The sequence below is a fragment of the Trachypithecus francoisi genome, unplaced genomic scaffold, assembly GCF_009764315.1.
Source record: "Trachypithecus francoisi isolate TF-2019V2 unplaced genomic scaffold, Tfra_2.0 Lachesis_group0, whole genome shotgun sequence".
Lineage (NCBI taxonomy): Eukaryota > Metazoa > Chordata > Mammalia > Primates > Cercopithecidae > Trachypithecus > Trachypithecus francoisi.
The window spans coordinates 133,906,140-133,967,087 of NW_022681453.1; the positions used below are offsets into that span (position 1 = coordinate 133,906,140).

The following is a 60,948-nucleotide window of genomic DNA, read 5'->3' on the forward strand; positions in this document are numbered from 1 at the left end:
TACTAAAAATACAAAAAAAAAAAAAAAAAATTAGCTGGGTGTGGTGGCACATGCTTGTAATCCCAGCTATTGGGGGATGCTGAGGCAGGATCACTTGAACCTGGGAGGTGGAGGTTGCAGTGAGTTGAGATTGCACCACTGCACTCCAGCCTGGGCAACAGAGTAAGACTCCATCTCAAAATATATATATATAAATAAATAAATAACATCCTAGTTTCCTTTTAGGAAATCCTCTCCCCCGTTGTTTGCAGACTGGTGTATGACAGATTGGTGTGTCTTGTCCCCAAATAACAGAAACAGAAGGGTTACTGTGGGCTCCTTTCACCAGATTCTTTCTCTCTCATCCCAGTACAGCCATGTGGTCATGTGACCTAAGCCCAGCTAATAATATTCTCCCCTGGGACTTTGAATGTTGAGCAGAGTAACACAAAGATGCTAAAAGGGGAGAAGCAACACCCTGTCAAGTACATCCTGTCCTGATTTCTTCCTGTTTCCAAGCCGTCTTCCAGACTTCCCAGCACTTCCATGAACTCTCTGATAACTTTCTAATAAATTTCCTTTTCTTCATAGATCATATTTTAGGACTTGGCCAAAACCAAGGACGACTTCTTTCCCTGGCATTCTTTGGATTATTTAGAAATAAGCAACTAGATAGAAGTGTCAAGCCACCAAGAGATCAAAACGTCAAAGGACTTTTCTGCTATCTTCCTTTATTCTCCCTCAAGACATTGCTGCTTAATGATGGGCTAAGAGAAGAATTTCCTCTATCCTCTATGTACAACATTCAAGTAAGTGCTGAGGAATCAGATCAGACAGCTTACAATCCATCCTCATTATTCCCATGAGTGGTACCTTCATATTGCTTGCAATAGCCCTCAGTATGCCTCCTGTGCAGCCTTGAGATGAGACAGAGTTTCACTCCACATGCCCATGATCCACAAGCCTGGGTCATGCTGTGAATCAGTGCTCTGCTCTGCTCTCACTCGGCCTCATCTATGAGGATACACTTATGGGGCTGTCAGAACAACAGGAAGACCAGAAAGAGCATGCACCCCAAGGGGTAGTGTAGAAGCTCTTGTGCTCAGGTTCAGTTGCTGAACTGAACCCTCTGGAGAGGCAAGAGCTGAGCTGGTGGGACCGTGGAGTCCCCTGACTCATAGCTAAGTGCATAAGCATGGGTTGAGGGTCACATGACTCACCATGTTTAACAGAAAATGAGGTTTTAGACAACTCAAGACCCATGGGGTGATGTGACTCCCAATAAGCTCAGTCAATCTGGAGAGTCATTTCAATGATGTTTGGAATATTGGGAACAGCTCTGTGCCCCCACCAACGCACTTCAACACCAGGAGATAGAAATCAGAAACAGAGAAAGAGAAGATTCAGGTGGAGAGGAAGAGTCAAGCAGGCAGCTAGCTGAAGCACTAACACAGCTAAGAGGGACTAGAATCTTTCTGCATCATAGGGCAAAACTGAAACCGATGGGTAGAAGTTCTAAGGCAGCAGATTTGTATCAGAATAAGGAAAATCTTTTAAACCAAGCAGCATAGCAGCAACGTGGGCTACTTCTCGGGGGCCGACAGAATAGTGGACAAGTCTGGTGTTAGGAGGCAGCAACCATGGTCAAGTCCCAGCCCTATTGCTTAACAGTCATATGACCTTCCTAAGTTACTGAGTCTTTCTGTTCTCATTTGGAAAGGGAAGGAAATAATAGTGCCCACCTCTGTGGGTATTTGTGAGGGTTAATAGTGCTGCACTATGGCACTGACCAATTGCCATAGAAGTATGGAGAAAAAAGATTTTCCAACTGGAGGGGATCCTAGAAAGGCTCAATATAGCTTCCTTGAATAGTGCCTGATATATACATATACTGATTATCAAAGTGCTAGATATTAAGGAGGATTATGCTTGTGAAGTGATCAGCACCTCATTGCTGGAAAAGGTTAAACCATGGCTGCAAGACAAATGTCAGAGATGTTAGAGGCCATTCCCATACTGAGTGGGAGATGGGACCACACCATGGCTCAGAGAACAGGGCATAAGCTTTGGTGGTAGACAGCTCTGGTCACATCATGCAGCTACCACTGGCACACTAAGCAAACCACAAGATCTCTAGGCTTCAGTTTTCATATCCATAAATGAGACTGATATGTCTCACTCCACAGCACGGCCACAAGGATGAAATAATTATGTATACAGATGTGTTATATTATTTGCACTTGTTTTGTATTTTTAAAACCTCAAAATATAATGATAAAAGACACTTACAGAATGATCACCTGTTTCGTCCCTGGCACCTAAAGGGGTAGTGTGTGTATGACGATCATTCTCTGTCCTTCGCCCTGAATGCCCTGCAGGTCCCCAGACACCAGAGCTGACCCTGGGCTGCCTTCTGGTGCGTCTTTTTGTCCTTTCACAGTGACTGCCCTCTCCTTCCAGGCTGCTTTGTGTGACTCATCGTTCTTTGCAATTAACTGTGATATTCTGCTGGAGGCTTCCATTAGAAATGATGAGAACAGCTACTTTGGCCTAAACAGAGTGTGGTGGGCTTGTTTCACCTCACGATTTGTTGCTAAAGAGACAGAAGATGGGCCCCTGGGCAGGTCATGGCTGGCCTTAGTCCTTCCCTCTGCACAATTTTGTCCTGTGATCTGGGTCCCCATGGCATATTCAGTCTTGAGGGCCAGGCCTACACACTCACACAAGCTCAGTGGCACCTGGCTAGACAGCAGGAGCCAGGAAGCAAGGCTGGTGAGGAGGTTGGCAAGGAGAAAAATACGGTTTCTTCTCTGGGAGTCTGAATCCCATTTAATTCAAGACGCTTTAATTGAACACCTACTGTGTGCCAGGCACACTGGGGGATCAGATGTGAATTAAAGCAATCCTCACTCCCTAGAAGCTTAGAATTTAACAGAGATAAAGGCAAATCTATGACTCATCCTGAGCCTGTAGTATGGCACTGAGCAATTTTCACAGAAATACAGAGAAGGCTGAGACTTTGCAACAAGAGGGGGCGCTAGAAAGGCTTCATACAGCTGCCATTTGTTGAGTACCTACTATGTGCAGTATACTCCCCTTGTTTAATCTACGCAACTCTGTGAGGAATGGGATTATTGTCACCCCTATGTTGCAAACGAAGAAACTGAGGTTCTGAAAGGTTAAATAACTTGCTCAGAAGTTACATAGCCAGTTAAGAGGTACAACCAGGACAAGATTCTGAGTCTGAAACATGTGCTTTTTCAAGAAGGCCAGGCTACCTACTTCTTAGAGGAGGCTGAATTCGTCCCAGGCCTGAAATAAGGCTGATATTTTGTCACACGGCTCTGGGTGGGGAGGGCCTTCCTTTTGGTTCTGCTTCTAGGCAGGTACAATCCGCCTGTTCTGAGACAGGCTAATGTCCTTTCATCTTCTTCCCACAGGGGACCAATAAAGCCTGATAGTAGCTTGGGAGGGGCCACATTCCTCCCAGGAGGGGCTAGTTCCTCTCTCCAGCCCCCGTCTGTGATTTAGCCCTAAATATATAACCTAAATACGTAACTGTCAATTCAAATAGTACCTGCCCACTGGAACCAACAACCTGGATTCATTTCACACCTGCTGGGAGCCATTACTGGTACAAACACATTCTTCACATCACCCAAGGCAAGTTTGTTCTCAGTCATAGCAGTTTAGACTACAGTGCTGGAAGGCAATGGAGTGCTTAGAGACAACCAGGTTCAAGTACCTCTTCTCACAGATCCACACTGAGGTTCAGAGAAGGGAAGGGGCTGGCCTGAGGGCTTTAAGGAGAGACATGAAAAAGGACACCGTCTTCTCTGTGCTCCACACCTGCTGGGAGGAGCAGGATGAAGATTCACTGAGCACATCCACAGGTATTTGTCCTTAGTGTTGTGCTATCTCATTCATCCTCATCACAGCTCTGATTCAAGGTCCCTGCACCCCCTTTCCAGATGGGAAGCCTGATAAGGTGAGGGTTCCTGGGAGGTGCCCCAGGTCATATGAGAAGAAACACAGCCAAAGTGGGAGCACACACCTGCTGGCTCCAAAATCCCACCATGGAATGAAAGGAGGCAGTTGTTCCCCGCTTTTTTTGAGCTTGCAAAATGGGGTTGGGTTGGGTTTGGACCCAGGGGGTCTACAACACAGTTTCTCCAGCTCGGAGGGACCCAACCCTGGACTTTCCCATGGTGGGCGTTCTGAGCTGCATGAAATAATGCCCAGCCCTGGGCAGGCATGGAGTGACATGCAGAGGCTGTGGAAAGTGTACCTACATTTCTTGCTTTGTTCCTAGATGACTCATGCAGCCCACAGAACAAAATTAATGTCTTGTCCAGCACCAGCAAATTGCATTTCTTTCTTTGAAAAATTACAGTCAGGCTGCAAAGGGCCCTGGTTTATTCTGGGGACGTGGAGCCATCCTGTGGCTGCTTCCACTGGACAGGCTGGAAACAGCAGGCAGGTCCCTCGGAAGGGAGGCCTCCCTGAGCTGTGTAAGCCTTGTGCTCTGCTCTGGCCAGGCCCTCTGCTCCTGCCAGTGACATGTCCTTACACCCTTGTCTCCTATGAACTGATGTTCCACATAAGATCAAGTGCTCTCCAAGCCCCCGTACCACTCCCCTCACACGGCCCCTCTCCCTACAGGTGGCAGACTTACTCATTCTCACGCTTCAGCTTCAGGCGTTCCCCTGTGTGAGTCTTCTCTGCCCGCTCCCACACCCCAGGTAGCATTGCCCCTGCTTGCTTCGTGCACTCACTGTCTCCACATATATACACATCTCTCACAATAATATTAAATACTAGCCAACATTTATGTAGTACTTCTTATGTACCAAGTACTGTTGTCTATCTATCTATCTATCTATCCACACACTCATTTTATCCTCACAATGCTATGAGATAGGTATTATTACTGCCCATTTTACAGATGAGGAAACCAGTCTATAATTGGTTTACTGAGATTTACTGAGCATATCTACAGGTATTTGTCCTTGTTTATAGGAAACCAATCTGTCACTGGTTTCCCTTTCTGTAAAAGAAGTTAAGTAATTTGCTTAAGCTTACTCAGCTAGTGTGTGGTCAAGCCAGAATCTGAGCTTCTCTCTGGCCCAAATTGCTTATTGTAACCACCACATTATATGGCCACTTCAGCACCACTTCACACCTCATTTTACTTGTTGATGTCTCAGCTTTCCTCTCTATTCTGCGGGCTACTTGAGGAGAAGGCTTCTGTCTTATTCCTCTAGGTATCTCTGCACTTGATTCAGCATGTAGACCGTAGGTAGGTGGGTGGGGTTAATCCATACTTGCTGAACACATGTGTCCATGCCCAATGTCCCTGTGCATAGTGGCCACTTCTCATTGTTCACACGCATCTTCACGACTCTTGTTTCTTCCATTCACCCATGCCATGTCCCTGGCCCTGTTCTCAGTGCTGAGGATGGAACCCCATTGCTGCTGCTTCCAGCCCTGGCCCTGCCCCTGTTTGGGGCTCAGTGCTTCATCCCATGGAGCTCAGGGGGTGCTGTGGGTACTGACAAACTTATACCCCATTCCTAGTTCAAATTTTTCTTTGCCTTTCAAAGGCACTGGGTGTGTGTTCATACATTCAACTAATCATGTCTGGACACCCACCACACATCAGGCCTGTTCTAGGTGCTGAAAACACAGTGTGGGGACAAGAACAAGGTCCCACCATCGTTGTGTCACATTCTGCTTGGGGAGACAGACAGTAAATCATCACCAGCTGAGTAGTAATACGGGGCCAAGTGGTGGCCAGCACCATGAAAAAGAAAGCCAGGTAATGGCAGAGAGTGAGGGGGTGGTCAGGGAGGGTTGTCTCTGAGGATGTGATATTTCCACAGAGACCTGATGAAGAGAGTGGGAGAGAGAGGCTGAAATCTGGGGGAAGAGTGTTCCCCGGCAGAGGGAACAGCAAGAGCCAAGGCTCTGCAGTGGCTCATGTGGGGAGAGATTGAGAAACAGTGAAGCCCACTAATGCAGGAGCAGAGTGAGACAGCACAATATGGTAGCAGAGCCTGGAGGTCCTCAGAGGGCATGGAGAGCCTTTGCAATTTTATTCCCAATGTGTTAGAAACACCTCAGAGGGGCTTGTGCAAGGGGCCGGCACAATCTGCACCATGTTTTTAAAAACTTGAAAACATAAGTGTATGTATGTGCTGTCCCCCTCAGTTATGAGATCAATACTGGTGTTTTATGTGATGTTTTCTTAGGAGTCCTTTCTGTTGCCATCACTATTTCTCAACACCCACCTCTCTCCAAAGCCCACATGGTTTCTCTCATGGACTCAACTGGCTTCAACTAGAATTTACAGTTTAATAAGAGACACGACCAAGTAAACATTGGAGTGCCAGTGATATGAACTGTGATCAGGGCAGCTTTGGGGACTGTGGAAGCACAGAAAAGGAGCTGCTCAGACACAGAAAGCAAGAGATGGCTTCTGGAGGTCATGACATCTGACATGAGACCTGAAAGGTGAGGTCAGCCAGATGAGAATGTTCTGGGCAGGGGAAGCCAGGCATGTGAACCGAGAAACCGTGACGCTGCTGTCGCGGTGGCCTTGACTGTGTCCTTGGTTCCCTCACCCCCATGTCCTTAGGTCCCCACCTAGGCAACTCCAGTGCTAGGCAGGCTGAGTAAATCCTCTTCCACTGCTGAACATTGCCATAGAAATTTGCCACCCCTTGTTCCAACATAAACTCACACTCTAATCCCAGTTGGATCTTTGGCCATTCAGTACTCCTTCTTTCCTTGATAATTAACTGCCTGCCACATTCCCAGCAGCACATAGTCCAGGCTTCTATTTTCCTCCTGCCTACCCCACTCGCTGAGGGTGACCTGACCTCCTATTATGATGTGCCTCCCACTCCTCCCACTCTGATCTCCACCTCAAAGAATGTTTGTCTTCAACCCCATCTCCTTCAAACGATCTCAGAAAGAGATAACGATTATGCTTTTTGAGATTAACCCCTTGGAAAAAAAATCAAGCATTTATTTTGCCTTGTCTGGATTGCATTGCAGCGTAAGCAAATAGCCCAGGTTGATAAGGGAAAGTTCATTTTCATAGAAGCTTTAAAAATTTGAAAAGAGTGCAGAAGTAGAAAGCCATTTTTTGCAATCCCATTTGGTTTAGGCAAAAATCATACGCAGATGAAACAATCAGATGGTGTATTAATGGAGAACTTTCCATGGAGAGATAAAGCTTCCACCAGCTGATCCTGCTTCTCAGTTTTATCACAGTCACTAACAATGGCATAAACAATGCTATGAATTTGCCGATGAGATGAACTATACAATGGGTGGCACTTTGCCTGCACATTGGAATTGCCTGGGGAGCTTTAACTATTGATGTCTGGGATCCATTTCTACTGATTATAATTTTAAATGCCTGGGATGTAGCCTGAGCATCGAGATGGTTAAAAACTGCCTTCAGCTGATTCCAATGAGAGGCCAAGGTTGAGACCACGGCCAAATGAAGCACAAGTGTGAACTGTGCTAGCTCCCACAAGAGTTGATTTTCATCAAGCCTTTCAAGTTCATCTGTAGCTGAAATATTTTGGGGCATAGGGAAACAAGTGAAGGGACAATGTGAGGAAGACAAATCCAGAGTGTAGCTCGTTCTGTCTAGCAATGGACTCACTGTATTTTTTCAATAATCCAATGCCTTTAAAAAGGGGAGGAGGGACTGTTACAAATTAAGAGATTCAAAGATATACGAATGAAATGCAGGATATTGGATTTCAAATGGAACCAATCATTTATATACAACTGGGGAACCTTGCTTATGAACTGGATATTAGATGCTTCCAAAGAGTTAGGGCTGATTTATTAGGTAGGTAATGACATCGTGGTTATGTAAGAAGTGTTTTTGAAATCCATGGTTTTTTAGGTGTAAAGGGGCAAAATAATAGGAGGGCTAGGATTTGCTTTAAAAAATTTCAACAGCAACAAAATGAAGCAAGTGTGACAAAATTTTAGGAATTACTAAATCTGAAAGATGGGCATATGCGTATTCTTATTCGAGTTTTTCCTTTTTATAATAAAGTAAAACAAGTGAACCCCTCTGTTTTTACAGTATGAGATATCATTAGTAGTAGTATTATTGCCCTATTCCCTCACTTCATGATCGCCGCCGTAATCAGCAGCAGCAATAGCACCAGTCAGGTGAGATCAGAACTGTGCTGCTGCTGTAATTCCCCTGCAATCCCGTAGGGTGGGTGTTGTTATCCTTGTTGTACAGACGAGAAAACTGAAGCTCAGAGGGAATAGGTCACTTGCTCAACATTGCCTGGCTAGCAAGGGGCAATCAGGATTAGAAGCCAGATGTAAGAGCCTCTGATCTTCGTCGCTATGCTCTGTTATTGTCTTCCCTCTTTCTCCCTTGCTCATCTCCTGTCTCTCCCTCGCTCATCTCCTGTCTCTCCCTCTCCACCATCTCCTTCCTCCAGGCTCTTTCCTCCTACAAGGACACTCCCCTCCACCCACCCCTTCGGTGGCACAGTCATTTCTTTCTTCTCTTCCCTCCCCCACACTGCTGGGAACAATCATCTACACTTACCTGCCTTCTCATCCTCAAACCCATTCATTTCTTAGTCTCTCGTAGTCTGACTGCAACTACCCTAAGATCATAAAGACCTCATAAACACAACCTGGAGAATGCCCTCAGCCTCATCTCACCTCCCTACAGCACACGACTCACTTGTCTGCTCCTTCCTTCTTAGCGTCCTCTCTCTGGTTGACCTGTCAAAGATGGGATTCTCCTGTTAACGACCCTGACTCCTTCTTTGTCTCCTATAAAGATAATGAACTGACTTTCCAAATGTACTAACTAGTGTGATCACCACCTACTGTTGCATTGAACCACTACTAACCTCGATAGGGAAGGCACCAGGTTCAAGAGGCCAAAGAAGAGACCCAGAGCCAGCAAATGAGACATGGGGTTTTATGAGGGGAGAGAGTCCAGTGGCAGTGGGCTGGGCAGGAGAATCACATTACACATGGCCCAGTGGCGGCAGGCTGGACAAGAGATCTGCCTTGCCTGCAGTTCAGTGGTGGCGGGCTGGGCAGGAAAACCACGACTGCTTGCAAACATCATGCAGTTTACATGACAATGTCACTTGGCAGCCTCCCCTAACGACCTCCACCTGGCAATCTTCATTTAACCCAAAACTCAGGGCCTCAATCCCCTGTATGGACCATGTTTCATGGGACAGGCCAGGGGTTCAAATGTTTATCATAGGTAAGGAATGAATCTCCAGGTTGGCCACTCCTGGATTCCCTAGCTAGGAACACACATTCAGCTGTATCTGCCATTCTGAGGGTATTCTTCAATTATTGCTGTCAGGTGTGTTGACCTTCTATCTACATAAGTATTTCTCAAACCAAGGCCCGAAGATCAGCTGGGGTATATGTGAAAATTGTCATCACCTGGGGTCATCACCTGGGGTATATGTGAAAAATGCAGCTCCTGGACCCACTCCTAACCTTGTAAATCACTCTCAAAGTCAGGTATGCATTTTTAATAAATTCTCCAGGAGATTCTTCTGTCCCTAGAGTAACAGTGCTTTCCTGGTAGCCCAGCCTTTCCGAGGCCTCCACCTGCCACCGGCAGGCTGATGACTCTGAATGCTGCAGATTCATTACAGCCTTCAGGCTTCTCTCTTGAAACCCAGTCTCCTGTTCTACTCCATCCTCCTCATTCCCCACACATGATCCATTGCTCCACCCTGCTAACTTTGTTTCTGAGCCATTCATTGCATCCACTATCTCTCATTGTCCCACTGGGCCCAGCTGCCCTGGCCTTGGTGAAATTCTCACCCTCCCTCACCTGGTCTGTTGTCTAAGTTTTCTGTCCCCAGACTCCCCCATCTACCAGTTGTCCTCCATATCCCTGTAAGCATACCCTAAAGCACTGGTCTAATTATATGGATTTCCCAACCCTGCAACATGCAGTAGTCCCCTATGGCCTTGTCAAGGAAAATCCACATTCCTCACGGCCCAACCCTCACCTACCTGCACAATCTTATCTTCCCTTTAGATTTAAAATGATCAAGACTAATACTGTTTTTTATTCTCCACACACACCAGCGCTTTGCTCATGAGGTCTCTCTCTCTCTTTTTTTTTTTTTTTTTTTTGAGATAGAGTCTTGTTCTATTGCCCAAGCTGGAGTGCAGTGGCACGATCTTGGCTCACTGCAACCTCTGCCTCCTAGGTTCAAGCGATTCTCCTGCCTTAGTCTCCTGAGTAGCTGGGATTACAGGCGCCTGCAGCCATGCCTGGCTTTTTTTTTTTTTTTTTTTTTTTTTTAGTAGAGACAGGGTTTCGTGATTTTGGCCAGGCTGGTATCAAACTCCTGACCTCAAATGATTCACCCTCCTTGGCCTCCCAAAGTGCTGGGATTACAGGTGTGAGCCACTGTGTCCAGCCGAGTTCTCTTCTGCTAAGTATGTTTTCTCCTCCTATCTTGGATGTGAAAATCTTTTCCATCAGTGGCAGCTAGGCTCCAACGAGCCTCCCCAGAAAACCCTGCTTCCTGGTCATGATGCTATCATAGAATCCCCTCCCATTTGAATCTGGCCCCACCAATATCCAGTAGTGGAAGTGATATTGCATAACTCCCCACGGTAGATCATAAAAAGACTCACAGCTTCTCCCTTGGCCTCTCAGAGTGCATGCTCCGAGAGAAGTTAACTACTATGCAAGAAGCTTAACTACCCTGAATTTGTCATGCTGTGAGAAAGCCCAGTTAGCCAAGTGGAGGGGGGCTATGTAGAGAGAGATACTCTGCCAGCCAACGCTGCTCCAGCCATCCCAGAGGAAGTGCCAGACATGGCAGTGACAAAGCCATTTTGGATGCCCAGCCCAGCTGAGCCTTTGGATGACTCCAGTCCCAGCTGCAACCTGACTGCAACTCTGTGGGAGACCTCAAATGAGAATCACCAGTTATTCCACAGAACTATGGGAGAGTATAATAAATCACTGTTTTAAGCCACCACATTTGGGAGTGGTTTGTGACACAAGAGTAGATTTCTGGAACAGCTTGTTTCTAAGTACAGGCCAAATACTCCCTCCACAGTGAAGAGATCCCTGAGCCCTTGGGTGGAATGAATTGCTGTCTTCCCTGTGCCTTCATGGCTCTTGATGCCTGGCAGAGACTCACTGGGCTGACTCACAACAGTTGGGAAGGGCGACGATTTTTGTCTTGCTCATCTATGTGACTCTGGTGCCAATCACGGTTCGTGGCATGGAGTAGATGCTCAGACAATGTGTGCTAAATTTAATTCATTTTCTTTCCTTTCTCTAGTCTCTCAAGGCAGATAGGCAGCCTCAAGACCCGACAGAGATAATCAAGAAAACCTCAGAGTGCCTAGAATTGACTAGTGAGGTTGAATGTACCAAATCAGTGCTGGCAAAGCTTTCCATAAGAGAGGAAAGAAAAACCTTTGAGCCAATGTTTAAAAAGCTGAACCAAAGAGGAATGGAGGAGGTTGGAAGTGACCATCACTCTTTGCTCATCAATAGCAGTTCAGTATTTGTGGACCTGGTGCCTCCTGGCCAGAAGCATACTTCCCAACTCCCTGGACAGCTCCCATAGGTTCTGGGCTGGAGGATTCTAGTCCATCACGGTGGCCCAGAGACGTCCGCCACAGGCTGAATGAGATGGATGCTACAAACATTTAGTTTACCAGACAGTGCCAACCCAAGTCTTTTAATTATTGTTGAGCCTCAGCATCAGAAAGCCACCACAAGTGCCTCTCGTGGACCAGAAATAAATCTTCCATGTCATTATCCCCTCTTTTGAAACACACTCCAGGCCTCCCTCTAATCACCTCCATTCCCTTCTTATTAAACAACCCTCGCATCATTCTCAGTCATATTCTGACAAATAATTTTAAGTGTATTTTACACAATTGCAGCTGTCACACTATACAGATGACAGAAGTCTCTACTTTGTTATAGGACAAGAGTCTAATTAATGTGCCTCTATCCTAAGTGTGACTGTGGCTTGGCTCTTCCTAAGGAGTTGGCCTGTGAGACAAGTCATTCTCCATCCTGGATGCATAATAGGACCCGGCAGAGCTTTGAAAATAATACCTATGCCTGTTCTTAGCTCAGCATGATTAAATCAGAATCCCTGGGCACAGGGTCTAGACATCAATATTTTTTTAAAAGCTCCCCAGGTGATTGAAATGTGCACCAGAGATGAGAACCATTGTTCTGCAGAACATGAATGCTAGTGATGTCTGTGGTTCCAGGCAAACCCAAACAGTTTCCTGCCCTGTCCTGTTTCTCATCTGGGCTACAAATTAGCTTTTTGTAAAACATGTCTGGCCTTCTAGGACAGGAGGGACACGAGACAGACATGAAGCTGTTGCCAGCCAAGTCTTAACTAAATTCAGGTTCAGTCTTATTACACGGGTTCAATTCTGTTTCTTTAAACATTGATTTGCGGTCCAACAATGGGATATAGTGTTTTGTGACAACTCTGAAAACTGTAGCGTGACAAAATATCAAACTATTAAATGAAATAGCAGAATTTTCTCTCCTCTGTGATTGCAGCCACATAAAAATACACATTTAAAAAGCCTGAAAATGAAAGCACAAAATGATCCTCATTAGGGTATTGGATGATTTTTTTTCTTCTTTCAAAATGTCTTTGTGTTGATCGTTATACTTTTAAAACAAAACAACAACAACAAAAAAAGCAAAATAATGTCTGAATACTTGAATTTATACAGACAGTGACTTTCACACAGACCAAGAGGAAAACAGGTTAGTGTGCAACCTATACAAGCCCCTTCCCCTCTCTGGGCCTCAGTTTCCTGGCCTGCAGGTTGCACCAGAAGAGCTGCAAGGCCTCTTGCAGCCCCACACTCTGATTCCTGGCTCACATGATGCTGCTTTTATGAGACAAGCTATGCAAATATTATCCAATATGTTTCTCTTGGTGAGGAGTCAGGGCCAAGCAAGCTCTGAGACAAGCTGTCTCACCTCCTCACCTCCCGAGCACAACTCGCCCACAGCTCTGCCCTCGCCTCCACCTACATCATGCCTTCCTGCATGCCAACTTCCCTCTGAGGTTCCCTTCGCCCACTTACAACCGCAGCTTCTTCCGGACCTCCCCTACACAATGAGCAGTTTGCCAGTTAATATACATCAAGCTGCCACCGTCAAACAGCTCGGAAAGCCCCATCTGTTCTCAGTAGCATTCCAGCTAGAAAGACCATTCACCACCCGTGGCCACTGAAGAAGGTCCTCCCCTGAGTGTCAGGCCGGGGGGCTCCTGACTCTGAGCCCCAAGTAGCTTAGCTTGGGGGAGCAAAGGGCAGGAGCACTGTTCACCCAGTTGGACTAAGGGCTCCACACTGTGCCTAATAGGAACCTCCTTCTCACAGGTGGCACCTTTATGAATCAGGGTCTGTCCTGAGCCACCCTCCCCTGGAGAGATCTGAGCACTGAGAACCACACAGCCTGGGACACCAGCACAGGGTTTGAAAAACTCCACTCTCAGCCAGACGCGGTGGCTCATGCCTGTAATCCTAGCACCTTGGGAGACTGAGGTGGGTGGATCACAAGGTCAGGAGTTCGAGGCAGGCTGGCCAGCATGGTGAAACCCTGTCTCTACTAAAAATACAAAAAATAGCTGGGCATGGTGGTGGGCACCTATAATCCCAGCTACTCGGGAGGCTGAGGCAGGAGAATTGTTTGAACCTGGGAGGCGGAGGTTGCAGTGAGCCAAGATCGCGCCATTGCACTCCAGCCTGTGTGGCCGAGCGAGACTCTGTCTCAAAAAAATAAGAAAAACGTCATTCCCATGTGTGTCCTGGTTGCTTGTCTCTTTCAAAGTACTGCATACTAATTGCTACTACCCGTTGCCCCTTGTGTGCTGGGAGCTGCTTCAGACTTACTATCCCATTGAATGTTTTCAACAACCTAAATGGTAGGTACTATTATTTATAAACATGTTTTCCGATAAGGAAATTGAAGCTTAGACAAGTCAAATAATTTCCCCCAAACACACAGCTAAGTGGTAGGACAGTGTGAAGTATTGGTTCTGAATTCAACCTGTTTGGATTTGAAGTCTGACTCTGTCACTTACAAAGTGTGTGATTTTGAGTGAATTATTAATCTCTCTGAACATTAGCTTGCTCTTCTATTAAATGAAGGTATTTATTTCTATTTATCAGGATGGAGGTGTAAGGATTAAATGACATAATCCACGTGAAAATGCTTGGTGCAATGTTTGGCACAGAATGTGAGTTCAATAAATACAAACTATGGTTTTAGCCGGATGCAGATCCCTCTTCCAGGCACTCAAACATGACTTTGTATAAGTGTTGACTTCATCTGGATGTGCCCCTTCACATGGGCCTCTGGCATGCTGGGTTCCAGATTTCCCCATTTGTCTTCAAAAGTCCAGGCTTGAAGAAAGGGAATGACCAAACGCATGTACCAAATGCCTCTCATTTTCAAGTCCACCAGCCCTGTGGACTTTGACTTCCAGATATATTACCTCCTTTCATATTATCAGAAACTCGGTTGCCCCATACCAGCAGGTGAGGTGGAATGTGGGGAGCAAACAGAATATTTGTAAGAGATGAAATGAGATCACCTACCTAGAGACACACCCCAGAGGAGAGTAGGATAGTTCTAGAGTTTTGTGGATCATACAGGCACTCTTTAATCCCTTCTGACACCTCCTTCTACCCCATGCTACCCAGTCCCTTGCTCCAGTCAAAGAGAGATGGGAAACATTTTTTGCACAGCCAAAACAAAGTCACTCAGGATGTAAATAAAATAGTCTGAACACCCAGCTGATCCCTCTGCTTTTGAGACTGGAATCATCTAGAGGGTGGATAAACACTTTCCCTGCTCCAGCACTCAGGGAGAAATAAGGGAGCAAGGAGGGAGCAATGGCTGCTGGGAGCATTCTGAACTCTGTGAACGATATGAAGACTGCTCAGTAGATTATGGAGGGGTAAGGGCTGAAGTGTGTGTGTGTATGTATGTGTGTGTGTGAGAGAGAGAGAGAGAGAGTGTTTGTGTGTGTGACGTTAGTGATGTTAATGATTTCAGAATCCAGGCCACTGATAAACCAATTGAGGTATGGGTGACATACAGAAGGGCTCCAGAGGTGAACTGCCCATCACATCCTTCTCCAGGGCACTGCTTGCTGAGTTCATGTCTTTGTCACTCAACACTGCTGTGCCCACAGTCTGTGGCTTCTTGGAGATTGGTCCTTGTCTGTGTGGGCAGCCCTGGGGGACAGCTGAGGTAACTCTTACCGGTAACTTTGACTCCAGAGTCCCCGGGGCCTGGGCTTCTGGGAAAACAAGGCTGTGTGAGTATGAAACTCAAACTGAAAGGACTTTCTTCTTTTTTGGTTGCATTGCACTCTGAGCAAAACTCACTGGCTTGTGACGAGCAGGTGCTGTGCAAAGGGAGGAATATCTCCTGCTCCTATTCCCTCTTCTGGTGAAAGGCCATGCCCCCTCACTTGGCTCTCTGGGACAGTTCCTCTGTCAGGAGGCCTCTGCAGCTGGAATGTTCCTCACTCTTTGAGGTCAGGCATCTTTTCTCTTTCTTTTCCTTTGGAAATCTGTAGTCCTCCCTTTGCTGTGACAAATTGCACTGTGTGGCCAGCCAACTCCATTCTGCCTCCTGGAAAGGCTCAATGACTCGGCCTCCATGAGGGCCCGGGGCCGGTGCAGGAGTCCTCGACTTGCAACTCTGCCCTTTTCCATCCAGCCTTTGTCCAGTTCTCCGTTCTGTTCTCCCATTAGGTGTCCCCTCCAGCCCCTTATTCTGTTTCCAGCACACCATGCTCCTGCTTGAGGACTGAAGAGGAAAGAAAGCCCATCTGGGGAGGCAATTAGGGAAAGAGAGAAACAGAGGCACAGTAGAGACAAAAGACGAAGAGAAGGCTGCTGCCTGGGTACTTTTGCTCCTCCAGGGACTGATTCTGGAATTTCCCAAATCCAGCTGTAATCTCATTAGTTAAAGTTAACTTTTTTTTTTTCAGACTGAGCCTCGCTCTGTCGCCAGACTGGAGTGCAATGGCGCCATCTCGTCTCACTGCAACCTCCACCTCCTAGGTTCAAGTGATTCTCCTGCCTCAGCCTCCTGAGTAGCTGGAACGACAGGTGTGCACCACCATGCCCAGCTAATTTTTTGTATTTTTAGTAGAGATGAGGTTTCACCATGTTGGCCAGGATGGTCTCAATCTCTTGACCTCGTGATCCGCCATCCTCGGCCTCCCAAAGTGTTGGGATTACAAGCGTGAGCTACCATGCTCGGCGAGTTAACTAACTTTTAACTTAAGTTAGTTGAATTTGCTTTCTATTTGTCATCCTCCAAAGAGTCCTAATAAATATCTCAGACTCCTTCACCCACCTTTCTAAGATTCTGTTGTGCGCACCTCCCCATTCTGAATGAAGTCTTCTCCAGGCAGAGTGAGCTGCTCGTGCCTTTCTTCCCACTGTGTTTTGTGCACAGTTCTGCTGTACATTATCCCATGTGTGGCTATGATCTAAGGAGCCATTTGCCCATTTATTTTCCCCATGCCTTTGTGGCAAGGACTGAGTTTCTTTCCTGATTAGGAGCCAGGTATCTTCAGCAGCCTAGCATAGTGCTTGGCATGTCATACAGTGCTTGGCATATTGTAGGTGCTTTATTAGTGTTGGATGAATCCATGAGCCAATGAACCAACAAAAGAATAACATGTCTGTGCAGCAAAATGCAGAAAAGTTGTATAAAACTGTCAAAAGTGCTTCTGGAAGTTTTAATTGTAATTTAAGTTTTAAGCATGCTATTTTGTGCAAGATACATTAGACTAATAGGAATATAGTCCAGAAATGCATTAAACAGGGATTTAATCATTGTTGCTGTCTATTGAGAGGATTTTCCCATCTTCTTTCTCCTAGTAACAGACTCCATCCCACTGGACAAAAAGGTGAGCACATTACCCTGTCCTGGCCAATAGGAGTGGTTGCCTGATGTGAAGGGCCAATTCCCCACAAAACGAAAAGATCAGCTTGCTGGGGGACAGAGCAGCACCCTACCCACTGAAGCAGAGACAAGCAGAGACGTGAGACAGATGGAGAGTCGGGGGAACCTTGTGCCCTCAAGCCAGTTCCTTTGGCTCCTCTGTCTACCCTAGGGCTGCCCTTGTGTCCACATTGGCTTGGAGAGCCCATGTATTCTCTTTCTTGCTTAAGCCACTTTAAGCTGGGTTTCATAAAGAATCCTAACTAATTCAGCACTAAATCTCCTGTTGGAATCTGGACCTGATTACCAAAGCTGCCCCAAAAAGAGACGGCTTTGTAATGCTAGCTCTTTGTTCCCACCTCTGTCTGATCAAGAGTTATTTGTGGACTTTGCCTTCCTTCTGGCTGCCGCTGATGTCTGTGAGTCCAGTGACCCGAACAAAAAACCTCCAGGCTAGGTTTAAACATGGCCTTTATTAATCTCCTAGATGTGTGAGAAAATGAAAAAAGCAAGGTACAGTGTATAATCAGTAATGACTGATGTGCTGAAATAGGGTAGACATGGCCATAAAACGCATATACAAGCATGTAAGAATGGCAGCGCCACTTGAGTGCTTAAATGTAACTCCTGGAGGGCAGACATTCTCAACTTTTCCACTTACTGCTCTATCCCCAATGCCTTGAACAAGCACTCAATAAGTATTTATTGAATGAGTCCATGGAACCGCATGAAAGGAATGTCCTTGAAGAAACACATGAGCAAATGGCATTCCTGGGCATCTGTCAGGGGGAGGCGGGATGAGGGGCAGAAGAGGGATGAGAAGGAGACTGAGTACCATTCTATGTTGTGTGCATTTTTTAGTTTATTTTATTTTTTGAGACGGACTCTCGCTCTGTCACCCAGGCTGGCACGCAGTGGCACTATTTCTGCTCACTGCAACCTCTGCCTCCTGGGTTCCAGCGATTCTCGTGCCTTAGCCTCCCAAGTAGCTGGGATTATAGGCGTACGCCACCACACCCAGCTAATTTTTGTATCTTTGGTAGAGACGGGGTTTCACCATGTTGCCCAGGCTGATCTTGAACTCCTGACCCCAGGTGATCCACCCGCCTTGGCCTTCTAAAATGCCGGGATTACAGGCCACTGTGCCTGGCCTTGTGTGCATTTTTTATACAGGTATCCTACCTTTAAAAAAGAAAATAAAGCCAGGCGCAGTGGCTCCTGACTGTAATCCCAGCACCTTGGGAGGCTGAGGCAGGTGGATCACAAAGTCAGGAGTTCGAGACCAGCCTGACCAACATGGTGAAACCCCGTCTCTACCAAAAATACCAAAATTAGCCAAGCGTGGTGGTGCATGCCTGTAATCCCAGTGACTCAGGAGGCTGAGGGAGGAGAATCACTTGAACCCGGGAGGTGGAGGTTGCAGTGAGCTGAGATCATACCCCTGCACTCCAGCTTGGGTGACAGAGAAAGACTCCGTCTCAAAAAAAAAAAAAAAAAAGAAGAAAGGAAAAGCAGAACCCCTTGAGTCTAAAAATGAGTTGGGAAGAATCTGAAATCTGGTCAAGAGTATCTTCCTGGTACCGCACTCTTACAACAGAAGGGGAAGGGCTGGACACAGGACTAGTGGTACCTGCTCCCTCACCTTCGAAGGAATGAAGTGAAGCCTTCCTTTTACACAGCATCCCTGCCAAGCTAATCTGCTTCTGGTTGTAAATATGGCAAACCTGGAGTATTTTCTTTACATAAGTAAATAAGGCTCCCGCAAACAGCTCAGCTCATTTGCTTTAAACACTGGAGCAACAGGTTTTCCTTTCTGACCATCTCTTGATACCCTGTCAACCTCATGGGATGTCATTTCTGCTTTTTCTGTTTGCTGATTTCACTGACACCTTTGGAAAAAGATAGGCAGGCTTAGAAAAGAAAAGACCCTATGTGTTTCATTTGGGCCAATTCTTTTACAATAAGCATTCTTCCATTTCCAGAAATACTACCAAATGTCCAATTTCAAAATAATGCCTTCAAAATAATGGGTAGCATATGAAAAAGAGAGAATTTGTACTTTTTGCCAGGAATTTTACATAAAATATCTCATTTGTATCCCATAATAACTTCAGGCAGGAGATGGGACCACCCCATTTTATAGAAACTGGGGCTCAGATAAGCAGGTGGGCAGCAGGGATTCCCAGCAGATCTGTCTCTAAAAAGCACAGTCCTTCTGCTCTGCCCCGCCACCTCCCTCCATTCGCATGGCACTTGCAGTTTACAAGGCAACTCATCTAAACTATCTGATTTAATCCTCACAACTCTAAAATCTAGGAATTATTTTAATTCTCATTTTACAGAAGGGGAAAATTGAGGCTCCGAGATAGGAGCACAGAGTCAGCATGACATAAGAGACAGAGAACTGGTCTGGGTGGGGAAAGACCTGTGTCCTACTCCTGGCTTTGCACTTTGAACTTTGTGGCCAGTCACACATTCTCTCTAGCCGTTTCCTATCTCCAAGGCAGGTCGATGGACCAGATGGTCTCCTGTACCCAGCAGCTCAAACAGTCAATGACCCTCGCAAACCTTTTGGTGTTCCTTGTAACCAGATTAGAACTTTAGTTACAAGGGGGAGCCGATGGAAACTTATATATATAAACGGCTCCTGTGGGATATTTGCTGAAGTTCACATTGCTAAGTTTCTACAGTTACAATGTCTTAATCATAATGACACTGCTTCTACAGTGCTAGTAAGATTCCTGTCAGAGCCAAATTGCTAATAGCACCCTGGGGATTTTGCAACTCTTGCTATCATCCGCCTTTGGTGATTTTTAAAAATCACATTTAAGTGTATTAAAATATCAGCTTTTTATTTAAAAAGAGGGAGCTCGATGCCAGCATCTGTACAAATGCAGAAAAAGAAACTCTGTCCACCAGAAATAAGCCAGCCACACGGGTACCAACTCTACTGAGCTGATGGAAACATCTGAAGAACCCAGCTCTGCCTGGCTGCCCATGATGTGGGGGGGTTCCCTTTGCTAGTGGGAGTTGCCAGCAGCATTGGCAGGCAAGTACTGAATTAAAGCAGCAGCTGGAACCAGACGTAGGTGGAAGTGCATGACCCCCGTCTATGGCACAAAACTGGAGAGAAAAGCAAAAGAGTCACACATGGTAAGGCAGTGGGGGCAAAACGGGCAGAGCTTGTTTCAATCTGGCTCTGTCACTTGTGGCTTGTGATCCTGGGCCATTACTTCATCTCTCTGAGCTTACCGGATGTGTTAGGCTGTGTTCCACTAAAACCAAAAATAAGGATTTGAGTAGAGGTAAGGTATTTGGGAGGTGACCCCAGGAAGCCCTGGTCAGAGAGTGGGAGAGTGAGGCAGGAATGAGAAGAAAACCAATGAAAGTTTGTCATGGAGCAGGTGACCACTCTGTGGAGCTCAGCTCTACTGTGGATCTCTGTGAGACAGTGTGGAACATGCCTGAGGGTTGCCCCACCTGAGGGGTGAAGAAATAGGCATATTGTCTTCCTACTTCCACCCATCATTGGTCAGGAATGATCCCAGGAGCATTAACTTCCCAGCATTTCTGGCCATCCCCATGCACTGGCTGAGAATTGCTGCAAAAATTGAACGGGCTTACGAGTCTTGACAAAAGGAAACAATCAAGAAAATAAAGAGACAATCCACAGAATGGGAGAATATATTTGCAAACTACCCATCTGACAAGGGATTAATAACCAGAATATATAAGGAACTCAAACAACTCAATAAGAAAAAAATCTAATAATCTGAATTTAAAGTGGGCAAAAGATCTGAGTTCACATTTCACAAGACTCACCTAGCCTTGAGTCCAGAAACCAGCTTCTGTCAGCACAGTGAAGATGGGTGGGTGCATCCAGCTTGGTAATTTACAATGAGTAATAACTATCATAGGAACCAAGCCCTTATGACTAATAGCAGTCACATTACTTGAAAGCCAAGTCAGAATCAGAGGTTTGCCTGAGAAACATGGAGCAGGATGAGGGATGTTAGAGGATTCAAGTGTCTGACAGCTAGAAGCTTGAGTCCACCAGCAGTAGGTGAGGGTCCTGCTTGCTCCTGCCCAAGGGACAGCAACATCTAAAGGCACTAGCCAAGGCTTCCTCTTTTGGGAACAACACCTGGACATACTCACCTACTCATCTAACCTTAGTCCCCGGGACTCAACTTTTCTTATATTCTGTGGCTGGCCATGGACCTCCTGTTTTTTGACTTGTTTCTGCATATAAGACATTTTTTGCTTCCAATCAGGATACAGTTAAACTGGAAGGATGGGGAGCCTATCGGTCTCGTTAAGATGACTTTGAGGATCTCTGCTGTATCCTTAATAAGTATACTTGATACATTTACGTCTTCAAGAGGACTCTTATTTCTTTTAATTCTTGATGTATCAGTACTGGTAACAGTACACAGATAGCCTGACACATAGTAAGTGCATGATAAATGCCCATTTAACAACAAACATCTACCCTGGTGATATGTGGGCAAAAGACACAGTCTTCGACCTCAAGGAGCTCACAATCTAAAGGAGATGAGAAACCACTATCTGGATACTAAGGACTGAGATGTGGTGAAGCTGGAGTGTCACAGGAGCACCAAAGAGAGGTATGTTGTCAGAGAAGCCCCTGAGAGGACATCTAAGCTGTTAAGAGTGACAGGGAGAAGACTCACAGAAAAAAAAAAAAATGTAGGGAGGGTTATTCCCAGTGGAAAACAGCATGACACCCTTGAAAAATTACCAGTGATTCACTGCAAGTGTATTAGATTGGAGGTGGGAGTCAGGGTCCTGGGGGAGTGGAGAGCTATGAACCCTTGTGCCAGGTGGAATTAAGGGCCCCTCTGCAGGCCTTAGGCTTTCCCAAGCCCCTTCCTCCAGCGGCATTGCAGCCCCTTGCATTCGTCCGTTTTCATGCTACTGATAATGACATACCCGAGACTGGGCAATTTACAAAAGAAAGAGGTTTAATTGGACTTACAGTTCCATGTGGCTGGGGAAGCCTCACAATCATGGCAGAAGGCAAGGAGGAGCAAGTCAAGTCTTACATGGATGGTATCAAGCAAAGAAAGAGAGCTTGTGCGGGAAAACTCTCCCTTATAATAACCATCAGATCTCACGAGACTTACTCACTATCAGGAGAACAGCATGGGAAAGACCCACCCCCATGATTCAATTACCTCCCACTGGGTCCCTCCCACAACACATGGGAATTCAAGATGAGATTTGGGTGAGGACACAGCCAAACCTTATCACCCTTCATGTCTGCTGGATGCCTCTGTGTACTGTATCATGAAGGACACACATCACGGTCCAGGAAGTTGGGATTTTATTGGGCAAACACTTGGAACCCAGAGGATTAGAGGGTTTAAATTAAAGATTTGATACACTCATCACTGCATTGTAGAAAGAATGCTCTGAAGGCAGTGAGGTTCTTGATTTTTGAGGAGTGACAGAGAAGGCTGTGAGACCTGTGGGAGGACGCGCCAAGGACGTGTGCAGAGGCACAAGGCAGAGAAGCAGAGGATGGAGGATGGCTTTGAGAAATCCGCAGAGGGTGGATTGGACAGGATTTTCTAACCAGCTGGATATGAGAGAAAAGAGGATAGGATGATGGCTGGAGTTTGAAGCTAAGAGAGAATGAGTCAGGAGAGGTAGATTTGGAAGTCATATGTAGGAAGAGAGGAAAGCTAAATCCATCAGAGAGTCAAGCGTGAAGAAGACCAAGAACAAAATGTCAGGGAACCCTGATATATTCAAGACAGGAAGAAATGTGCTGGAGTGGGAGGAAGTTGAACAAACGTCTTTCTTTTCTCTACTAAGTAGAAGGTGGAGGTATCTGTGGAGGCCAGGCTGTGTGATGGGGCGAGTTGGGGAGAGTGAGGAGGAAGCAGCTGCTGCTGAGAGTGGGTGAGGAAGCTGACTGGGGACATAGAGGAGAACTGCCAAGCACGGGTTGTTTTCTCCCGTCCTGACAACTGCTGTCAGTCAGGGGACCAGATGGAATAATGAGGTAAGATTCTCCCAGCACAGAAGCTACACCCTGGGAGCAAAGCAGGTACTTCTAGTAAAGAATTTATTCCTCTGAACCACCAGAGGGCCGCTGGTGCCTGATGGAGTAATTTGGTTACAGGAGTGTAGGAAGAAACTGTGAGATGTCCTCCCTAGTTACAACCAGGAATAGGTCCTCCCTAACATTTGCAGACCTGGAGCAAATGCCAGCCTGCATTCCTAGCTTGCAACCCAGAGGCTAAAGGAGCCTAGGCCACCCCTGCCACCTGTGAACCTGGGAGTAGCTCAGATCTGCTGGGACAAGATGGGGCTAAAGCTGGACATGGGTCCAGGACTCCCAGCTGATGACCTTCTGAACCCAGGATAGAAACTAACACAAGATCCCCAGGAAGCCAAGCAGATGGATTTCACTTGTCATTTTCTCAACTCAGGATTTCCAGGTATTTCTAAGCACCTGCCAAAACTCCATCACTGGAGTAGAGAGAGGGGAAAGAGCACAGTTATCTTGGGGAAACTAGCCTGGCTATACACCCACTTTGGGTGGTTTGAAGCAACTATAAACAATAGTAGCCTTTCTGGAAACAATTCAATGTCCTTTAACCAGTGAATGGTAAAACATAATGGGACCAACCTGATCAACATGGAGAAACCCTGTCTCTACTAAAAATACAAAATTAGCCTGGCATGGTGATGCAGGCCTGTAGTCTCAGCTACTCGGGAGGCTGAAGCAGGAGAATTGCTTGAACCCAGGAGGCGGAGGTTGCAGTGAGCCAAGATCGTGCCATCACACTCCAGCCTGGGCAACAAGAGTGAAACTCTGTCTCAAAAAAAAAAAAAAGAAAGAAAGAAAAAACAATGGGATACATCCATACATACAGCAGAATAATACTCTAAAAAGAACAAACCACTATGCATGCAACAACATAGATGTATCTAAAGAGCATTATTCTAAATGAAAGAAGTTAGACACAGAAGTCTACATACTGCATGATTCCATTTACATGATATTAAAGGCAAGCTATGAGGAGAAGAAACAGATCAGTGATTCCACAGCAGGAAGTGAGGGGGCAGGGACAGAGATTAACTGCAAAGGGACATAGGGAGTTTAATTGGGTGATGAAAATGTCCTATATTTTGATTGTTTTGGTAGTTAGCCAATTGTATGCATTTGTCAAAAGTCAGCAAACCAAACACTTAAAAAGGGTGAATTTTATAGTTTGCAAATGATACCTTAATAAAGCAAACCCTTCAAATAAGTAATTAGTAAGCAATTGATCAGTCAATCAGACCCTCTTTCTCTGGTTTCCCAGAGAAGAGACTGTGATTTTCTCCTTTCATCCACCTCCCTACTTGAGAATTCAGATCCGTATCCCCTAGTCTACAGGGTCTATTCCAGCCTATTGCCCTCTTTCATAATTTCCCTTCGCCCAACTGGTTACCAAACCAGACAGAGATAGACAGAGAGATTTAGACAGGAAAGACAGAAAATGTTTTTTATTGTAGAACAGAATAAAAGACAGAAATGTTTTTTATTGAGATATGTAGGAACCTCCCCAAGGCAGGGAAGACCTCCTCTTCCCAAGGCCTAATGACAGTGTGGGAATGTCACTGACTGAGAGAATCTGCTTTGGTAAGTCTGGGCATAGGTCAACTTTTAACATCCTATGGATTTTTCTATCATTTAACACACAACTATCTGATAACATTCTATGAACACTGAATTTTTGTTGAAATTTTGAGTGTACATTTTTAAAAGAGTCCCATGGTCATTTTAAAGTGAATATTTCCCCAATCTACTGGTTGTACAAATCTGAAATTTTTCATGATTAGATTTGCTTAAAAGGAAAGGCACATGAAGAGTATGACCTGAGCCTCCATTGTGCTCTGCAGATCTGCCAAATTCATCCTTCCATTATGACAGGACCCAGACAGAAACCAGAGAAATGGTGGGCAGAAGGGCAAAAGATCAGCGAAACCATGGATAAATACATTTATTTTTTTTTTTAAATCTAACTTTAAGTTCTGGGATACATATGCAGAATGTGCAGGTTTGTTACATAGGTATACAGGTGCCATGGTGGTTTGCTGCACCCATCAACCCGTCATCTAGGTTTTAAGCCTCATGTGTATTAGTTATTTGTCCTAATGCTCTCCCTCTGCTTGCCCCCCCACCCCACGACAGGCCCCAGTGTGTGATGTTCCCCTCCCTGTGTTCATGTGTCTTCATTGTTCAATTCTCACTTATGAGTGAGAACATGTTGTGGTTGGTTTTCCGTTTCTGTATTAGTTTGCTGAGAATGATGGCTTCTAGCTGCATCTGTGTCCCTGCAAAGGACATGAACTCATTCTTTTCTATGACTGCATAGTATTCCATGGTGTATATGTGCCACATTTTCTGGATAAATACATTTCTATTTGTCTTTTGGGTACATACTCACAGACATTTACACTTACCCCCAACTCTAGCACTCTTCTTCCCACTTGTATTTCACTAACGTTACTTGAAACCATAGGGTCCACTTACACTGAAAGCATGCCTTAGACTTGTGACAAAATGAGGAAAATTGCTTTCTTGAAATTGTCACATCACGGAGAAGACTTTTGGCATGAACCCCCCCATCACACCAACAGGCTGGTCTTAAATATGGCAGCATAGAAAGTCTGTAATCCACATGAAAGTCACAGAGCCTCTTCTCATTCAATTTATTCATAAGTAAGATGGGAATAATGATAACTATCTCCTGTTTCTCACATAACCTGGTGAGGGTCAAATGAGGTATCGTATGTGAAAGAGCCTTACAAACTCTTAAATACTATGTGCAAATATGAGCTGCTGCTTAAGTGGTTGCAAGATACAGTGAATGTGGCAGGTAAAAGTGACTCCCTCACAACTGCTAGGACCTCTGGCCTTTAGGGAGGCCCCAAAAGCTTGTGAGTGGTTCTAATTTATAACTAACTCACAGGCAACCCTCTTCCCCCTTCTTTCATCCCTTCCTCTCCCCCTGCTCACAGAAACACAGTCTAAAGGTTCATCTTTCTGTCCTGAGTGCTGGATCCTGGAGTACTAGCCTAGCTAGGGTCACCAGGTTCACTGTGAGCTCAAGCAAACCATTCATTGTGTACCCAGAAATTGTGGAGGTCAGCATACAGCCAGGCCACACCATTGTTCTGGCCCCATGGTTCAATGGAGAGGCTAATGTGGCCTGTTCAGCGGGGTGGGGCATGAACAATAGGAATAAATCTCTGTCTGCTGTATCCCAGAAGGCAAAGTGCTGGCAGGATTTCCTCTGAAAGCTAATCAATTCCAGAACCACTCAACCAGGGTGCTGAGACTTGCAAAGGGGCACACTGGTGCTGGGGAAACAGGACTAAAGTAAAAGGAAATGAGATCATTTAGCTGAGATAAGAGAAGACCAAGTGGGCAGCTCAGGCCTGGCAGAAATAGAGTGAGATTAACTTCCCCTTTCTGTGCAATCAGCTACCCCCTCAGCTGTAAAGAGCTCTCTGGCTCTCCTGTACTCCCTACTACTACCTCCCCTCCCTTCCCCAACTCCCTCCCCAACCCCCTCCCCTGCACTTACTCCCAGAAATGATCTTATAAAATCATTGATTATTAAAACAGAGTGGGGTTGGAGAGACAAACATCCCTCTGGTTCCCAATCTGTTTACCACAAGGGACTCCTCTTAAGTCTCCTCCTTCCAGAGGTTCCATCTTTTAGAACAGTTGCCTTTATTCAGTACCTGCTCCTTTGGGTCATTCACTGGGCTAAGAATTTTTCTCTTATTATCTCATCTAACGCTGCGAAGTAGTTATAACTACCTCTACTTTACATATGAAAAATCTAAGACTAAGAGAAGTGTGTTTGCCCAAATCCTGCAACTAGAAAGTGGGAGAGGTAGAATTCGACCTAGGTCTATATTGGCTTCAAGGCCCTGCATGTTTCCAGCATTTAAGAAACAGCTCAGATGCCCAGCAATTACACTCCTAGGTTATACCCAAGAGAAATGAAAATACATGTTCACATAAAAACTTATACACAGTCCGAGCACAGTGGCTCATGCCTGTAATCCCAGCACTTTGGGAGGCCAACACAGGAGGATTGCTTGAGTCCAGGATTTCAAGGCTGCAGTGTGCCATGATCATGCCACTGCACTCCAGTCTGGGCAAAAGAGTGGGCCCTGTCTCTGTTTAAAGAAAAAAAAAATCAAAATAGCCAAAAGGTGAAAACAGCTCAAATGTCTATCTACTGATAAATGGATAAACAAAATGTGTAATTTCCATACAATGGAATATTATTTAGTCACAAAAAGGAAGGAAGCAACAACATAGGCCACAATATCTGTGAACCTTGGAAACATTTTGCTAAGTGAAAGCAGCCAATCACAAAAGACCATGTGTTTTATCATTTCATTTACATAAAAGGTCCAGAATAGGCAAATACAAACACACAGAAAATAGATTCAGAAATCTACAGAAAGTAGTTCTTCAGGACTGAGGGGTTGGAGAGATAGATAAGACAGTGATCCCTAAAGGGTACTGGGTTTCTTTTTGAGGTGAAGAATATGTTCTAAAATTGCCTGTGGTCATGATTGCACACACACTCTGTGGTAAGGATACTAAAAAACACAGTATTGTATGCTTTAAACAGGTGGATTTATGACATGTGAATTATATCTCAATAAAGTTATTTAAAAAGAAATAGCTCATTCTATGATAGACAAGTTACCATGGTTCTGTCTTGAAAGTTGAGAAGCAGAAGTTGCATGGTACAGTGGAAAGAATGAGAGCTTTGGAACCAATGACCTCAGACAAGTTGTTTAGCCTCTTTGAGCCCCAGTTCCTCAACTGTAAACTAGGGTTTTACTAGCCCCATCTCACTGTTTTTATAGTATATGGGGAAGCCCCAGCCTCTCCTGTTCTAAAATTGCCTGACTTTGAAGTTTGAGGCTTGAAGGAAGAGGTAAAGGTGTGAGGTGTCTGTGGACAGAAAGGTTTCCCTTGCACTGAAGTCACACCCATGAGGGACTCCTGTGTGTGTCAGAAGCTGGTCACCCAAAGCTCAGTGATTAGCTACCCTCTGTCTCCTGAGGAACCTCAGAAAAGAGAGACAAAAATCAAGGGGACTTGTGTGAACTCTAGGGACAATTCTGCTGGCTGTGGAAATTGCTGGGAGCTAGAACTAAGGGAGAAGCTTATGGGAGAGCTAAGAAAAGGCTGAACTCCTATGATAACAAAAATAAGGCTCTTTTTCAAGGTAGTAGGATGGGTTGGACCATTCTGATATATTTCTTCCCAATTATGGGGTATCTGCCAAAAATGCAGAGATGCTTTTCTGAAAACAACTAGGGGATAGAAACAGGCATTTAAAAAGCTAGACAAGTTAAAACACACACACACACACAAAATCTGATAATAGAAGTACTTTAGTGCTCAGAAACAATACTAATGTGGCAACCATGGTGGTAAAGAACCGGTGACCCTCATTATAACATAGATTCCATACTTGCAAATTCACCCACTCCCTCCAATTTCATTGTAATCACAAAAATCACTAATTGTGCTACTGTTGTGATCATTTATGGATATGAGCAGAGCAGTGAAAAACCTGAGTCATCCAATAAGCATATTCCCAGTTAAGGTTGAACAAATGCTTCCCCTTTTCGTTTCAGCTCTCATAGTGTAAACAAGTCTCCTTTCAGCCTATTTAGTGCCATGCTTTCCACATTGCATTGTTCTTTATTGGTAATGTCACTGTTGAAAACATCCCCAAATGTAGTGCTGAAGGGCTGTCTAGTGTTCCTAAGCCTGAGAAGGCTGCGATGTGCCTTACTGAGATACATGTTAGATCCTCTTTCTTCAGGCAGCACTTACAGTGCTGCTGGCCCTGAGTTCCATGTTAATAAATCAACAACATGTATCCCAGAGTCTTTAAACAGAAACACATATGAAAAAAGTTTATATATTGATCAGTTGACAAAAATGTGACCAGAGGCTTACAGGAACTTAACCTAGTATTTTATCTAAGAGCAATAGTTCAGTATTTGCAATTCAGTGTTTGGGGTATTTTTATGGAGTAAAACTACAGCAAATAATGAGAATTAACTCTATATGCTACGTATTTTTCACATACCATCTCATTTTAATGCCCACAAATTAGGTGTTATGTTAGTTTCACAAAAAATTGAGGATATACATACATGTTAGATTATGTGACTTAGAGCTAACATATGGAAGTGGCGGAATTTGAATCCATTTGTCTAACTACCAAAAGAGGAAGAGAACTCTTTAGCCCTTTGACTGGAGAGTTGGTTCTTAGGGAAAGGTAGCCAGTCATCCATATCAGGGCTGGGCCACAGGGAGAGCTGAGCTTAGTTAACAACAGTATAAATCAGAGAAAAAAGATGAAAGAACTGAACATAATCCTCCAGCTGTAGTCTGCACTGGTCAGACTACATACAGCTATGACAGTGGGGAGAGAGAAATGACCATTAGCACGAGGAGAGGCACCAGGATGGTGAGGAGTCTGGGAGCCCACACATCAAGAAAGAAAGGATGAAAGAAATAGACATGGCCGGGCGCGGTGGCTCAAGCCTGTAATCCCAGCACTTTGGGAGGCCGAGACGGGCGGATCACGAGGTCAGGAGATCGAGACCATCCTGGCTAACCCGGTGAAACCCCGTCTCTACTAAAAAATACGAAAAACTAGCCGGGCGAGGTGGCGGGCGCCTGTAGTCCCAGCAACTCCGGAGGCTGAGGCAGGAGAATAGCGTGAACCCGGGAGGCGGAGCTTGCAGTGAGCTGAGATCTGGCCACTGCACTCCAGCCTGGGTGACACAGAGACTCCGTCTCAAAAAAAAAAAAAAAAAAAAAAGAAAGAAATAGACATTGCTCAGTGTAGAAATGCCACCATGGAAGCAAACTGGAGGCATCTTTATATACCTAAAGAGCTATCCTGTGGATGAAAACTAGGATTGCAGGTTGAAAGCTTCAGGGATCAGATTTTGGCTCAATCCAAGAAACAATTTCTGATATTCAGAGCTGTCCTACAAGCCAAGATTGGAAACTGGTGGTCCACAAGCCACATTCAGATACAGATGTATTTTGTTGGTGTGCAGTGATTTTTTTTTTTTAAAAAAATGTATTTAAATGTCCTTCTACTGGGGAATGTGCTCATTTTCACAGCTTGCACCACTCTCTGCTCTTAGCCCCATGTCACTCCTGTGTAACTTGCCTTGTCCTTGAAGTAGGGTTGCTGGATTTAGCAAATAAAAATATAGAATAGTTAAATTTGAATTTCAGACAAATTTTACAAATATTACATGGCACATATCTATACTATATTTATTTTTCTATCCCAATACTTGGAAGTTCTAGATGGAAGCCTTTGATATTTTGTTCTGAGACAGTGAGCTCCATATATGGGAATATTCAGAGACTTGTCTTAGAGAAATTCTTATGATGGAAATAGGGCCAAAATGGTTTAAGGTTGTCCTTGCTTTATTTTATTGAGATCCCCCATTTCAGAGCGATAAAACAACAAAAGGTAGGGGGAGATAACTGAATTATCAGGTGCTGTTCTGGGTGTGGGTGGCAGGTAAGACACCGACTTCTTGTCCTAACAGCCGAATGTTCTACCAAAAGAGCTGGGACTGACTGATAAGGATATAAAGTGTTTTTGACCTCTAATATCAATTGTTAGTCAAGTTCTTTTTAAGCCTAAAGTTAATTGGTGTGTCTGCTGCTGGAGAAAATGATAGCAACCTCTTTCTAGACCAAGGCATGAACCAGGAGGTATGCAACACTCCAAAATAATAATCCTGCTTTTATCTGTCAAAAGTCATCTTCTACTTCTCTGTAACTGTGGTTAGTCATTCTGACACTTCTTGTTCTCCTATCCTGCTGCCAGAGCTGCTTTTCTAGTTGTTTTGAACAGACCGTGACCAACTCACCAAAGAACATGGCAAGCAGTTGATATAAGAGACTGATACTAACTCAGTTATCACAGCCTATTTCTTTGGCAAAAAATCAGTGGATCTCTGAGTTCATTTCTGGAAATTGTGCCTCTAAAACTAAGTGTCAGTAGTCCCTGGTCATCAGCTAGTTTTTTAGTGTCCTCCTGCTGGTCTCTGGGGAATAAGAATGTTTGTGTTAGATGACTCTAGAGAGCATTTGGCTCAACTCCCTTGTTTTGGAGATAAGGAAAGGTAGCTTCATAGTATGGTGACAAGATTCAGAGCTCATGGCTGCAGTCAGCTCACAGGCCAGAGCTCTCTGCAGCTCAGCAAATGGTTTCCCATTCCTTCTCCATTTGTCATGTTTCCCTCCCTTACTTACACCCACTTTTTTTCAGTCTCTCACTTGAAACAGACAAAATGACAAAAGGGAGGGGAAGATAACAACATGAATAAACATATTTTGGGGCAACTGTGTGCTATACACTACAGAGTATACCCAAAGGGAATTTAGCAATTCTAATTTGTCCTTTTGGGGAAGGCTCCTAGACAACAGGGGCTTTACTATCTTGTTTACAGATGGGTGCATTCCGCGTATCCCCAGGTTCACCTGAATGCTCACTAAATACTCCTGGTCACACTGTTTCCTTCATCATTCTCCTCTTCAAGATTAAATAAAATCTCAGGGGTTACTCAAAGCAAGTAACACTTGATAAAACTCCATTTCAACTATTATAACGTAGGGACATTTTTAATGTGTCCTTTCTTTTTTTTTTTTTGAGACGGAGTCTCGCTCTGTTGCCCAAGGACTACAGTGGCCGGATCTCAGCTCACTGCAAGCTCCGCCTTTCAGGTTCACGCCATTCTCCTGCCTCAGCCTCCCGAGTAGCTGGGACTACAGGCGCCCGCCACCTCGCCCGGCTAGTTTTTTGTATTTTTTTAGTAGAGACGGGGTTTCACCGGGTTAGCCAGGATGGTCTCGATCTCCTGACCTTGTGATCTGCCTGTCTCAGCCTCCCAAAGTGCTGGGATTACAGGCTTGAGCCACCGCGCCCGGCCAATGTGTCCTTTCTTTACACAAAAAGTCTAAACTTAGGGTTGAGAAGTAACTAACACAGCAGTCTTTGGATCTTAAACAAGGACTTCAGATGGCTTATGGCTCCATCATTTTCAAATAATATCCCTGTTTTCACTGGTTGTTCTTGATAGATACGCTGTTCCCTCAATTGGAACATCAGTGGACCCTCTCTTTCCTACCTTTAAAATTTTTCAGGGGCTTCTACAGACACTGCATGCACAGATCTCCAGCCAATGTGTTGAATGCATGTGTTAGAAAGAAGAACAATGATTTTGGGAGCAGAAGTAGTCCGGACTGAATCCTGGCTCCTCCATTCACCAACTGGTGAATTTGGGCAAATTTTAAATTTCTCTGTTTCCTTATTTATAAAATACAGACAAACTACCTCTCACAGGGTTGTAAAGAGAAAATGAAATAATGTAGGCACTCAATAAATGGTAGCAATTATTACTGTGCCTGTTGAATTAATGCAAAACATAAGCAAAAGGAACCACCACATGGCAGTATGACTTTCTAACCTTTTAATGAGATCTCATTTTGTTTGGCACAAAGATCTAGATCAGTGATCTGGTGGATGTGTTGCTTAGTGTAACTGTCCACTGTGGCGAGCATTATATTGCTGGTCCCTAGAAGCATTTAAGGAGAGGCATTATAGTCAGCAGTGGGATGCATGCCAACTGTTTTATTGATGATGCCTATTTGGACCACAAGGCCAGCCAGCATTTGGGCCTTAGGAAGAATATGGCCCCATTCATGTCATTACTCCACAATGCGGCGGAAAGACTGGACAGCTGGGGACACTGCACCCCAATCGATGGGCTTCCGGTACTCCTTCTTGTCCAGGAGGTACTGCCTGCCACGGTAGTTGGGTAGCTCATAGAAAATCCAGACACCCTCCAGCACCTTACAGGAGTGGATCTCTCGCATATGAAATTGCTCCATGATGGAAGGGCAATCTTCAGTGGTTTCATACATCTGACCATTAAAATCCCCTTTCTCAAAGATCTGAATCTTATACTGGCCTCCACTAGGCTGAAAAGACACAGGAGAAAATGAACAGAAACCATTATGGAAATCACCAGCAGGTCAAGAACTTAAGAGAGCAGTATTGCTCAGAACTTATCACCTTGAAAGCTAGATAATCTGAACTCCCATCTCACCACGTACTGACTAAAATAGCTAACTTTCAATAAGAAAAAATTAATTCTTCAAAACACTCAAGAGGCAGAGATAGCACCCTGGAAATTAGTGTAGTCATTCTTGTGATGAACTGCTCTAAGATGTTATTCAAGCCCCAGCAGCCAACAAGCAGCTACTCATTTAGAGGTAGAAAAGACTCAAGAAAATTTTTACCTAAAAGCAAGAGAAAGCAGACAGAGGGTATGGGAAAGAGAGGGACTGCACAGTCCCCAGACTCACCAGATGAACGGCTCTGCAGGAGCTGAGGCGGTCATTGAGGCCCATCCAACGCTGGTATTCAGGGTACTCTCCCTGGGGTAAGATGTACATGTACCCAGCAAAGTTGGGCCTTTCATAAACAGCCCAGGTGCCTCCTTCCACTTTAATGGAGTTGCAGCGACTTAGGTATGTGTGGAAATCTGCACAGTCGCAGTCACAGTCATAGCGACGGCCTTGAAAATTTTTGTCTTCATAGAAGGTAATCTGAAGTAGAGGCCAGCAGAGAAAGAGCTGAGGAGTTGGAGGGCTTAATTCACAGATAAAAATTAGGAATATAATGCCTACTTTAGAAATTTCTTTCTCCTCAATTTTGAGGAAAAATATGTAGTTGTACGTCACGTTACAACATTGCTTTCTGACAACTTCAGTTGTCAGCAACAGAAATGAGTACTTCCTGAAAGCTGAACATGAAGCAAAACAGAAGAGGGCCCTAAGAGAAGCGAACAGTCTCAGACTCAAGTTCATTTTCCTTCCTTTATGTTCCCACAGTTCTCTGTACTTACATTATATTATAAATTATCCATTTATATGTCTACGCCTCCCACCAGAATCCTAGTACACTTTTTCCAAGGCAAGTACACTTTTTCCAAGCCTTATTTGAGCTATCAATCCTCTATGCCCATCACTTGACTTCAATAATTGTTTCATGAAGATGAATGACTCCTAGGTGATATGGAAGATACAAAGAGAAAAATAAAACATAAACCTTAGCTTTAGAGAGCTTATTTTAGATGGATGTAGAGATTTCATATATGAATATATATTATGTTCTTTATTATTAGTTTATTGCCAACAGAGTAGTTGCAAAGTAACAAAATGATAAGGTGCCTCCAATGATCAAGTTTCTACCACAATGCCTGGGGTAAGTCTCTGATGGCACTGAAAAATATGCAGCCCTGTGAAACCAGAAACAGTAAGTTTGGACTACAGAGTTCCCTCTCCACGATTAGCCTTACGATCTTCATCCAGCCACCTCTCTGAGCTTCAGCTTCCTATTTGAAGACTACAGCAGACTGGAAGTCCAGGCTTTAAAACAATTCTCAGAGCTTTTCTGGCTAAAACAGGAGACAGAGTTCCTGGGAACTCCCAAGGATTCAGCAAGCGGTTCCTGAAAACCACGATGAAAACTACAAATGGGCTACAGAGCTTGTCCCTTGTTATTCAATAATTCCACAATATTTTCATCTTTTTTTTTTTAAGATGGAATTTCAGATCAATGCTAGGTTATAAACTAAAATCACAGGTGTCATGCTTTGAACAGTTAATTACCTGGCATTATGCTGCCACCTTGTGGCTGATTTACTTTATGGACTTCAGGGGAGAAAATTATGTGAGTCATTTCAGATGAAAGGAGCAGAGCCCAGGTATTGTCTTGAGAGGATCTTTGAGCTGAGGATTGAAGGATAAGTAGGTATTTTCCAGAGGCAAATGAAAAGGAACAAACATGTTCAAAAGAATATAGAAGTGAAAGAACATGGCCCATTATAGGGACAATAAGTAGTTCATTAAACCCAGTACATATTGAACATGTGGTGAAGTATTAGAAAATAAAGCCAGAAAAATGACACAAGAACCACGCTGGAATCCCTTTGGTGATTATGAGTGAGTTGGACTTAGTAGTGTGTGTCTAGAAACAGATGGCTGCTGTGGGCCAGGTGAGATCTGATGACGGCCAACCAAAACGCAACTCCAATGTGAATGATGATGAGAAAACAGTCAAGAACTTCCGGATTTGGTGACTAATTAGATGGAGGGAATGAGGAGAGGAAGAAACCAAGAATGACTCACAAAAAGGCATAAAACGTCATTCTCCTCTACCCTGGGTATTTCTTTCTATCTAGATACTAATATACTAATAATTATTTCCCTCCACCTTAATCTTTCCCTTCCCTTCCCATTTATTTCAACTATTCTCTTTCCTGTTCCCTAAAAGGGTCCTTTTTCCTTCCCACCCCTAAATCATCTACTTCATCTCCTTTACCCCCTGCCCAAATTTCTTTATGTGTGTCAGTTCCCTTCCCATCTTAGCACAGTATATAGATTTAGATACATGGATGAAGAAAAAAAAAAAAAACCCAGTGCTACTGCTTTCTTGCTATGTGACCTTGGACAGGGCAATTAACCTTTCTCTACAGCTCTTCATTTGCAAAACAGCATGACAGTGTCTCTTGCAGATGGTATGTTCTGAGGGTCCAAGGGGATGTTGATAAAGTACTTGGTTTAATAGCTGACTCACAATTGGCAATAAGCTTTTGCTACAGTTTTTACAGATGAAGAAGTTAAGTGATTGGCCTAATGTCACTATCTAGTTACAAGTTAGTTGCAGACAAGCTGGTGGGCTGCAGTGCAAAACTCCTGGTGAGTAATCTGTTGTTCACTTTATTTTCCTTTGCTGTCTTTCTGCCTGCACAGTTAGCTTCATTTAACATGGCAGCACTTACTCTCTTGGACAAGAAACAAGGCTGGGCCTAAGTCTGAGGGGCCCTTCCTCGTGACCTGTGGAGAGATCTTTAGGAAGGTCAAATAACTTATCTGAGAATGGATAGATTCTAAACTCCTTAATTCATATGTTCTATTTGCCTTTGGTTTTTGACCAAATAGTCACCAAGAAGAGCCTTTGCAAAAGATATCCTATGGGAAATGAAGTTAATAATACCATCGATTTCACTTCATAGTTTCTCACATTTACTGCCTTCTGCACATTTGCTTGACTAATTATCAATATCTGCTAAGTAAAAATATACATGACACCTGATAAGGTCACCTGATGTCCACCCTCCCAGGAGACCAGCCAACCATCCAACAGTTGAAACAAAGCCCTCATCCTGTTGCTATGGAATCATTACTGAGCTCCAAGACTAAGCTCTCCTTTCAGTGGGAGACCTTCTATATCTCAGAGCCAGAGAATGTTGCACCGAGCTGTGCTCAATTTCTATTTGTAGAATAACCATGAAATCCATGCTATTGTCAGTTTAGAGGTTTTGACCCTTGGGCAAAACGTTTTGTAGAGAAGGCTAAGAAATGTGCAGAAAGTTTTCTCAGAAATTATTACAAAATTCCTATCATTATCAGGTTTATTTGTGGAAAAATGGCCTATTAATCCAATGCAGCAGAGAGAAAAATGTCTTGAGTATCCCAGAGGTAATGAAAACATACTTAGTTAAATCTATTCCTTTTGCCAAGCCCATAACTCGTCTGATTAAACTGCTAGCAGGATAGTGGGAAAGGAAGAAGCATTGAGAAAGAGTAAGAAATAATCTACTATCTCCTTTACCCTAGCAAGCAAAAGTTATTTAACTAAATGAACAACTCAGCTATAAATAAAAAAGAGTACACTATTACTACTCCGCAAATCTTTAAAAGCAGATGTTTTCATCTAAGATGGTTGTATAACAGCTTTACCTCAAGACACATGGATATCCCTCCTCTAAGGACTTAAAATTCTTTTTTAGTGGATTTGCATGGTATATTTTCAAGAACCTCAGAGCACTAAAGACACTAAATTATAGAACAAGTTAACAGGTACCTTCTGACATGATGCAACAGGAAGTACACAACATTGCCTATGTAGCTTTCTTGGCAAAGATATTTATTTTGAATGTAAACATGAGGAAACAATTAGACAAATCTAGATTGCAAGACTTCCTAAAAGACATCTAACCTAGGCTCTGAAAAATGTCAATGTCTCAAGAACAACAACAAAAGGGTAGGGGGACTTTTTTAGAGAGGCTAAAAAAATAGAAGAGAATAAAGAGACATGACAACCAAGTGCAATACACGTTTTTGATCCTGTATTAGGGGAAAAGGCCACCATGAAGCACGTTTCTGGGGACAATCAGGGGAGATTTGAATATGGTCTCAATATTAGCTATTATATTTATGGTAAATCTTGGGGACACACTAATGATACAGTGTTTATACAGGGAAATGCCCTAGTTTTTAGGAGATACATGCCTAAATACTCAAGGCAAAAGTATAATAAAGTTTGCTACTAATTTTCAAATGGTTTAGTAAAGAGAAAGAGATGGAGATAGGAGAGACCAAATATGGCAAAATGTCAACAACTGGAGAATATAAGTGAAAGATAAACAAATATTCATTCAACATTTCTTTCCCATTCTTTGGAGATTCAATGGGTTTGAAAATTTTCGAATAGCTGGGGGTAAAAATCACACAGTGGTTTTGTCTCATCAGTGGAAGAGCTAAAAAGAAAATGAAGGCATATTCCCTCATTCCCAAAGCCCTACCTGAGAGAATAATTTCCAATCCAGCAATTGTGAGTCAAATACTTTAGAGGCAATTTTCTGACTGTAAGGGAGCACTTCATTTGGGGAATAAGTAAAAATAATTGCTTGAATGAAGGAGAGATGTAGGAGTTTATTCACCTGATTAGCCCATCCACTTTGGCCTTTTAGAACACTAATGGTTGAGGCTACATTTTAGAAAACAAAATTTTAATTGATTATTAAAAGTTTTCTTCTCCATATAATCCCCATTAGCATGTCTTATTCCTATGGAGAATATCAGTTGCATAGAATATTAGTTGCTAGAAGGCAGAAATAATAGTGATATTTATAAATTATTTACCTGTATAATATTCAACATAGCACCATACATAAAGATAAACCCTTAATAAAGTGTTTGGTAATTCTGTTAAGAGTAGAAAATATAATAAGCATTTCTTAATCTTCTCTCTCAATCCCAGTTCTCTAACCACTATCATATTCACCTCTAGGCAAAGAAGCAAAAGCTTTTCTGTGTGTTTAATGCATCATTAGGTGAAAAGTGGGTAGGCTAAAAATCAATATGACTACTTACCTTGGTTCCAGTTTTAGACATTTTTGGTGCACAGACTGGTTTTCCCAGTGCTGAAAGAAATTCAGGAATGGCTACAGAGAGTTAGAGGCACAGTGACATTTATATGGGCTGGTTTCAGTCAAACATTTGCTTAGTCATGAGAACAGGATCCAAAAATTGAGTCAGTCATTTAGATGCTATTGACGGTTTCTAGAAAAAACAATTGGGATTATAAAATAAAGGAAAGCTTCAGTACCGCCTTTAATGCTTACCAGGCCCTGCTGCATTATAGACTTTGCTGAGTCAAGAAACCAAAACCCAGACAAAGTTGTAAAAATTAAAAACAAAAGAGTCCCTTTTGCTTTTTTTTTTTTTAATAGGAAGCAGCCTCTCTGAAATTCCTAATGTCCTTTTTCTTCAACAAAGCTTGTGAGAGGTAAGAGTCAGAAGACTATCTCTAATTCTGGACAGAAGCGACATGTTCTAAAAGCAACAAAACTTACATGACAACTAAATGCAATGCATGATCTTGTGTTTGGGGAAAAAAGTCACTATAAAGAACACTGCTGGGACAATCAGAAACATTTTAATATGGACTGTAAATTAGATAATACTATTGTACCAAAGTTTCACTTCTTGAATTTGATCATTGTACCATGACTAGGTAGGAGAATGTCTGTTTCTAGGACATGTATGCTATCATTTAGAAGACAGGTTCAAGATGTCTGCAACCTAACTCTCAAATTGTTGAGCAAAAATGAAACAATACTATCATGTGGCGAGTGGTAAAGAGAATGTAGCAAAATGTTAACAACTGACAAATCGAATCTAGATAAAGGGTATGTTAAAGTTCACTGACTTATTCTTGCAACTATTATTTAATTTTTTCAAAACACAATTTCTTTTGAGAAAAAGAGCTCTAATCCATAAGAAGGGTGCCACTGTATGTAGAAAAGTGACTTGGGACTCCTGAATTTGCCAAGGGTTAGCTAACTAAACACAACCTGCTACCGGCTAGATGGTCTTCTTGGCCCACAATACAACATTTGAACCTGTTCGGAAAACATTTTTTGGCCCTAATACACCTCTGACTTTAGGAATGAGATTGCATCTTATGTAAATACAAAACAACAACAACAACAAATTAACTTTTCTCCATTTTTAACTTTAACTGATGAAGTATATTCTCAAAAGTCCAACTTCCTCATCTTCCTATTAATAAAACTATCCAACAAATATCTTAATAAATGGGATGTATTATGGTCAATTCAGAAAATGGCAAATGTGCCTTGATATAAAGATTACAGAGAAAATATTAAGCTATATGCTTAGTTTTCTGAATTTTATAAACTTTAAAAAAAGTATCTGAGTATCATTTATTTCATTAACAAATAGCAATATCTAAAATACATTTCTGTTACTCCAGTGTTTATTTGGTAATAGTCTGCTTCTTAAATTTCTTCTTAAAATAAAAACTATGTAAACTTCAATTAGAATTAAACATTCTGAGGGTTTTTACTTTAGAAATACAAAAGACTTTTTTGATGGAATTACTAATTAAATGGCCAGAGAGCATATGAACCAATGTTTATCAGCAATCTGATTCATTTCACTCATTTGGTAATTTGACAATTTCACTCACTTATCTGAAAGAAGGTTTTCCCAGTCAAACGGAAACATTACTTGACACTGGAAACCTTTTCTAAAATTAAAAGTAAAGCTATATCTTTTACAAAAAAAGGAAATAATTCTTCGGAGTTTGTTTATTGAAAATTTGAAGCAGGACGTGAAAAATAAAGATTTTTTTACACAATTTCATTAAGTTCCATACTTTAAGGACTAAAATATAGTATAAAACTATTTCTGCTATATCTATACACCAACAAATCATACTTTCTTTCCAATTATTTTTTAAAAGGAGTAGCAATTTCCTTTTAAATAGTTACAAAGAACTATAAAACTCTTACTTAACTCTAGAAAGAATAAAATTCTTTCATCACACAAATGAAGATACATACTATAGTTGCAAATCTACACTCAGTTGCTTTAATATTAACACACATACAATGGTACTACCTTCACCAACTTTTTCATTTGGGCATCACAAAGATGAGTCCTCTGATGTTCTATAAACAATACGTTTATATAAAAGTCAGAAGTTTAGTGAAAATCCAGCCTACACAGTAATAAATGAATATGGAATGGAAATCAAAGTTCTTAAGTAGGACAGAAGGCTGGGTGTGGTGGCTCACGCCTGTAATCCCAACACTTTGGGAGGCTGAGGCGGGTGGATCACGAGGTCAGGAAATCGAGACCATCCTGGCTAACACGGTGAAACCTCGTCACTACTAAAAATACAAAAAAAATTAGCCGGGTGTGGTGGCGGGCGCCTGTAGTCCCAGCTACTCAGGAAGCTGAGGCAGGAGAATGGCCTGAACCCGGGAGACAGAGCTTACAGTAAGCGGAGATTGCGCCACTGCACTCCAGGCTGGGCGACAGAGTGAGACTATCTGAAAAAAAAAAAAAAAGGACAGAAAAGTCCCAATGTCTCTTAAGCAGCAAGAGCACCTTCCCAATTTAGTTTCAAGATGAGCACTATCCTCCATTTATCCTTGTATTTCCAGGGCCCTGAAGATCAAAGAAAAAATAATATTAATCACTTAATTTTCTATTGCCTTCATGTAAATAATTTTAAAACTCTATGTTTAAAAAATCACATAAATTATCAAGGTCAAATGATAGATTAGAATGTAAAATACACAAAGTTTAAGGTTAACAACATTCCTTTTTGCTAGGTGTAATGTTAGATCATAATAAAAGAGAAATTCATACATGAATACAAAAAACTGTTAAGCAGTGAAAAATAAACAAAAATTTTTACCCGCTTATTGTTCACATTTCTTTTGCATAATCTCCATCAGATTTCTAATTCTTTTTTTTTTTTTTTTTTTTTTTTTTTTTTTAAGAGATAGAGTCTCACTCTGTTGAGAGCCCAGGCTGGAATACAGTGGTGCAATCATAGCTCATTGCAGCCTTGAACTTCTGGGCTCAAGGGATCCTCCAGTCTGTGTCCAGAGTAGCTGGGATTACAGGCATGTGCCACCATGCTCAGCTAATTTTTAAATTTTTTGTAGAGACAGGGTCTCATTATATTGCCCAGGCTGGTCTTGAACTGCTGGCCTCAAGAGATCCTCTCACCTCAGCCTCCCAAAGTGCTGGTATCACAGGCATGGGCCACTGTGCTCAGCAAAATTGCTAATTCTTAATTCTCAGTATTTATGAATAAATATTGCTAAATTCTTTAAAAAAATTCACCCTTAAGAAATGTAAATATATGAAGTAAAAAATACACTTTTACAGCTTTGGAAAACTGCAGTTCCTTAAAAAGTTAAACATATTCCTCACAATTCCACTTCTACGTATATACCCATGAGAAATAAAAACAAATGTCTACACAAAAACTTGTACACAAATGTACACAGAGCATTACTCACAACAGCTGAAAAGTAAAAACAAGCCAAACATCCATCAACTGATGAATAGATAAACAAAACGGTAGATTCACACAATGAATATTATCTGGCCATGAAAAAGAATGCAGTACTGATACATGGCTACCTGGATCAATCTTGAAAATACTATGCTAAGTGAAAGAACCCAGACATAAGAAGTCACATGTCACATGATTCCATTTACATAAAATGTTCAAAATAGACAAAGTAGATTAGTGGTTGTCAAGGGCTAAGAGGAAGAGGAAATACAGGGGGTTGGAGGAATGAGGAGTGGCCTACAATGTGTACGAGCTTTATTTTGAGGGTGATGAAAATGTTCTGGAATTTTTAGTGGTGATAGTTGTGCAAACTTGTGAATATACTTAAAAACAACTGAATTCTTTACTTTAAAAAGGTGAATTTTACTTCCCATAATATTATGTGGTAATATTTTATCTCAATAAAATTTTTAAGAAGTTTTCTCCTACCCTAGACACCCAATCTCATTCCTCAAAGACAAACACTGTTTATAATTTACTTATATTCTTTCAAAGATTGTTAGGCATTTAATTAGCATATAAATACATTGCATTTGGGGTGTTTCTAGTCTACAGTTTTTTCAAACAATGCCACATCCAACATCTTTGCTTACAAAATTTCAGTTAGATAGGAGGAATACATTTAAGAGATCTAATGTACAACATGGTGACTGTCGTTAATAACAAAACTATGTATGGGGGAATGTGGTACCTTTGGACAATATAACTTGTGCCAGGCAAAAAGCAAAAAAAGACAAAATTTGGCCATTATATTGGCCCCAAATTCTACAGGCTCCATCTGAATATTTTGGTTGGTTTTCTCACTATAAAATATGGTAAATATAGGTACACAAAGGTCTGTGTATGCTGGTAGAAGTGGTAAAAAAAAGTTTGGGCATGTTTAGTATATAATATTCTGTACCTTTTTTATTATGCTTGAAAGATTTCCCCAAAAGAATCTGTTTTAAGTGGTATAAATGCCTACCAGTGTTTGCATGTAAGATCCTTATCCAGCCGCTTGTTTGGAGCCTGCTACAGAGGGTACAAGGCTATCCAGCTGTTGGCGATGTCCTGTATTAATCAACCATTCATAAAACTTGTTTTCTACCAGTACCTGGAACTGCTTCCTTTGATCCCTAAAATTGCAATTGAGAGTAAAAAGAATGTAAGAACATGAATTCATATAAATTGTACTCTAAGCAGTTATACAATAATAGGATAATGTTAAATGATTATTTCTTGTTATCCTTTTGTTCTCACTGTTGAGAGTACACTGGACACCCCCACCCCACAAAGGATTGATCAGATACAATGTCCTCTTTCTAAACACTTATTCATTGTCAGATATTTACCAAGGACCAAGTGAACACAGGGTAGTGTTCTGACTGATGGGGATAAATGTATAAAGAGAAGAGACAAGGCCCCTGTCGAAGCAGGATGACACTTCACGACTCCAGAGGGCACCATTCACATTGTGATCTATGTAATCCATGCTCCTGAGGACTGTATATTCTAGCAGGAAAGATAGGTAAAAATAAAATAAATAGGCCGGGCATGGTGACTCATGCCCATAATCCCAGCATTTTGGGAGGCCAATGTGGGCGGATCACTTGAGGCCAGGAGTTCGAGACCAGCCTGGCTAACATGGTGAAACCCTGCCTCTACAAAAAATATAAAAATTAGCCAAGCATGGTAGCACATGTTTGTAAGTCCCAGCTACTAGGGAGGCTGAGGGCAGGAAAATCACTTAGACCCAGGAGGTGGGGGCTGCAGTAAGCTAAGATCACACCACTGCACTCCAGCCTGGGCAACAGAGTGAGATGCTGTCTCAAAATCAATACAATACAATACAATACAATAAAAATATAATATAAAGTTAAGTAGTTCTAGGTGCCATGGAGAAAAATAGAGCAGGGTGAAGGAATAAAAGTTCTAGAAATGTTATTTCAGAGAAAGAATGGACAGAGATGACCTCCCTAAGATAACATTTGAGCTTAGGTCTAAATGAAATGATAGAGTAAGCAGAATGAGTATTTGAAGAGGAATATACCAAGCAGAAGAGACCAAAAAAAGTACAAAGGTTCTAAAGTGAGCATATTTCACATGTTCATGATAAGAAAGAGAAGAGTAGCTCCTGACAGCCAGGAGCTAGCTTAGTACTGTCAGCTAGGCCTTGGTGTAGGATCTGGACTTGCTATTGTATTCTTTTGTTGAACACAAACAATACCTCAAACCACCAACATTAGACAAAGCCACTCTGGGATGATGTTAAACCAAAGAAAGAACAAGATCACTCTGTAATAGTATCTCAGTTCAGAAACCCCCACACCAACCTCCAAAAAAATGTTGTGACCCAAACCATAAAACACCAAACACTCCTTTCCTGGAGGAGTGGCTGCTACTTCTTTATAATTACAGTTTTAGCTCTTCCTTCCTTCCTCTTGCCTTAGATATAAAAATTATTAAACTGCCAAATTGCAGATTACTCTCACTTCCAGATAGTCCTGCTTCCTAGAACTCTCCCCCAAATCACTAATACAAGCCAAAATCCAACGACAAGTTCCTTTTAACACCTATTTACTGAGTTGAAACACAGTTTTCCATGTTCTCCAACCTTTTACTGAGAAGAAACACACTTCTCTCCCCTCTTGCCACGAGCCAACACAATCTACCTTTGTTCTACAGATGCCTTCCTGGTGGTCTTTGGTCAGAGGCAGTGATTAAGTGATAGAAAGATGACTGCTGTATGCCGAGAAGGAGTAAGTGAGGAAAAGAATGGCAGAAATTGAGGAAGAGAGCCTAGTAAGTATGGTAAAGGCTTTGGATTTTATTTTAAGTATGAGGGGAAGCCATTAGAGGGGTCAGAGCAGGGAAATGACATGATCTAATCACTGTTAAAAGGATCACACTGGCAATTTGTTTCAAACTGATTTCTGTCTTCCTATATTCCCCAAGTTAAATTGACTACTTTCACTGTTTCTGGTATCACTGTGGATCTCACCACTTGAAAACACTATGATTCAGAGTCAGCATTTATTAAGTGCTTACATCCCACACTCTGCACATGTATATGTATAAGCTTTTCACATGTAAGAGAATCTAAGTATTTAATCATTTCTTGGCCTTTTGGCTGAGATCAAGTGTAGAGAATCTAACCATTTAAATACTAGAACCATTCAAACAACAGAATTGCTTTAAAAGAATGTTTTTTCAAGATCATCCATTTTTACAACACATTATTATAATGCTATTATTGTACAGTATGATATGGTATGACAATATTTGAAAGAAAACAATGAAGACACTAGAGGCATTTAAGAACCTCTGATTACTGAGAAGCCAGAACAGAGAAAAAAAAGAACCTCTGGAACCAGGCTGACTAGGTGTGAATCCTGGCTCCTGTGTGACTTTGTGTAAAGTATTTAATTCTTCAGTTCTTCGGTTTCCACACCTGCAATTAGGCGTTATTACGAAGAATAAATGAGTTAGTACATAGAAAGTGCCTAGAATGGTATTGGATTATGTGGCATACTCTATGTATGATTTTTAAAATTCATATAAGTCTTATATTTGCTAACTAAACTTTAGCTTCTTAAGAAAAGGGAGTCTAATACTGGATATTTACCCACTCCCATCCCCAACCTAACAGTGTTTGAAATACTAATTTGAAATCCAAACCGCAATTTAAAAACACACTTTTTTTTTTGAGACTGAGTTTCACTCTTATTGCCCAGGCTGGAGTGCAATGGCGTGATCTCGCCTCACTGCAACCTCTACCTCCTGGGTTCAAGTAATTCTCCTGCTTCAGCCTCCCTATTAGCTGGGATTACAGGCACACCCAGGTAATTTTTGTATTTTCAGTAGAGACAGGGCTTCACCATGTTGGCCACGCTGGTCTCAAACTCCTGACCTCAGGTGATCCACCCACCTCGGCCTCCCAAAGTGTGCTGGCATTATAAGCGTGAGCCACCGCGCCCAGCCTTACATTTTTTATTACTTTAACACAGCTGTAAACATGTGCAGACTAATTGTTTCTCCATGGAGTTTCACAAAAAACCCAAACTGTTACTTGTAAAAAATACTCACTTTGTCAAATGAGCCTCCTTCACAGTTTTCTGCCAGATCTGTATCTTCTGTTCTCTTTGACCCAGTGCTTTCTGATATACAGATGGAAGACCCCCAGGTATCTCTGTTGTGTCCCCTTCCATTTCAAAGGGAATAATAAATACATAGAATTCACAAGGTGGTAAAAGTTGGAAGACACTTGTGTCGCTGTTCTCTCTGCACACAACCATTGGATTATCCCAATAGTTAGGCACTGTAGCAAGGCCAGTCCTGGCCATATGGTCCTCTAGCATTGGGTAATGGGTATGAAAAGGGGCAAAAGTTACTGTCTGGTTCCCAGAGAGAATAAGTGGGCGCGTAGGCGTCAGAATGTGAAAGACGCAACCTGTTGTAGAAGAGATGGACAAACGATGGCAAACAGCAATGACTTTAACATTGTCACAACTGTGGAGGTGAAGTGTAGTCCCTACAGGGCCCAAGACAAAGATGCTATTCCTGCACTTCTCAATTGTCACAGATCTGAAAAAAAGGAAAAAATGAGGTAAATTCCTCTGAATGACGATAAGATTTTAAAAATTTGACTAAAATATTATTCTCTGATGGCAAAAAAAGAATCAGTCACAGTCCAAAGAAAATGTCAGAACGTCAGAACACCATGAAAACTGTGCTTACCGTAAGGGAGAGAGCAGATATATAAAAGATTCGTTGCAACGATGAATCTTTACATGTGCCCCCACCAGAGTATCTGAGCTCTTAGCCAGTGTCTGCTTGTAAACCTGGCTCATCACCACCAGTCGGTGCATCCTAGGGGCCACATGAGTATTACAAGCAATCTTAGCTCTTTTGGTCGTCCCTTCAACTATTTAAGAAAACATATAAATTTGAGACAGTTTCAAATCAAAGAAAAACAAACATATGAGGTTATACATGTCTACATGTATACATGTCTCAAGTTAGATACCACATGTAGGGACAAAAATGTTAGATCATGGCTTTGGATAGAGGTATTTGCTATACTATTCTCTATTCTTTTCTGTATGCTTGGAATTTTCATTTTTGTTATTAAAAAAATTTAAAACCTATAATGCATTTAAGATTGCCTATAGGTCTAAGATACTTTTTTGTGTCTGTCCTTCAAGTTAAGTAATGTGCCTAAGGTCATATGGCTAGTAAGTGGCAGAGCTGTCCTAACTCAAATATCTTCTCCTCCAAGATGCTTTATCATCCCAAACATAACTCACCTCTCTAAATCACCATAATATTAATTCTGTATCCTTCCTCACTTGCCACATTATCCCATAAATCCTATTTGAGTTCATGCCTTTTTTTTTCTTCTTTTTTGTGAGATAGAGTCTCACTCTGTTACCCAGGCTGGAGTGCAGTGGTGCAATCTCTACTCACTGTAACCTCCACCTCCTAGGTTCAAGAGATTCTCCTGCCTCAGCGTCCTGAGGAGCTGAGATTACAAGTGCACACCACTATACCTGGCTAATTTTTGTATTTTTAGTAGAGCGGAGGTTTCTCCATGTTGGCCAGGCTGGTCTCGAACTCCTGACCTCACGTGATCCACCCACCTCGGCCTCCCAAATTGCTGGGTTACAGGTGTGAGCCACCGTGCCTAGCCTGAGTTCATGTCTTTACTCTAAGATCGTTAACTACCTGAGAGCACATCTTCCTATCACACACAGTGTGTTGCACAAACTGACACTCAAAAAATATGTGCAGGTTCCCCTCCTAACACAGTCACACCATTACGTGACTGCCTTCTCAGACTGTACTTCCCGGCAAGCCAGTGGGACACCCTTGTAAACAATACTGGTGAAATGTTGAGAGGTCACATGAGTATGCTATTATTCTTCTTTTAAAACATTTCTTGTTCATTTTTATTACATATGCTTACTTTTATTACATATGTACCAGGTACATAATATATGGTTATTTAGAAAAATAACAGTTAAAGAATATAAAAATAATTTGTAATCTTACCATCACTTTTAATATTTTAGTATAATCCTTGAGAGAAAAAGTCATGCAGAAAAGACAGATGTTCCTTTTTCTCTTTTATAGGAGCAGTATTGTTTAAGTCTTCTAGAGAAGACATGTGATCACTAACAGAAAACACTAGGTTCCTTAACTTGTCATTCAATTTAATGTGGATTAAAATATTAAAAAATACCTTGATGAGCCCAAGCCAATTTCTTTCCAGACTTGAGGCAAGCTGATGTACCAAATGGATTCCCAGTCAAACAGGACCTCAACCAGGTTTCCAGTTTGTAGAAAGAGAAAGTCTTAGAGATCTTTGAGAAGCCACTATCTGCATGCAGTGGTTGCCACAGTGCAAGTTCATGAAGTGGATAGACCTTCCTGGCTCTACTTATTGTACCTTCAATAAGGAAGCTGAGCGCCACAACAGCTTCTCGAGACACTAGACTACTATGGGTTGAATGAAATGATGCAGTGAGTTGTTCTGGATCTAAAAGCAGCTCGAGGAGATCAGACAGATGATCATAGACAAAAGCTTGGTGACTGTAATCATTCCAGTTCTAAAAAAAAAAAAAGTTAAAAGAAAGCACTCTTAAAGAATAAAGAGATTCTACAAGATCTAAAATTTCTAGATTTTAAATTTTGTATTTATACTCTGCCTCATCCCCCAGAAGGAATTAGGTAGTTATATAAACCTTATAAAGTCTTTTTTGTGTGTGTGTGATAGGTATAAATAGATTCTCTCTCCACCTTAACTAACTAAAAAATAATACTAATAAGCAACCCTTCATGTGTGCCAGGCATTAAGTGTTAAACATACTTTAACATATTTAAACCTAACAATAATCTTAAAACAGATGCCATTATGATGCTCACTTTACAGATGAGGAAATGAATTTAAAGAAGAAACCTGCCCAACCTGCCCAAGATCACAGGGCTAGTAAATACTTTAAAAATTTTAGATCAAACATAAAAATAACTATCATGGACATTCAATGAAGCATTGGGTTTCTTAATTTGCCTTTTGCAATTACAGAAGGAATTTCAAATTCTACTGGGTGAAATGAGGCAACCAATTTTACTATGACAAGATTTAAGAAATTATAACTTTGGGAATAAGCTTTGAGTTGGCAGATGTCCCAGTGATTTGACCCATTCATCTGCCAGATGATTTTTACCCCTCTTATTTGGCATGAACAATGTTAAGTGATGAATATTCAAATTAAATAAGACATAGTTTTTCAGTCCTCAAGGAACTTAAGAGTCTATGTAGTAAGAAGATAAATAAATTACCATAACCGTGAGACAAGACCTACAGAGGCCTGTAAAGACGTTCTATAAGCATGAAAGAAACAACTAACTCCATCTGGGGAAAAATAAATCATATCTGAGTGCTATTTGAATAGATTCTTGATTGATGTTGGTAGTTAGGCAAACAGATACGACAAAAAGCATTCTAGGCATGGAAAACATAATCAAGTGCCCACAGGAGAAAAAGTACCTGCTATGTTAGAGAACTGCAAGTTCTGAGTGGGGTACAGGAAGCATTCTGGGAAGTGGCAGTTGAAGTTAAAATGGTAGGCAGGGACCAATCATGAAAGGCCTTTTATGAAATACTAAAACATCTGGACTTTATTTTGTATGCCAGGGACTTTCAAACTATTTTCTAAATAGCTATATTTTTTTTCTTTTTAATAAATTTTCCTCTGGATGCCAAATAAAACAGATAAAAGCAGAGTTAGTCTCAACCTATTCCTCCCTCTCACCCCATCCCCCTCCCCCAAAGTAGGCCCTGAGGTGGTTCCATGGAGTACAATATAAAACAACAATGAGGATGAGGATTTGTTGATGGAGTTTAAACAGAGATAAATATAATCCATCTGCATTTTGAAAAGTCCAGTGTGGTAGTAAGTGGACTGCTGACTAAAGCAGAGTGACCAGGCAGGACCTAATTCTAGAAATCAAGGCAAAAAAAAGTCATTCAATAAAAAAGCCTAGACAATAAGAAGAAAAGCAACAGAGTTCAAGTGTCTGAGGCAGAATCAGTAAGGCCTGACAATAATGAGATATGAGTGGTGAGAGAGAACACGGGTGAGTTTTACTCACATAAGAAGTACAGATTAACTCAAGTAAAGGGAGATTTTACTGTATGGACGCTCCGTTGTCTCCCAAACTGAAGTAGAGGCAAACCTCATTAGAATTGGAACTGGTAAGCCATCTAGAACCTGCATGTCTGTTCCATTATCTTCTTTTTCTCTGATTATAAGTAACCTGTGCTTCTCTGATTATCTCAAAATTTCTTTTTTCTTTTTTTTTTTTTTTTTGAGATGTAGTTTCGCTCTTGTTGCCCAGGCTAGAGAGCAGTGGCGCGATCTCAGCTCGCCGCAACATCCACCTCCTGGGTTCAAGTGATTCTCTTGCCTCAGCCTCCCGAGTAGCTGGGATTATAGGTACGCACCACCATGCCCAGTTAATTTTGTGTTTTTAGTAGAGACGGGGTTTCTCCATGTTAGTCAGGCTGCTCTCGAACTCCGGACCTCAGGTGATCCGCCCGCCTTGGTCTCAGAATTTCTAATCCCTTATAACTCTAGTTCATTCATGAGCATGATGGCTGTTCTAGTCCCAGTGTCAAATGGGTTTTCAGTTCAAACACCTATCACCAATGCCTAATTTCTTCCTGGGGGAACTGACTGGCCCAGGTCATCACTTTAAATCTGGCCAATTTCAAATGTATAGCAGTAAATGGGCTACTCAAGTGTCCATCACTGGTCCAATCAGTTATTGCAACAGGTCATGCTGTAGTATAAACCAAAGTCACCATTTACTGGTGCTTAACAAGGCCCACGCTAATATATTACTGAAGTCTCATAGCCATTCAGAAATATGCATTATTATCCCCACTTAGAGAAGAGAAGCCAAGGCCTAGAGAAGTTAACTGACTTGCCTAAAATCATATGACTAAATGATATTAAATGATAGAGGCAGAACTGAATGGAGGCTACCTTGGCTCAAAACGCATCTCCTAACAGTGTCCATTCTGCAGGAACTGCATGCAGAGAGAGAGGTAGTGACTGGCATCTCTAATACATCTGGGCTTGAACATTCTGAATTTAAGCTATAGCTTAAATTCAATAAAAAATATACAGAATATAAAGTGGTGAGTATAAAGCAAGAGCTCTGGGAAGGAGACAAACTTGGGAGTCACTGAGATATATGAAGTCATAGAAATATAAAGAATTATCTTGAATGAATAAGAGAAAATTGCCCCAGACAGAGTAGCTGCTTGTAAGGGCAAGGGGACAGAAATGTATGAAAGACAGTGAAAAGGGAGAGTTAGAAGCAAAACCAAGAGTAATAGCATCATGGAATATAAAGGAGGAGAGATTTATTAAAAAGGAGATTATAAAAGTTCCAAATAGCAAAGAGATATTTTTTCTTAGCTTTAGAACATTTTTAAAGAGCTTGTACATGGCATTAATACTGAGGTCTACATTTTACTTAAAGTTTTTCAAAATACTTACACAAGAATAAGTAAAAATATTTTGGTTTTCTTTACAAAAACAGAAAGAAAAAAAGCAATAAGACATTCTCTAAAATTCACAATGTGAGGCAGTTAAATTTAGCTTCTGGGTTGTCACGTATGTAATTACTTAAACAACATGAGAAGATATTTTTATAAATTTTTTTCAGTAGATTTCAAAAGACTTTGCAAGCACTACATCTTCTTGATGATCCTTAGTCAAATAAGTTGATTCACATTCATTAACATTTTGAAAATGGGAATGCTAATTGAATATAGTGAATGACATGCCCAAAAATCAGGCAAGTGATTTTTCTATCAGTGAAGGAACTGAAACCATTTATCTATTTTGATTAAGACTGTACACACTTATTTTGTTTTATAATTTAAACAAAAAGTGAAAAACAAAACAAGCCATCAAATCACTGACTTATGTAAGAAATCCCATCATGATTTTTAATGCAAGTGAACCATCTCCCTCACAAATTGTCCCTTTTAGAGAATGACATCAAGATATAAAGAGTACCTTATTATGACAATTAGATTTTTCAGTCAGGTCAGGAGACTGAGATCTGCTTCTGGGACTAGGCCACTCTTCACCAATCAAAGATGTCCTTAGGGAGACTTTGTTCAACTGTTGAATGTATAAGAAGAGCAGAAACTGTAGGGTGTCCACTGAAAGCTGTCCAAGAAGAAAATAAAAGATGAACAGACGTTTTAAAACATCAACCACTAGTCTAACAACTAAGTAGACATAGTAAATTCACGAGTTGGCTGACCCTAAAAAAAACAAACTTAGAAACATTGCTAGTTTTGATATGTATGTCTCTGATACCCAGATGTAAGAGTTTCTCTTTTTTTTTTTGAGAGAGTTTTGCTCTTGTTGCCCAGGCTGGAGTGTAATGGTGCGATCTTGGCTCACTGCAACCTCCGCCTTCCTGGTTCAAGTGATTCTCCAGCCTCAGCCTCCTGAGTAGCTGGGATTACAGGTGCCCGCCACCACATCCAACTAATTTTTTGTATTTTTAGTAGAGATAGGGTTTCACCATGTTGGCCAGGCTGGTCTTGAACTCCTGACCCTCAGGTGATACACCCACCTCGGCCTCCCGAAGTACTGGGATTACAGGCGTGAGCCACTGTGCCTGGCCAAGAGTTCCTAAAACTAATTAAGGTGGAATAACTTACCTTCACAGAAAGCTGTATAGCATCTATGGCTACAGAAATTATCTCCCAAAACTGATGAAAGGATGAAGTACATACATTTTTTAAGTACATTATTTCAGAAGTTTAACCTTACAGTTAAAAAAAAAAAAAACCAACCTTAGTAGTTTGAATAAATAAGTAGATGAAGTAAGAAGAAAATTAAGACATAGAGGTTTAACTTAAGATTCATAAACTTATCAAGAAAGTTTAGGGTACCAGTACAATCCCTGAAATTGTATGTAATTCTTCAGTATATGTGCATTTTTTAAGGAAGTAGGCCTCAGGTTTTCACCAAATTCTTAAAGGGGTGTTTGACTTAAAGACAAAAACACTGTTGGTCTGACAGATGTATAGTCATTTCTTATTCAAGGAAGGGTGTGGTTGAAGCTCACGATTTGAAGCTCCTGATTACCCTCATCTACCTACCCGCAAACAGGAGAGGCAAAAAAGTAAAGTAATACATCTGGGTCTACAGCTATATTCACCCTGATTCTCAACTTGGCTAAAAACACTATCATCTGAGAAACTTAAAAGTACAGATTCTCGGGATCACCCAGACCTATTTAATCAACTGTCAGTGTGAAGCCCCATGAATTTGTATATTTTATAAAGTTTTACTTTCTTAACTGAACTCTTGAGATAATTGTAGATTGAGATATAGTTGTGAGAATTCACACAGAAAGATCCCATGTACCCTTTATCTGTCTTGCCAAACTATAGGACAGTATCACAATCAGGATATTGACACCGATACAGTCAAGATACAAGAACATTTCCATCAACAGAAGAATCTCTCATGTTGTCCTTCTACAGCCATACTCACTTCTCTGTCCCCCTCACCCCTTCCTTAGGCCCTTAGCAACCACTTACTTGTTCTCCATCTCTATAATTTTGTCATTTCAAGAATGTGAGGTAAATAGAATCATATAATATGTAACCTTTTGGGATTGGCTTTTTTTCACTAAGCATAATTCCCTGATTGTATATATACTTCCATTTTAAACAATTATTTGTTACACTATCATTGTTTCTTCATGGAGACTACAGGATCCCTGCCTTCTCCATGTTTATACCCCTAGTAACTAGCAAAGCATCTGGTACATAAAAAGCACTCAAAAAATCTGGAACTTCCTGAAGGTTTTATTCATCTCTATATGCACAGCATCCACTACTATACCGAGTACATAGTAGATAATAAATACTTGATTAATGAATAAATGTACTGCCCTTTCCCTCTTTATTGCTTGACAAACTTCTTTTCAATTTCCGAAACGTTGTTTAGATATTACCCTATACGGCAGAGACTGCTAGATGCTTACTAAATACTTTTTATTTTCTTCCTGGGTATGCAATTAGATGGCATTTCCCATCTTCCCTTGCAGTTAGATATGGCACAAATGAATTACAGCAACTGAATGTGAATGAACTTATCTTTATCACTTCCAAGCGTAATCATAAAACTCCCAAAAGAAATGGAAGCAAAAGGACTCTGAGGCCCCATTGGGCATGGCTGTGGCAAACTGTATTATTATTTGCTATTGTTCACTTTCAAATTCTCTAAGAGGCTTATACAGCCCTACCCATGGCCATGGGATTTTCCTTATCTCCTGAAAAGTGGTTTACCTTCCCATCTTCATGGGAATAATGCCTCAGCCAATGGAATGAAAGCAGTCTTGGTTTATGTCAAATCTGAATAACAGTTTTAAGAGGCATCATGAGTCCAGAAACAAACTCACACATATACGGTCAACTAATTTTCCACATAGGTGTCAAGAATACAAAATGGGGAATAGTCTCTTCAATAAATGATGCTGAGAAAACTGGATCTACACATGCAAAAGAGTGAAATTGGGACCATAGCTTGTACCATACACAATCAACTCAAAATGGATGAAAGACTTAAATGTAAGAGGTGAAATGGTAGAACTCCTAGAGAAAAACAAGGAAAAAGCTCCTTGACGTTGGTCTTGGTAATGATTTTTTGGATATGACACCAAAAGCACAGGCAACCAATGCAAAAAAAAGTGAATGATATCAAACTAAAAAGCTTCTGCACAACTAAGGAAACAATCAACAGAAGAAAAGGTAAACCATGTATCTGGCAAGGGGTTAATATCTAAAATATATAATGAACTCCTACAGCTCAATAGCAAGAAAAACCAAATAACATAATTAAAAAATGGACTATGGACCTGAATAGACATTTCTCCAATGAAGACATACAAATGGCCAACAGATATTTGAAAAGGTCCTCAACATCACTACTCATTAGGGAAATATAAATCAAAACCACAATGAGATATCACCTCACACTTATTAACAGAAGATTAACAAGTATTACTAAGGATGTGAAGAAAAGGGAATCCTGGTACCCTGTTGGTGAGAATGTAAACTGGTATAGCCATTATTAAAAAATGCATAGAGGTTTCTCAAAAAATTAAAAATAGAACTACCATATGATCTAGCAATCCCACTTCTGGGTATTTATCCAAAGGAACTGAAATCAGGATCCTGGAAATACCTGCACTCCCATGTTCACTGCAGCATTATTGATAATGGCCAAGATATAGAAGCGGCCTAAATGTCCACAGATAGATGACTAGAGAAAGAAAACTTGGCATGCATATATAATGGAGTATCATTTGGCCTCAAAAAAGAAAGAAATCATGTTGGGTACAGTGGCTTATGCCTGTAATCCCAACACTTTGGGAGGCTGAGGTGGGAGCATCACTTGAGGCCAGGAGTTCAAGACCAGCCTGGGCAACACAGTGAGATCCCGACCTCTATGAAAAAAATACAAACATTTGCCTGGTGTGATGGCACACACCTGTAGTCCTAACTACTCAGGAGCCTGAGGTGGAAGGATTGCTTGTGCCCAGAAATTCCAGGCTATAGTGAGCTATGATTACATCCCTATACTCCAGCTTGGGAAACAGAGTGAGATCCTGTCTCTTAAAAAAATAAAAGAGAGAAATCCTGCCATTTTCAACAACATGGATGGACCTGGAGGACATTATGCTAAGTAAAATAAGCCAGATACAGAAAGACAAAACTATATAATCTCACGTATATGTGGAATCTAAAATAGTCAAACTCATAAAAACAGAGAGAAGAGTGACTGACAAGGGCTAGGAGGAGGGGGAAATGGGGAGGTGATGGTCGAAGGCTACAAAGTTTCCATTATGCAAGAAAATTAAATCCTGAAGATCTACTCTATAGCATACTGCCTAGAGATAACAATTATATGTTGTATACTTAAAATTCTCTAAGACAGTAGATCTTATGTTAAGTGTTCTTAACACGAACACACACAAAATAACAAGAATAAAAGAGGAGGGGGAAACTATGGGGGGTGATGGGTATGTCTGTGTCCTTGATGGTCACGATGGTTTCACAGCATATACTTATCCCCAAACTTATTGAGCTGTATACATAAAATAAGAATTTAAAAAGAGCCATCATGAGTTTCCTCCATTCTGTTGTTCTTCCTTTCTGTTACAAGAACGAGAATGATCTACACAGAAGCTATTTCTTTAGCCTGTGTCCCTAAATGGGAAAACAGAGAGCCTGGACAAATGCCATAGCAAAAATGAAGCCCACATGTAAAATGGGCAAGAAATAAATCTTTTCCCCTGTAAGCCACTGGAATTTCACATTTGTTTGTTCTTAACAAATGAAAGCAGCTTTTAACAAAGCTGATTAATAGTGACTCCAAATGATAGAAGCATGGATCCCTGGTCACTGCTTGGATGACAGCAGCCCAGAGATTTGTCCAGCCAGGAGCACCTGTGTTGGATTGCTGCCTGAATGAGAAGCCACTGAAATACTGGGCTGTCTGTTACTATAATCAGCCTACTTGATTAATATACTTTCTCTGTGAAGTCTTCCTTGATTCACCAAAATAAATCAGTCTTTATTCAATTTATGTACTTTGCATGTTCTTTTAACATACATATCACACTATTAAATAGCATCTCTTTTTTAATACCAGCTTCCTCTACTAGTCCATAAGCTCCATGAGGGCTGAGATGCTATTCTAATCATCTTTGAATCCCATCATGTAGCAGATGTTCATTTTAAAATAGTCAGGTGCTCTGACTGTAACATATCAGTTGTTCACAACACTCGTTCACCCCAAAATCTTTTTAAAGTCAGTAAAATCTTTCCCTTTTTCAATAACAGAGTTCCTGAAACATTACTGCTCTGGGAGTAGGTGAGTAATGTCTGGTAAGTAAGGACTAATTCACTGAATACATGAAATACTGCCAAACTGGAACTACTACAACTCAAATAATAACTTGAGATTACAATGGCCATTGGCCTAAAACCTAAAATTTTACAGCTAATACAAAAATTAAGAGTGGTTTATTGGGCCAGACATAGTGGCTCATGTCTGTAATCCCAACATTTTGGGAGGTTGAGGCAGGAAGACTGCTTGAAGCCAGGAGTTCAAGACCAGCCTGGGCAACAAAGTGAGACTGTCTCTATTTAAAAATGTAAAAATTATAATAATACACACAAAATTTTTTTTTTATTTAAAAAAGAATGGTTTCTTTCCAAAAGTAATTAAATATACACACATATCAATCCATACCTGATTTCTCTGCTTTTCAACTTCCTCCTCAGACAGGCAGTTGGACAGAACCTCAGACCATTCCAGGCGCTCCTCAGGTGTCTTCACTGAAAGACTATCAAATATTTCGAAGTAAAGCCACGCCAGGTCCTTGGCCAACTGCAGCTTCCCACAAGCGATGTGCCTCCATGTAGACCAGTAGAGGCGCGGGTAAGCTCCTTCTGTGGCCCGGATTTGCACATAGGTGGATATCTTCCTGAGATAGTGAAGACTAAACTTGGATGGAGGGGGGACCTGCAAGGCACCCACTATAAAGGGTTCTGCTTTCACCCAGAGGAGAACGCTGGACTGATCCATATTATCTCTAAGGACATCTGGGTGAAAAGGCTTCTTTGCATACCTAGGAAATAAAGTTTCTTCATAAACTGATTTGAAACAAGTCTCATTTATGCATTTTTTTCTTGGAAGGTGACTCCTCTCTCTCAACTGTGTTGCATGTATTACATCATCAGCTTAAAAGGCAGCTCTAGTTCATCAACCAAGAGCAGAACAGTTTTTTTAATCAGATCTCATTATAATCTGAGAAAAAAAATTGTAATAAAACAAAATTATCTTACTCAAATTGTTAGAAATCCTTGTTTTAGGAAGTGTGTGTAGATGCATGAAGTCTGAGTGAGATCCCAGGAAGAAAAGGAATGAGGGGAAAAAAGTCATCCTATCACAGGAAACCTTCTTCTACTCTGAGGGGGAACATTGGTCAAAATCAGGGAAATATATTTCACAAAGTTAAATCATTTACACAGAAGACAGTTGGTTAAAGATCTCGACATGTTAGCTGACCACATAAACTCAATATGAAGTGCTAACGTGAGGGAGCAGGCAAGAATGCTAATGTAAACACAGACTGCAAGAATAGATCAGGAGTTACAGCATCTTTATTCTCCGTAACAGTGAACCCACTCTGGCATATTCTACCCTGGTCAGTTCAGGTGTGATACTTTTAGATTTTGTTGTAACAATGATACATGATTTTTATGGAATGTTTATAAAATACAAAAACAGGGAATCATCCACAATCCCCCAAGTAAAGGGCAACTAATTAATATTTTATTGTATTTCTTTCTTCTCTTTTTCTTTTTTTTTTTTTGAGATGGCATTTCCCTCTGTTGCTCAGGCTAGAGTACAGTGGCATGATCTCAGCTCACTGCAACCTCCACCTCCCAGATTCAAGTGATTCTCCTGCCTCAGCCTCCCCAGTAGCGGGACTACAGGTGCCCACCACCACGCCTGGCTAATTTTTGTACTTTTAGTAGAGATGGGGTTTCACCATGTTGGCCAGGCTGATCTCAAATTTCTGACCTCAAGTGATCCCTCACCTCAGCTTCCCAAAGTACTAGGATTACAGGAGTGAACCACCATGCCCGGCCTCTTGTCTTTTTTCTACACATAAATTAGATGTTAGTTTTTGAATTTTCACAGTTGTGATGTTACATATACAATTCTGTACTATTTCAAAAGCTTTACAGTATTCTAAACAAATGTATCCCATTTTGTTCAACTGTTCTCCCATTTTTAGACACCTTACTAGGTTTCAGATTTTTCACAAAAACAACATAGGCAAAATACTGATCATTACTGAAGTGGGGTGATGGGCACATGGGGGGCTCATGGATTCTATTTTTGTGTATGTCAAGAAATTTCATTACAAAAGGTCAAATGTTGTCACCAGTGTAAATAATGCTATCACAACCACCTTTCTTCATATTTTCTGCATTACAAATTATTTCCTTGAGAAAATTTTCAGATGTACTTTTGTGAAATGAAGTAATTGACCTTTCTAAAGCTTGTGAAATACATAAATACATTCTCGTTGCTTCCAAATGATTTTATCAAATTGTACCATCCTTTGACTATGGTAGCCACTTCACTGTGCACTCCTCAACATTAGCAACATCATTTTTTTAAAATCTAAAAAATCATTTAAAAAATCAATTATATGACTGATAAAAAATTTATTGCTATTATTATATTTTGCATTTGATTCTAAGAAAACTGCTTTTTTTTTTTTTGAGATGGAGTCTTGCTCTGTTGCCCAGGCTGGAGTGCAATAGCTCGATCTCGCCTCATTGCAACCTCCACCTCCCAGGTTCAAACGATTCTCCTGCCTCAGCCTCCCGAGTAGCTGGGATTACAGGCTCCCGCCACCACGCCAGGCTAATTTTTGTATTTTTTTAGTAGAGAAAGGGTTTCACCATGTTAGCCAGGCTAGTCTTGAACTCCCTGACCTCAGGTGATCCGCCTGCCTTGGCCTCCCCAAGTGCTGGGATTACAGGCGTGAGCCACCGCACCCGACCTGCCAACTGCTTCTCTCGAGAATCATCTGTTCGGAAAAATAACTGACATCAATGAAGTGCTTACTATGTACCAGGTAGCATGCTAATCATTTTGCATACTTCGCCCCCTTTCATCCTCACAACTACCTGGAGATACAGTACTTAAGACTGTACACATTTTCGATGAAAAAAATGAGGCTTAGCGAAATTAAGAGATTTCCATTAAGGACACCTACTTAGCTCGCACAGCCCTGGATTAGGATTCGGGTCGACTTGAGAACTGCATTACTACAAATGTACTCTAGGAATCCAGTTTTGGGAGAATCTCTTAAAAACGGGAGTGGATCCAGAAGAGAATTTCCAGAATAAAGAGCCTTAGACAGGAGGCCAGGTGAAAGAATCAGAGAGTGTAAACTCAAAAGATGGGCGTGGAAGGGCAAAAGGCAGCTGTCTTCCAATGTGGAGAGACTGGCGTCGTTTTGAGTAAAACCAGACGATAAAAGTTAGGCGAGGAAGACCTCGGTTCTCTCCAAAACGTAAAGAGGCTGCTCTGTGAGGTACTGAGCCCCTGTCAACAGCCAGATCCCAGGGGTAAGCCCTCCATTCTAACTCCGAGAGTCGAGAGGGCTCAATCCGTAAACAAACACAAACTGGGGTTCTGACCCTGGCGGTGCGCTGGGGTTAAGCATTTTCAGGTCGGAAGATCGGCGTGGGTCCAAGGCAGTTGTACTGGGGCTTCGCTGCCACCCTGGACGCGATCCGGGGTGGGACTCTGCGTGGGCCGCCCCAGCGTCGCGACTAGACTTCAGGAACACAGACACCCACCCTGACAGGGTCGGTAGCTGACTGGAGAGGCGGCGAGCGCGAGGAAGGCCTCCTCGGCCCAAGCCTGCAGCCTGACTGACCCACACCGCCCTCCCCCGCGCCAGCCCGCGCGCGATTACCTGCTAAGGCAGGCGCCGCTTCGCCGCACTTCTCCGCGCTGCCGCCTCAACCCGCGTCCGCTCGCTGGGCCCGCCCCTCCCCTCCCCTCCGCCGCGCGCCGCCGCCGTGCCCACTGCGCAATCGCGAGGCCCCGCACCACTGAGAACTGGCGGACCCCGTTGCTAGAGCGGCAGATTGCCATTTAAGCGTCTGAGAAAATCCGGGCTGGGGCCAAGAGTCCGCGACGGTAGCACCAGGAGCCAGACCCACCACTTTCTGGTGTCTCACCTTTCAACCCAGGGGGAGTAGGAAGCTTTCTGTTGCTCCACATAACTGTGGTCAGCCAATAGCTGCTGGTAAGATCAGCACGCTTTCATCAGAAATACTACTAATGGCAGTTTGCATTTATAGAGCCCTTACTATAGTCTCAGCACTGTGTAAAGCAACTTTATATTTCCTCAGTGTTCTCAAGAGCCCTTTGAGTACATTAGTTTTAC

General features: G+C 42.0%; 2 protein-coding genes across 4 annotated transcripts; both read right to left on the reverse strand.

Moving 5' to 3' along the window:
* Positions 1–32,572: 32,572 nt before the first annotated feature.
* Positions 32,573–38,488, reverse strand: CRYGS (crystallin gamma S). The gene is made up of 3 exons (XM_033211973.1): positions 38,343–38,488; positions 33,486–33,728; positions 32,573–33,098 (listed from the first exon to the last, which is right to left on the reverse strand). Exons 1-3 carry the CDS (start codon positions 38,361–38,363, stop codon positions 32,826–32,828), a joined length of 537 nt encoding a protein of 178 aa, XP_033067864.1. The 5' UTR covers positions 38,364–38,488; the 3' UTR covers positions 32,573–32,825.
* TBCCD1 (TBCC domain containing 1) lies at positions 34,719–60,550 on the reverse strand. 3 transcript variants are annotated; one of them, XR_004437237.1, is made up of 9 exons: positions 60,472–60,550; positions 57,216–57,594; positions 51,945–52,100; positions 48,092–48,458; positions 46,588–46,774; positions 45,937–46,434; positions 42,836–42,986; positions 40,778–40,949; positions 34,719–38,531 (listed from the first exon to the last, which is right to left on the reverse strand). XR_004437237.1 is itself a non-coding variant. In XM_033211972.1 (8 exons), the coding sequence occupies exons 2-7, from the start codon at positions 57,549–57,551 to the stop codon at positions 42,857–42,859; spliced, it is 1,674 nt and encodes a 557-aa protein (XP_033067863.1). In that variant the 5' UTR covers positions 57,552–57,594; positions 60,472–60,550; the 3' UTR covers positions 34,719–38,531; positions 42,836–42,856. The 3 variants fall into 3 exon arrangements, 2 of the variants coding, with proteins under 2 accessions (XP_033067863.1, XP_033067862.1); XM_033211972.1 differs by lacking the exon at positions 40,778–40,949; XM_033211971.1 differs by lacking the exon at positions 34,719–38,531 and having other exon boundaries at positions 38,684–40,949.
* Between the last annotated feature and the right edge of the window lie 398 nt (positions 60,551–60,948).

Bases quoted from the DNA above. Each gene is read 5' to 3' on its own strand.
- TBCCD1 (XM_033211972.1), bottom strand. From the start codon at position 57,551: ATGGATCAGTCCAGCGTTCTCCTCTGGGTGAAAGCAGAACCCTTTATA. The intron at 52,101-57,215 runs GTATGGATTGAT...CTTCTTGGACAG, and splicing joins TTGAAAAGCAGAGAAATCAG to CTTTCAGTGGACACCCTACA. The intron at 46,775-48,091 runs GTATTTTTTAAT...TTTCTTAAATAG, and splicing joins ATTGGCTTGGGCTCATCAAG to TTGAAGGGACGACCAAAAGA.
- CRYGS (XM_033211973.1), bottom strand. From the start codon at position 38,363: ATGTCTAAAACTGGAACCAAG. The intron at 33,729-38,342 runs GTAAGTAGTCAT...CCTCTACTTCAG, and splicing joins TGTCTAAAACTGGAACCAAG to ATTACCTTCTATGAAGACAA. The intron at 33,099-33,485 runs GTGAGTCTGGGG...GTGTCTTTTCAG, and splicing joins CCTGCAGAGCCGTTCATCTG to CCTAGTGGAGGCCAGTATAA.